The sequence below is a fragment of the Arachis hypogaea genome, chromosome 6 (genome assembly GCF_003086295.3).
Source record: "Arachis hypogaea cultivar Tifrunner chromosome 6, arahy.Tifrunner.gnm2.J5K5, whole genome shotgun sequence".
Lineage (NCBI taxonomy): Eukaryota > Viridiplantae > Streptophyta > Magnoliopsida > Fabales > Fabaceae > Arachis > Arachis hypogaea.
Window position 1 is genome coordinate 20,038,419 of NC_092041.1, and position 72,089 is coordinate 20,110,507.

At 37.2% G+C, this 72,089-nt stretch overlaps 3 protein-coding genes across 4 annotated transcripts; all 3 read right to left on the reverse strand.

The window, feature by feature from the left end:
* Window positions 1-10,703: 10,703 nt before the first annotated feature.
* On the reverse strand, window positions 10,704-16,441 carry LOC112696424 (O-fucosyltransferase 16). Its single transcript, XM_025749186.3, has 10 exons — window positions 15,489-16,441; window positions 15,337-15,387; window positions 15,143-15,233; window positions 14,919-14,995; window positions 14,554-14,642; window positions 14,222-14,405; window positions 13,415-13,596; window positions 12,440-12,542; window positions 11,735-12,066; window positions 10,704-11,657 (listed from the first exon to the last, which is right to left on the reverse strand). The coding sequence occupies exons 1-10, from the start codon at window positions 15,657-15,659 to the stop codon at window positions 11,225-11,227; spliced, it is 1,713 nt and encodes a 570-aa protein (XP_025604971.1). The 5' UTR covers window positions 15,660-16,441; the 3' UTR covers window positions 10,704-11,224.
* Window positions 16,442-17,813: 1,372 nt separating this feature from the next.
* On the reverse strand, window positions 17,814-23,000 carry LOC112696425 (mRNA cap guanine-N(7) methyltransferase 1). 2 transcript variants are annotated; one of them, XM_025749189.2, is made up of 14 exons: window positions 22,691-23,000; window positions 22,414-22,585; window positions 22,004-22,143; window positions 21,839-21,907; window positions 21,673-21,744; window positions 20,969-21,070; window positions 20,285-20,341; window positions 19,761-19,899; window positions 19,108-19,172; window positions 18,964-19,014; window positions 18,678-18,740; window positions 18,398-18,521; window positions 18,226-18,287; window positions 17,814-18,150 (listed from the first exon to the last, which is right to left on the reverse strand). In XM_025749189.2, exons 2-14 carry the CDS (start codon window positions 22,577-22,579, stop codon window positions 18,055-18,057), a joined length of 1,206 nt encoding a protein of 401 aa, XP_025604974.1. In that variant the 5' UTR covers window positions 22,580-22,585; window positions 22,691-23,000; the 3' UTR covers window positions 17,814-18,054. The 2 variants fall into 2 exon arrangements, with proteins under 2 accessions (XP_025604974.1, XP_072052961.1); XM_072196860.1 differs by having other exon boundaries at window positions 18,226-18,312.
* Window positions 23,001-63,465: 40,465 nt separating this feature from the next.
* On the reverse strand, window positions 63,466-64,878 carry LOC112805431 (probable serine/threonine-protein kinase PBL21). Its single transcript, XM_072198135.1, has 4 exons — window positions 64,597-64,878; window positions 64,338-64,527; window positions 63,847-64,253; window positions 63,466-63,738 (listed from the first exon to the last, which is right to left on the reverse strand). Exons 1-4 carry the CDS (start codon window positions 64,876-64,878, stop codon window positions 63,466-63,468), a joined length of 1,152 nt encoding a protein of 383 aa, XP_072054236.1.
* Window positions 64,879-72,089: the final 7,211 nt, after the last annotated feature.

Below are 72,089 nucleotides of genomic sequence, written 5' to 3' on the forward strand. Positions count from 1 at the left end.
AAAATAGACACAGTTATCATTAGCAAATTTCGAAACACTAATCAAGTTCTTGGTGATTTGTGGTGTGTGTATCAAGTGCTGGAGATTAAAATATCTTTTGGAATCTAAAGAGTATAGAAAAGAATTTCCAATATGAGAGATGGAGATACCTTCACCATTACCCACTTGAACTTGTTCTGGGCCCGTATATTCTGAACATGTCAACAAGTTTGATTGGTTTGGCGTCACATGATGAAAAGCCCCAGTATCTGGGTACCAAGCAGGATCTGTAACAATATTGGGGGCAGCAAGAAAGCAGTAGGATGGTGAAAGGATGGTGCTGGAGGGGGAGGTGTAATGGATTCAGTGGAAGGTTCTTAAGGAGAAGTAGAAGAGGTTGAGTAATTCTGATTATAAGCCAGGTTGCTGGATTGCTGTGCTTGATTGTGGGATGGGGGTGGAATATCTTGATTAAAGCGATTGAAGCAATGCCACGCAATGTGATCAAAACGGCCACAAACTTGGCATTGAGGTCGATTTTGCTGAGAAAATGCACGTCCTCCCCTAGGAAAACGTCCCCCTCTTCCTCGTCGGAATCCATTGCCCCGAGCAGAGTTGTGAAACACAAGAAAGGAATTTTGGGTGAGATTAGCTTGAAGAATGCCACTCCCATTTTTCTTGAATTTCTCTATCATGTCATCATGAGACATGATGAGATTTTCGACTTCCACAAGACTATAAATTTCTGGTTTGGTATTGACAGTAAGAAGAAGATTTTGGTACTCTTCATTAAGCCCTTCTAATAGAACTTCCACATGTTCTTCCTTAGAGAGAGGATTACCTAAAGCTGTAAGTGAATCAGTCACATTCTTGATTTTAAAAAATGTAGTCACGAGCTGTCTGACCTTGTTTCTTTATCAATTTCAGTTGAGCTTTCAGTTGTTTAATCTGATATTTGGTGGATTGTGCAAAATAATCTTCAATTTTCTGCCACATTTTATAGCTGAGAGTGGAACCTACCATTTTGTTCTTGAATGCATTGTCAATTGAGGCAAGGATCCAAGAAACTAAGTGACAATCATCTTGCTTCCATTGTTTGTAGAGGGAGGATTCAGTTCCTGCTTCTTGATCAGACTTGGATGAGAATTGGGGTGGGATTCGTTCTTTGATGAGATGATTTTTAAAACCCTGACCTTCAATTGCATTGAGTGCTTGTTGCTGCCAGGTCTTGAAATTTGTTTCACATAGTTTATCTGAAATTGGATTGAACGATTGTTGCTGATAGATGATTGGAGGAACATTATTTTTTGTGGGTAAGGAGGGGTTGCTAGCAGCCATGAATCTCTTGGAACCCTAAGAGCTCCGATACCATAAAAGAGTAAAGAAAGAAAGAAAGAAAAATGCAGAGCAAGTAATGCAGAGCAATGTACTGCTAATTGAAAAGAAAAATGCCTTTTTGTGAATTACTCAAAGTGAGTTTTTGATATCTTACAGTTACGTTTTACTTGAAAGACTTATATATGATGGTAAAAGTCTTTTCATAAGAACTATGTACACAATACACAACTAGTTATTAGCTTTTAACACTTTCTTGGACTTTCTTGATCAGCCCATGATCTTGGGCTTCTTTACTTGCCTCAATATTAAGTCTATTGTACAAATAGAAATAATTAATTTTTATATTTACTATTTAAAAATAATAAATTTTTCTCTCTATATATAAAAATATAATTATATATTAACATAAAAAAATTATATTGATAGTTATAAAATTAACTCAAATTTATTTTTTTAAAAATAATTGAATATTGATTCTAACTTTTAATCACAATATTAGTATTTTCTCTAAAGTATATGTAATAAATATTTGAAGAAAAAGAAGTAAAAATATAAATTAAAAAGATAAGGAGTAAAAATTTGAAGCTAAATAAAAAATATGCAAATAATAATATTTTTATTTAAATTATATTATGTTGTTAATTTTAATTTTAAAGAATAGAAAGGTAGAGAGAAATAGAGAATGAAAGAAAAGAGAGAGAAAGATAAAGAAGAAGAAGAATGAGAGATGGGGTTTGTTAATTTTGGAAGTTAAATTTTTTTTATTTTAATTATAATAAAAAATATCTAATAACATATTTTGATTTGTCAGATTACTAATATAAAATATAAATTATAAATTATATAGAGTGGGAAGGATAGAGAAAAATAGAAAAAAAATAAAAGAGAGGTAGATAAGAGAATGTAAAAAGAATGTTTACTAATTTTGGAAGAAAATGTTTTCTCTAAATTTTAATGAGAGAATGTCGTGTGACACATTTTAGTTATTAAATTAGTTAGTAATATATAAATATAATATATAATATAGTTATATTTTAATTTTAATTTTAATTTAATTTGAATATAATTAAAAAATATCATGTTATATATTTTGATGATCAAATTTGTAATTAGTCATTGATAATGATATATAAGAGAGATAGAGTGGGTGAAGAAATGAGAGAGATAGAGAAAGAGAGAGAGAGAGAAGAGGGAGAAATTTTTAATTTTAAAGAAAAATATTTTATTTCAATTATAATAAAAGAGTGGCATGTGACATATTTTGATTATAAAATTAATAATATATAATAGATTTTAATATTATATTAGAATCAAGTGTATATTTAACTTATTTTCCCAAAAATTGGTTGAAAAACAAAAATTATTTTAACAAATCTCGCTCTCAACAAAAGAGAATTTTCTAAATTCTAATACGAATATATAACCCCACCAATTTTAAAAGATGTTAACATAGCTATGGTATAATTAAATAATTATCTCTTTTATATATTAATTAATATTCGAAATTTTAAATAATATTGGAACTAATTATATTTGTTGATATGATAAAATAAAAGATCATTAATTAATTATATAAAATTTGTGTCTTAATTAATCAAATTTATAAAAATTATACATAATATTATATTTTGTTGGACTATATGAATGTACTAATAGTTACCCAAAAAAATGAATATTACTAATTATCAAAAAACGGAAGGAACACTCGGATATGACTTTGTTTTTTTACTTGATAGCTGGGTATGATTAAGAAAAAAATGTTTCAATTTGTTTTTTTTTTTGTTCGTCTAAGCAAACAGTCCAACTGTTCAAAACAGGGTATTTATGCAAATATTAGTTTTTTAAAATGTCACTGTATAATATATGACAACAACATAGATCTTTGCTTAAATAATAAAAAAACCTGATAACAAGCGCAAACAGGTGACAAGTGCAGGCTATAACTCACCATTTTAACATAGTTGTAGGAGAGAATATAGATTAACATTTAACAACTAACAATATACGAAAATTAGCATCTGTCAAGAACTCAAGATTCTACTATCTGGTCAATAATGTGGAATACGGAGATGCTTCTGATACATTCTATCAAGTGCTCCTATGGTCCTCAATAATTTTGTAGCTATCATATCTAATACTAAACTATTAATAAAGAATTTTCACTGTCATGATGGAAAGAGTTTAGAAGTTGGATTTTTTTTATAGTATTCTCTGCATAGTTAGTTCATGTGTAGTCTTCCATTCAATTAATTTTTTTTCAAGTAAACCTTACTTCTTATTTTTCACAAAACAACTTCTTTCTTTTGATTAATTCTCCTTCATCCTTTTTTGCCTCAATATTTATTTCTTCTTCACCTAACAAGTACCAAAAGCCTAAAATTTTAAATTTGAATGGCAAAAAAGAGGTATAATTATAACCCGGCATTCATTGTTTATTGAATTTGTATAGTTGCTTCTCCCCTTATTTTTTTTCAATTCATCGCCGTGGTGGGGTTGGCATCACAATGAACATCGTGGTAGGAATTACGGCGGTAGATGAGATGGCAACCGCTATGGTGGTGGAAGAGAATATGGAGGTGGTGGTCGCGGCAGAGTTCGTGGTGGTGGTGGATTCAAAGAAGGAAATGGTGAAATAGAGCAGATCAGTGGAAAAAAATTAAGCAGTGATGATTTAGAGTATATGCATCAAGACTAGGAAAGCATAGAAAACATTAGCGGCAAGAAGAACAGAGCGGTGAGATATATTTATTTTCTGTTATTGTTTTTCTTCTTTGATATGAGAATTCAAAATTTTAATGTTGTTTAATGTTCTGATTAGCTAATGTCTCCTTGAATTCCGATTAGATAAAAAAGGCTGGTGGTGTCAAGTGGAAGTCCATGTTTGATGCTGTGAGCAAAGCAAACCCGTTTTTGCTTTTCTTTTATTATCCTTTTCTCTAGATAATGATTATTTCCACTTCTGCTGTAATTGTTGTTTTATGATTTACTCTCTTGTTTGTTATTATTATTGTTTTTTCAGTAACCATACCAAGCAAATACTAAGAAGAATAAACTAGCATATGAGGAGAATATCAAGGCCTACGACAAAGGATTAGTGATTATTTTAACTCAATGTTGTGATTCTCTCTTATATTGTGATTCATACTAATCCTATGGTTGAACTCTTTTGATGTATTAGAATGAGAGTGGAGATTTTGATAAGTCAAAATTTGAGTAAATCGACGATGATAAAGAGGTGATGGAACTTTGAACTTTATTTTCAATTGTAAAATAAATTCTAACATTAGTTGTTATTATTTGTTGTTATTGTTTTTCAACTCACGCTTGAGTTACTATATTTTTACTTAGGCATTTTAATATCACAAATGATATTGCATGGTTAGCAGATAGAACAGTGGAATTTTAGGATTTAAGAACCTTTGAACTAATTGAATCTACTAGACAAGAGGTATCTAATTTTGCTGAATATTTATATTTTTTTTAGAATGGATCATTATAATTTGATATATATGCCATTAAAATGCATATCTAGCACTTTTCAGTTGGAATTTGTGATAACACCTCCATCAGTTTTATAGTTATATCATTACAAACTTCATGAAAATTGTTTTATGACTTCCGCAGTGGATCACTAATTTCGACCCTTATAATTATAAATAATTTTTCCAAACATTATTGTTAGTGGTGAATGTTTAGTTTAATTGTGTCTAAGTCCTTTTTTTATTTTATATTTTTCAGATTTAAATATGTACTTAAACTTGAAAATGTTGGTATATCATGATAGAAAATATGGGAGCAAGTAGTACTAAAATTTGTGAAAAGATGATAGTTCTTTTTCTTTTAGGTAATTAAAGGTTTTTTTAAATTATTTTACATTTTTGTGGGTAGATGCAATGTGTAAAAGATTAATAGAGAGATGTTTGTATATTAATTTTTTTTACTCATTTGAGATTAATTACTTTAAAAAATAAAATCCAAAAATTTTGTTATATGTGTGAATAATATTTTTTTCTATTATCACTCTTTAGTATAATTACTGTATAGTAACACTTGGTTCATCTCTCTCAACTTCTTTAGTATAATTTTTGTATGGTCACTGTTTTGTTTTTAGTGATTGAATATTTTATTTTATTTTTTTATTCATATATGTAACAATATTGCCAAGTTAAGAATTATTAAATATAATTTATCATTTTACCTTCATTAAATTAGTAAAAACATATTGTAATGATTGGATGAAAATGTATCGTAGGAATTGAATCAGATGATAAAATTTACAGCATAGAGAGCATTTTAGGTGCTATAAAATAAAAGAGACAGGGAACAAGTTTTACTCCAGGAATTGAGTGCAATAGGAATTCGGCATTTACATGTATGTGAATAATACTTCTGATTCAAATCTCATTAAATGCCCTATACTTCTGAAAATCAAATATGGTTCACATATTCAATTCTTAAAGTTTGATAGAGAATTTAGTTATTTAGCAGCTAGCTAGAACCTGCTTTAATTTAATTTGGTAGTTGTATTTGTAAATTGAAACTTTATTTATACTTAGTTTCTTTTCTTATGTGCTTACTTAGTGTATAGCCATAGATATTTCAAACCAACAATTTTGTACAGGCAGCAAAACTCAGAAGACAAGCAGTTGCTAAAGATAGAAATCTTGGACCCCTTTTTTGGTCTTGAAGAATCAAAAACCATTCTAGTTAGTTTATGAGTTCACTATTTTTTGAGATTTACACTATATGTTTTGATAATTCTACTAACTGATGTATTTTATTTTATTTTTTGTGTGTTTATTTATAGGTAGCTGCATTTGATAATAGAATGAGCTCAAAATATTTGTTGGAGTCAGAACCAGCATAAAGTAATATTGAGATATTATCTTATGTTCATGTATATTACCCTTCCATTGATCAACAATCAAAAATATAATATTAAAATGGCCTTCTCACGATTTCTACAACAACTTAATGCAAGGTTCTGTATCACCTTTATTCAAGTCTCTGTCAATATCAGATAATGTGAGTTCTAAAAGAGTTTTTTGCTATCTCTTATAATTTATAGTCTCTGATTATATAAGAAAATTAGTTGTGCACTCAATGTAATATGTTTTCTTTTTCTATTCTTATATAATATGAATTCTTTGATCATATGTAAATTATTTCAGATTTTCTACTATTCTAAAAAAAGACATTTATATTGGCTATGCTTTTTGATAGATGCAATCATGAGTCATGAGTTTATCAAAACAGGTTTTTGCACCTTGGTGTATTAATTATGATGCAATTAGTAAACAAGTAGAAAAGTTAGCAAATTCACTACTAAGTAGCAACTAATTTGATATATACAGGGATAGATGCTTTAGCAAATGAACATCCAAAATTACAAGTAAGTATAATACAAAAGTTTAGTTTACATGTTTCTGTTTTTCTTTTGTCTTAAAAAATAAAATCATGCATCAATTTTAAAAATTAGAATCCTGTTAATTTATTAAAAAAATATTTATATGACCAAACACTTCTCTTTTGTTTAATGACAAGTGAATGACTATCCCACGCTTCTACTTTACAAAACACATGATAAGACAAATTTGATAATTATTTTTAGGTACTTTGTTTTTGGTGGTAAACATTTGATTTATTCTTTGTTTTTGTTTTTCAATAAAATAGCAAATTGATACTTCTCATAGGAAATGATTAGTTTATTTTATTTTATTTTATTTGTATGGTAACATTCCTTCTTAATTTAGAATTTCATCATTGATTTATATTCAAAAAATGGTTGAGTGCATAGTATATCGATGGAAAACAATAAAACTAATTTCATGTAGGTTTGTTTTAATTTTTAAATAGTCATTTTTTATTTTTTGTGCTTCTTATTACTTGATTCAGTGTGTTGTTTAGAAGCCAATAGTTAGTTATTGAATGATATTTTATTTCATATACCATGTATCATGCCTTCTTATTACTTGGTTGAAAATTTGATCATGCAACTGATTATGTATTGGCTGTGCTATGTTTTGATTGATTATGCCTACTAATGTATTATACAGTTTATGTTGTTGTGTCAGTTTTTAGAGATTATTCATTTTTGTTCAAATTACATGGCATAAGCTTCAATAGTCAATGGAATTAGATTTTTAGAGCATTTGATGAGTATGAAGGGATAGAAAATACATGTTAACCTAGTTTGATTTTTTGTTTTTAAAGTAATTTATACATTATTATACTAGCAAGGGCCTTATTTGATTATTAGTTTTGAATTCCATGTTTTGACAGTATAACGAAGTTCTTGGCAAAGGAGTTTCTAAGACAATGTATACACCATATCTTTTATTATTTTTAGCATAGCCACCTCATAAAGTTTTCAAAGAAAAATCTTCAATTACTTTTAGATTTTCTTCTTTTCGCAAGTTAAAAATTGTGGGATACCACCAAAATATGATATTTGTTTTTAATGAGGTCATATATATTTTTTGCAGTGTTCTCAATAAACATTGCCAGTTTTTCATTTTAATTATTTATTTATTGTTGAAAACTAATGGCTACAAAATCTTCCATTTCTATAACTTTCATAGGTTGTGAAACTTTATGAAAAATAGTTGATTGTGTGTGCCAACTACCCTAAATACTAGATGCGTTATCAGAGTTAATAAAAATGAAGGGAAAGAGAAATTGCAAATTATTCTGTAGACTAAGTAAAGAAATTTATTTGTTTACTAAAATATATTTATTTGATTGAATTTTGTATTAATGCTTGACTTATTATGTGCTTCTGCTCTTTTTTTATATGAACTTTTCTAAAGTGATTTGATAAATAATTACAAATGATAAGACTTTTTAATGAATGAAAATATGAAGTATAAGAATCAATATCAAATGACAGTATTATACATTCAAAATGCAGAGACTGTATTTTTAATAGAAATTTTAAGTTAAATTGTAGAAGTGAAATCTATGACTTCAGAAGTCGAGGTCAACATATATTGTAAGTCATTTTTAATGAATTAAGAGGGGAAAGATGAACAATGAACTGAAAAAATTTAGTTTTTAGTTGTCTTTCAACTATTCTAAAGATTTATTTTTTGTCCCCATTATTGTGGTTCCTAAACTATAATAAAATAAAGTTGAAATTCTATTAAGTAAATGCATAATTTGTATTTGCACTAATATTTTCTCCTGTTTTACTATTTTCATAATTTTAGTATTTTTTTTAATTTGGTATTACTCAGGCAAAATCAAGGATAGCTTTGGGAGTAAAATATACCAAATTTTTGGTGATAATATATTGCAAAACTTATAAAAAATGTTTTTGTTTCTTTTATTTTCTCTTCATCATTTTTTTACTCAATTTATTCATTATTACTATTATTTGTTTATTTACTTTTCATTTTTAGCTGTTGTATGACTTAATTATCTCTCTCTTTTTTCTTTTTGTACAATATATTTTATTCTATATTTTGATTTTTATTCTAACCTTATCATGTTACAAAGACAACATTAAAATGTTCATGTGAATCTTGGATCAAATCACATATATCAATTCTTATTGTATTTATATGACTTTTAGATGATTGGAAGTGTATGGTTGAATTTTACTTTTGTGTAAATGTATTGAAAAAATTTGATAGCATCGGTGTATTATGGGTACAAAGAAGCTCAAAAAAATGTGTAGTACGATATTAATTTTGGTGATGTTAGCATATTTATAAGATTCTGTAATTTTTCTCTTATAAATATTTTTATTGTGCATTATTTTCTTTTTTTAGGTTTAGCCCATTACATACAAACACAAATATAATAGGTCATGGATGACGATTATAATTGGATATAAGTGAGAGAAATACAGATCAAATTAACTGAGGCTTATAGAAGAGATTAAATTTAATTTTTCTCTATGCGTGGTTGCTTTCACTTTTAGCATTTATCTGAAATTATCTGTAAATATGACTATTAAACATGTTTAGTCAGAGTTAGTATCTGCATTATTTTTGTGACTTGATTATTTGTTCATTACTAACATACTTCATTATTTAAAACTATTTGTAAGAACTTGAAGAGGTTGATTAAAATTCTAAATTTTGTGATATGTTATGAATTTTTACTAATTGATTTGATTTGCATGACATGGGAATAAATGAGATTGGGATTGAAGTTTTTTTTTAATTGTTCATTTTTAGAACAACTTTTTTCGCTTACCCGTTTTACTTTTTTTTTTTAATTTAAAAACAAATCATATAAGGTAGTCACATTTTTTTGGTCAAATTTTTAGATTTTTATTATGGATTATTTTGTCAGAATTATATTTGTAATTAATTAATTACATCCTTATTTAAAATTTTATCACTGTATTTAAGATAGTGTTAAAAATTATTTATATCATGCATTTAAAGAATTTTTAAATTTTTTTTAAAATGTTTGTTTCTAAAGTATTAAATAGTTCTTTCTTTTAATACTTCATTCATTAAAACATATTATTCTACACATTGAGTTAATCTTTAAAAGCAAGAAGAGAGAGGTATGTTGTTGGTTGGATTAAGCGAGATCTAATTTATGGTGGAGGAGGCAGATTTACAGGAACAGGAGTTGAAAGTATTTTTGGATAACAAAATTACGGTGAATTGGATTAATGGTGTAAGCATAACAAGTTGGGAACAACGTTTTCTAAGAAATAAGACTACAATCATAGCATAAGAGTTTCAAAATGATGTGTTGAATTTAAATGTAAAGGGGAGTATAAACCAAGAAAAGAGTGATAATAAAAGACACTAAACAATAAGAATAAATGGGTACAGTGGATGGCTTTAACAAATTGTAGCACAAAGAATAAAGCAGACATAAGTATTGAAGTGCAGCGACGACTGTAGATTGATGTTTTATAATATAATAGGGTGCCGGATTTTTTAAGTTGCTAAATTGCTTATACTAATAAAAATTTATATAATTATATAAATTAACATTAAATTTAACATCACATAGCTATATAATATTTAATAACATTTTGAGAAGAATGAGATGTAAAAAATTATAATTTATCAATTTTGGTATTTTTTTATATTTGTAATTTATATTACATGTTTTCTTTTTTTGTGTTTCTATTATTATTTATAAGAATTTTTCATATATAATTTTTAGACTAAGTTATTTAAAATATAAATAAATTATATAATATCTTTATTTTTATTTGGTGTGTGAATGTATAATGTACAATTATGTGTGACACATGTCTAATAAAAAAATTAAAAATGATAATATATGTGTTACTGTAATTTTAGTATGACTATAAAGGTGATTTAGTTTAGCATTCCCGTGCATCGATACACGGGGCATGCACTAGTCAGAATCAAGACCAAATTATCACACATGAAGACAACACAAGGATAGAAAAACTAAAAACAACACTTAGCATCCCGTTCCAGGCGGAAAAATTTTGACAAAATCTACCTCAACAATAGGGGGTTAAAAAAAATTGAAAGATTTACAAAGTCTATCACCTATAACAAATTTTCTGAATAAAGATATACACCGCCTATCAACTGTAGTGATTTCCCTATTTCTATAAAGACAACCAAACTCATTTTCTTTCTGCAGCTATATGCTGGCTAGATTTCCTCCTATTCCTCTATTGGTTATATTTGATCTCGGACCCCTTCAGATTTAAATTGACATTCAGACACTCCATTCAGCATGAAAATAGGCAATTATGTCCCTACGAAGCCAGTATTGAGCAAGACATGTGGGAGTTCTTTTCCTTTTCATTTTTTTTTTAATTATATCATTCTGTTTCTTGTGTTTATATATGATGCAACTCTCAAGCAGCAGCAGCAGCTGAAGGCAGCATGAGGAGGCAACAAATCACAATGGAAGCGTCAAGAAGACAGCTGTCCTTAATAAGGACCTTTCACTAATCTGACAGAATTTCTTCCAACTCAGGATCCTCAGAGTTCAGAGCTTCATAGTCCGAAATTGTTTCATTGAACATCCCCTTCTCATCACCCTGATCTTCATCATCATCCATGTCAGGCCATTCAGACTCATCATCCACATCCTGATCATTATTTGTTACATTTTTCCTATTCGTGTTATCCTTCCCAAATTTTCTAGGTCCAGATGTTTTCTCCACTTTGGTTACAGAATCCTCGCATATGCAGGTAGATGGATTCTCATGAAACCCACCTCTACCTGGTCTAACTTCCTTTGGCTCCCCCATGAAGCCTTTCTGGAAAGTACGGACACTAGAAGCAAAAACTTCCCAAGTCAAATTGTTTCTGTTCAAGAACAAACGGTAGAGCTTTTTTGCATTTGGACGAATGGTAGGCTTGTGCCCAAAGTATCTCCTACAAAGAAGTGTTCAAAAAGTTGATCAGGCAGCACGTTAGTAACGATAAACAGGAGAAGAAAAAACCTGACATACCTTCTTCCAGCTAATATTTTAGCCATATTACCATTGTTGTTTGTCACAAATACATCACTTTCATCACAAACAATGAAGTCAAGTGCAGCCATGCGAGAAGAAAATGGAGAAAATGGCTCTAATTCTTCTTTCGTAGCAATGGTGTCCTTTGAGTGGAAATTGGGAAACAATGCTTTGAGAGGTGCCAATGTTTCTTCCCCTCCATATACTTCCCCTGATGCAACATATATATGAACATCAGAGCCATACCCCAATGCTCTTAGCATGAGTCCAACTTCTTCTGGGGTTAACGGGCATTTCCCCTGTCTCCTTTGCCTATCAGGATTGCTTCTCTGCATTTCAATATTTCTCAACATTTTTTACTAGTCTATAGTCTATATCCATAATTCTGAATAAACTTTCAAATGCAAACATAGAAAGATTTTCTATTCACAACAATATGCCTTTTGCTACAAACAAATAATCAGTCATTAACACCGCTCCACCAGTGCCCAAACTCATTTTCTGAAAAAACATCCAGTTGGGTTTTATCTCCAGTATAATTCTAACAAAATTAATATTGACTACCACTATCATGTGCTTGCATGTGCTGTCAAGCATACAAAGTAGAAGACTAAATAATACAATAATACATTATGGAATTTTCAAGATCTCCTAATAATTGAGGTTTGTAATGAGTAACAACATTAAACATGCAAGCCTTACATGCAGTGTTTTCCATCTCCTCCTTATAGTGCCCAGTTCCTTTTGCTCCTTCTCTCCACCACCATAATCACATCCAGAAAATGCAAGCATATCAGGTTCAAACCTGTAGAAAAATTCAGCGAGATTAATGAACTCTGGCAATAGTTATTTCACCTAGTTAACTGCAGCAACACAAAAAAGTCATTGCTACTTGTCCACGTTTCAATAAACAAAATCTTTGTTAATGCAATCATGTCAATCAAACTCTTTCACAGCAATTGTCCCATTGGTGGTCAGATATTCCAATAGCATGGTTAGAGAGGATGGCTGGCCACTGGCCCAATTTGACTTTATAATACTTGACTACTTGCAAATACCACATTCTAGTAAGAACAACAATCCTACATGATATTGGTTGCTCTTTTGTTTCAAAATAGTACAAATAGATGGAATTGGATATCATAAGATTATGTTTAGATAGCACATTTAGATAAAAAAAGATATGAGCAGGAATATTCACAAGAAAAAAAATGCTTGCTAAAAGCAGAGAGACTCACATTTGTGCTACAATATACCTGAGATTTTTAGTAGGGATTAACACCAAAAATACCAGCAAATTATTCCGTCGCCAACAAAAATGCCTTGACTTGTATTATCAACAAAAATACTCTCAAAACATTTAAACACTTGACAAAAGTACATAGATGTGACAAAAAGTCATCTTTATTAACGGAAATGCTGATCTGGCAAACAACATGTCCGCCGAACGGAAGCCACATAAGCATTGTCGGTTGCCACCTCAATCGTTTCCGTTATCGGAGATGGTCTTTCTTCACATCTAGGTCCTACTATCACATTTTTAAATATTTTGACAGTACTTTTGTTATTAACATAAACCGAAGATATTTTCATCAGCGCAGCGCTGAGGCATCTGTGGGTTAACTTTTAGTGATCACGTACAGGCTATATAGGATCAAATTCAAATGTGAATACTACCTTAGGTGCAATGCAATATAGTGCTTGCTTCTCATCCTCATTCGATGAACCAATTTTTCACCCATTGAAAATATTGGATTGGTAAACCTTAAAGCATGGTAATTAACTCTACATCTCAGTTTCTGATATTCTGTATCCAACCTGTTTGCAAGCCTGTAGTCAAACTTGCTGAGTTGAACAGCCTGCACAAAAAGAAGCAAACTAAATACTTTGCAGGGGGTAACAAAATACCCTAAACAATCCATAAATTGATTAAAACTTAATAGTATTACTTAGATCTGAATGTGAAGAGGTTTGACTTGGCTTCCATAAAATATAAATCGATTCAAAGTTCAAACTCAAACAATTCAACTAATTATTATATGGCAATGAAATGCAAATGATACCCAGAGGAACAGGGGTTTTCATTAAGCAATAAAAGCAGCAGCCGAGGCTAAATAGTGTTCTCATGCATCCACAGACTTCCTCAAATTTCTTGAGGTTTCAAGTGGCAAAACTGCTTTTAAAAATTAAAGAATGGAACCACAGCAATTACAATTTTAAGAAGGCTACAAGTTATGAACCTTCAGGGTTTGGTCTAACTAGCTATGAACCAATAACCTAGATTGATGAAACAAGGGAGTAACACGAGTTATCTAATCATGGTGAGGATCTAGATTTGAGCATATGACATCTTCCAGACAGCAAATAATAATAATCATCAAGCCAAAGGGTAAAGATGACTTGTTCCAGTTAAGGAAAGAATTTTAAACAAGTAGGCAATATTTCTGCATTTAAGAAATTTCAGACAGGGCATAAAAGACTTACATGCTTTTTCAGGAGTACAGGTAATATACGATTTACGTAACATCTTTCATTACACTTCCTTGGAACACGCATGTTGTACGAAGATAATGTTTTCCCACCTCTTCTTGGGAGTTGCTTGATGATTTTTACATCCTTTGACAAGTATGAGATAAACCAATCAACATCAAAAATTTCTGAGAAGTTACTGCAAAAGAAAAAGCATGACATCATTTCACAATTAAAAAGTTGCTAGCTACACTGACATTTGGATACTCAGATGGCGCATTTGAATTACAAAAGCATAGCTACACACACGGACGGACCAGATAACAAAAAGTCATTCCATAACTGACCTAGAGTCTTTCCAGAACGATTTTTGATCCAATTTGGGAATAACAAGTGTAGCATTCAAGATACGTGCAGCAACAACACCATCTGTAATCTGGCAGTTGCAGACATAAAATAGTTGTCATTAACAGCTGAGTATGTTGATAACTTGCAAGCAATAAGCAATCGAAACAGCTATCCTGTTGCATTAAACTCTCTGATTTTGATTTTGTTTCTACTTTTAATTCATTTCACTTCTTTTATTTCAAAACTATACATATAACTATAATCACATAAATAGAAGGTAAAAGGTTTAAAACATGATGGAGTGTAAACAAAAGCCAAGCATCAAATACTCGGTTTGCCATAAAAGGGATAGATAGAAAAATACCCCAGTTCTCTGTTGATTCAAGCCTCCACTTGTTGCAATCATCAAATATCTGTTAGCTTGTGTAATAACTTGAGCCTCTGCCATGAGAAAAACAAAGTTATCTGTAACAGGTACATTTATACAATTATACATGTATTGAGAGAGATAAAGAGAGAGAGAGAACACTTATTAGTGAAGTGATGTGTAATCAATGCGAATATAAAACATTGCAATGAAATACGCACTTGGAAACTTGTTGCCCGCATCGCTGCAGCCGTGGAAGTGTTCGGAGTTTCTAGAACTCCAGACATGGCGATCCATCTTTCCTCCACCTCTCTGCTCATCATATCAAAACAAAGAAAACACAACTAAGGAATTAAGATCCAATAGAAACAAGCAGAAGCTGATTAGGCAAAGGAGAGATAAGAAGAACCCTAACCGGAACGCGGAAAACGGGAGTTGTAATTGCATCATCCGGCGTAGCGTTAAGCTATTATTAAATAGATAGAAGAGAAGAGAAAGCGGGTGAGCAAGTCGCATCGAAAGAGTATCCAATTTTATGAAATGTGAATTTAATTAGCTAGTACTGACCGAGGAGGTGTAGAAGTGGCGCAGATGATCGGTGTCGTTGGGGGAAGGAGCCAGAATGGAAAGGAGAGAGAAGAGAACCAGAAGAGCAGCGGCGACGCCTGAAATCAGAGGAATCAAGAGGCGGATGCGAATGCGTTGGTAATTGTTGTGGCGCCGCCGCTGAAGCGCCATAGGCTCCTCTCTCTCTCTCTCTCGCCGCTTGGCTTCCTCAGTTGCTCTTTGTTTTTTGGTCTTACTAGCTTGCGAGAAAAGAATAGCGAGCAATTTGATATGATAAAAAAAATTAACTAATAAGTTGTTTTATCAGTTGTAATTCAATATTTAATTAAATTAAGTAATTGATAACAGCGGGAGTGCCATCCAGGAAAAGGGAGGGAAACATGAAGGCAGCATTAAGCTCACTCTCTCCCCCAATAATGGATGGTGGTGATAGTGAATTAATGATCCAATACAATATAGAATATACACAGATAATTTAGAAAGTAAAATATAGAATAAGTAATAAATAAGAAGGAATAAAAGGAGGAATAAGGCCAGGTGTAGTGAAGGTGTGGTTACTGAAGCCTAGTGAGTGTAGTTGTAGATCTATGATTTATCTACCTACTTTCTTCTTATGTGTTGTGGTGTTGTGGTGGTTTCTGTTTAAGGTAAACTGGTAAAGGAAATCAAGATAGAAATGACGCTGCACCGCCACGCCACACGACAGGGCGAAAAATGAAAAAAAATAAAATAAAATGGATGAGGGTTGAGTGTTGTGAGCTGCCTTCCTTTCTTGCAGTTTTCTTGATTTTCACTCTAATCATTAACCATACCGAAGTATTATGCTTTCCTTCCCCCTTTCGCCCCCTTCCTCAGTTCCTCTTCACCTCAGCAGGGTATCTTTCCTTGCACGTGTCACGTGGACTCTCTCTCTCTCTCAACGACAGAGCATATTTGTTTGGCTACATAAACTTATTTATAGAGGGGGCTTTTTAATATTAATCGGGTAACTCGTATAATTTTCCCACTCAGTTTCCTTCGGATTTGGAACAACCTATATTCTAGCATACGACGCTCTACGCTCGTCAATTTAATCTCTGAAATTACACTTGAATATCAATTTAATTCTTAAAATTTGAATTGTCTCAATTTATTTTCTAATTTTTTTAAGGTGAAAACTATGTGCAATCGACTTTAAGTGAAGTTGATACCTGAAAGTTGTTAGATAATTTAACTGATTTAATTAAATTTTCATCTAACATCTCTCAGATATCAACTTCACGTGAAGTCGACTTCATCTAAGTTTTTACCTTGAAACAATTAAAATTTTAAAGACTAAATTGAGATTCGAATATAACTTCAGAGACCAAACTGAATATTTTTTTTTCTACTGACTAATTGTATTTATTACATTATTAATTAAGCTATGCTTTACTTTAAAAAAGAAAGGGTTCAAATACTACCTTCATTTGAGGGAGGTCTATCGCTATCATCATGAAATAAAATATATAAGAGGTCTAATAATATTATTAGGTGTTTTGATCTTAACCAAATAAATAAATAAATTGTTTAGATTGTTCATGGCAAGTCTATCGTGATCACCATGAAATATATAGAGTATAGACCATGTGTATCTAGACAAGTCCCATTCAATTTTTAATGAACTAAATGGGTGGACGCGAAACTTATTTTGAAATGAAATGAAGGGAGGATTAGCTAACACCATACCATATATGAGTGTTTATTATTGTATTTCAACATGTTTATTAGTCATTTCAATTTCAATTTCTTCTCATTTTTTTCTCCATTTTTCCTTTCTTCTCAGCAACATTAGACCAATCCAGTAATGAGGTTGGAGATCTGAAAAGATTTTTTTTAAGTTTGTGAAATTTGTACAATATGCTAATATTACATCTATTTCCTTTTCCTAGTAGTGATATTACATCTAATTAAATTTTATATTTTATAAAATGGAATGCAAAATATATATGTACAATCAACATAGGATTAATAAATCAAGAATTGTGAATGTGTTGTCAATGATTTTACTCAGTTCCTCCCGAGTTTTACTTGTCTAACCAGTTAAACATTTCACTTATTATTGCCCTTTTAAAACAGATACACGAGCACAAAATGTAATTACCGAAATCAATTAATCCATTTAAGGAAAAGATCAGGAACCTTTTTTTTTTAAATAACAATCAGACAATATTTTTCTTCTCTTAGAATTTTCTTTTCTTTCTCTACAACCCAGATCCTTAATCTTTATTAGTTCTCTATTTTGTTGGCTGATTAACCGGGGGGGGGGGGGGGGGGGGGGAATGATTCCCTAGGAAAACCAGTGAATTTGTGAAAGTTAAGCTCTCTTACAGAATGTATTAAAGATACTGAGGCCAATGAAGTTGATCGAATTATTTATAGTGGACCTACAAAATACATCTATTTGACTATTTCATTTAACATAAAATCTGCCGAAGCTCAAGATTGTGAGATCAAACCAGCAGTAGTTAACACGGGAACAGGCAGGCAGCTCCAAGTCCTGTACTGTTTGATTGCATTCAATAATCCAGCCGGTGTTCTGATACTGCTAATGACTGCTAATGTACATTATGTCTTGCTCTGAGATATGCATCAGTCCCCGCTCTCTTTGGCCACTAACTTGGGTTCTTTCTGGTTGGTCTCGCTGTAACCATTTTTACAATAAGTTGGCAACGGCGTCATTATCAATAATAACAAACACAATAACTTAGTCACTGACCTTTCTCAACACAAACGACATGTATAAATAAGCAGCTTCCCATTCATCGGCTGATAGTGTACCTGACATGGAAACAAAACATATTCTCTATTGTCAGCAGCACACTGAAAATTTATGTCCAATGATTATCATTGGAACTAATAAAACAAACAGCACTGGCACAAAGCCTTACTCTTGTCTTGGTTGCCATCACCCAATGCACCAAGTCTTTGCATGAGCTCCACAAATTCAGGTTTTTTCAGATACTCGTGCACAAATTCATGAGAGTTCTTTGCAAAAATGAGCTCAAAATCATACTGTGAACAATAAATTTAAATTAGCATCCTTAGTAGCATGAACTCTTATAATCCAATGCTTACTCCTAAGAAACTAGAAATATTCATTTTCATTGGTCAGGACTGCAATGGGGTGCATGGTTCTCCTTAACATTTAAGCTTTTTTGGCAGTGGTACCTCTTCAGCTAATGACTTGAATACATGAAAGGGGACAATCCATTCAGGACAATCAACAGCATCCTGCAAGAAGAGATCACATCTTAAATAATAAAATTCGTATTAACAGTGTCCCAGGGTTAAAGGGCTTTAAATATAAGTATATAACCCATATGCCATGAAAGATAAACCTATTAAGTCATACATCTAAGGATAGCTTGACAAGTAAACTTAGAATCAGTCTTGGGTTATCAGAAAACATCTATTTGATACAAAAGTAAAGGAGCAGATTTAAGAGAAATGATACCTCTAAATGGAAGGTATATTTTATTCCAAAGGGGCTGGAAGATTTGAATTTCTGTATCACACAGGAGCAGTCCAGGTTTGAAGTAAAATTCACAAAACCATTTTTAGGAAATAATGAAGTTGTAGAATAAAGAAGCTAAATTACCTTGTCAGAAAATACTTCATCAAAACGCACCCAATATACACTATTACCAAAAGCCAGACCTTCAGCTATATAAAAACAGTTAAATGTTGAACAGAACAACAATTTTATTAAAAAGTTAATGCTAATGCAAAAGAGATAACAACACTTCAAATCAAAGTTGTTGTGATGCCCATATTAATTCAAACTATTTTATTCATCAGTTGAACTTGGAAAATTATGACAATATCAAAGGGAATCCAGGATAACAATCAACACAAAAATGTGGGGCATAATGCTATTTGGGAACAGCCCATTAAAATTTTTGTAGATAGCAAAGGAATATGATAGTGCTTCACTAATGCACTAATTTAGAAAAATAGCCCCCTATTTTCCTTCAGACATTTCACCAAACAAAGATCAGATCCCTACATGTACTCTAGTTCTGAATAAAACCTTTTCCTCAAACATATAAGGAAGCCTATGTGAACTATAAGACTTAATCGGGAACGTTAATCAATGCCCATCAAACTTATCTATTATTTCTAACACAACACACACCCCAAAAACTTATTTCAATTGCCAGTTGATTGCATGGATTAATCAATGCCACAGGAATTTATGAACAACCAAATTGATTTAGAATAATAATAACAAAAATTATAAGTGCCAAAAACCTTCTCTAAGCTTTTTGATTATCACATTGGCATCCGGCATAGTTCCAATGAAAATGCCTCCTGGGCGAAGTAAAGCTGACACATTAGCCAATGCTTGTCGGGCACGTGCCTCTGTAGACCAGGAATAATGCAATGCAAACTACAGATTCATAAATTTTTTCAGATTAGACACCAACATACACTTTAATATGGAAAGAAGCTGGTTCATGCAATATTTTATTTTTTTCACAGATGCATATTTACATCAAATACTGCTATCCTCACTTCTTATATTTGTTACTAATTATTTCATAAAATTGCTGTATTTATGTACAATCCAATGTAGTATTCAATATGCATTCTTGCTTTCGTGCAACATATTAAAAAATTGTATAATATGTATGAACGAATCAGGTAGGTGGGCGGGACGGCGTGTGTAAACAAGTCAATATTATGCATAAGAGCAAAAGTAGCTAGTTACAAAGAGAAGCCACTTCAACAGATATATTGATGGAGTGCTTATTTCTAAAAGGTGCATCATTCACCTGGCAACTGCAAATATCAAAAGGAGCATCATCTACAAGAACTTTGTCCAACCGAACCTGAAATAAGATGACATAAGCAATGAAAACTAATTCAGCTTTCAGAAAAAATTAATAAATAAAATATGAAAAGGGACCCAAATTGATATGAAAGGCAATGATCATAATATTAGTTTCTATACGATAAAATTAACCTAAAAAGATTTTACTTAATATGATCAGAACCATTCTGTGATGTTCTTGTTCATCTGAAGAAATGTGATGACACATAAGTTTAAAGAATGAAACAGCTTGAACAAGAAGAAGTAGCTGTATTTAACTTAAGGATTTGATAACATATGTTTTATGCCAGAAGAAAGCAACAAAAAGAGAGAATATAAGTCACTTGATGGAGACATATAAATTAAATAAGTGTCAATCTTCTGTTTCAACTTTTCTTAACGATCAATATGAATTGGTGTTTGAGGGGAAATAGAAAAGGTTGTGAATCCGATATTCGCCATTTTCATTCTATTATTTCCAACTCACGCCTTGAGTTTGGGTTCCTCCCATTTTGCTGGGGAACAAACCATTGATATCTGTAAGATTAAATACCTCCGAAATTTGAATTGCCCTTCAAAACATTAGTAGGTTAAAATCTTATTTTCGGGATGTTATTAAAAACATTAGTAGGCTAAAATCCATCACCTCATAACAATCTCCACATATCAGGCGAGCAGGAAACGAAAACTTTTTACGTCGCTGATGATGGTCAGCATCACCATTGTAACGTGTGCGACAGTCTTTGATCTGGACAGATTGGTGAATTCAATGAGCTGACAGTGACGACTACAAACAAACGACAGTTGGAAATAACTTGACACATAAGGCATACAATGTTTCACAATGAGTCCGAGAACAAGAAGGACTTGAGCTATTAAATATAGCTCATCACCTGGAATGGAAGGAAATATAAAACTGCAATGACAATTTCACTACTACTAGCAAAGATATGAAACTGCTATCAGTTTATAGTTAAAAATATAAAAAGTGAAGCTTGACTTGTAACTAGAACAAATAAGTGACCAAATGTTAAGAAAAATTTTACGGTCTAAGTTTACTGCCACACAAGCACATAACATGCCAAAAGCAAAACTCTCTAAATGCACTTGTGTCGAAATTCAAATCATGATGGGGATATGTGTACTCAAAAAGAAGACTTAACATTATTTTGCAGAAAATAAAGACCACTTATCAACAAGAGGGACCACTTATCAACAAGAGATGTATGCATAACAACTATCCAGAGCTTATTTCAATAATAGTGTTCAAAAAGGACTTATTACCACGTATCAGTATAATTTAATCGGAAATGATAACGCAAACCAAAGCAGAAAATTTTGAACACTTACTGAGCCTTCAGCAATGTCGATACCAACATAATATCCAATTTTGGCCTTGTCCCATTTGATAAGATCCCCACCCTGGTAAACATGTATGAAATGGGGGGAAAATGCTCAGCTAAAAACCTGGGAATAACTTCTACTATAATAAGCAGCTGCCAAAAACCACTGACACCTTGCCACAGGCGAGGTCAAGGACTGCATCTCCTTGATGAGCATAAAGCTGAATTAAGACACTCTTAATCTGTTCAATAACAAAATTACCCAGATAATAATAAAAAGAATCATATAATATTCTTACTGTAACAAACTATTCATTATTGCAAAATACAACATATACCCAATTGTTGAGTTTCTTCAAATGAATTATAGGACTAGCCTCCCGTTCTTCTAGAGTCTGGTTGGATCTAGCGCTGTAATGATCAGCTACTTTCTGAGCAAAAATCTTTGTGGTTTCATCCTCCAGAAACTGTGCATCACCTAAATAGAAAGCCAAAAAGTGAAAATGAAATAAGCACAAGAACAGTAAGTTTTCTACAAGAAAAATAGGTATGCTCCGTTATACATACCAATGAACTTTCCACAACAAAACGCTAGAAAGCAACAAAATGAATAAACATTCTACTGCGATATTCACAAAGCTCGAAAGAAAGCAAAACAATAAGAACAAATGAAGAACAAAGGTCAACTGCTGATTACTTGCTATCATCATTCAATTGGAGTGCTAAAGGTCAACTGCTGATTACTTACACTCACTATTTGATGCTTCCTCTTTCCCAGCGGGGATTTCAGTCATAGAGCCACTTGGCGAGAACTTGCGCTTTTTAGACATCTGGGATGCATAGTGCTCTTCTTGCTCATACACTGTATCTGCGATTCTAATTGACCTTGAAGCTTTGCCTTTTTTGCTTGCCATAACACTCTGCACCCAAAAAAAATGTTACAAAATTCATACTAATAATTCATATACCGTGTTCAACTAAATACAATGAAACAAAACCAACGGAGAAAGAAAAGAATCGAAGACCTAGATCAGCGAGTGACGGTGGGGGGGCGCTGAATTCGCAGAGGCAGATCGAGCGGCGGCGGCGGCGTCCCCTTAGCTACTCACAAACGCGAACACAGACGACGCTCGGCGACGTTTATGTTGACCATGAGAGGTTGTGGAGACTAGTGGTGGGGGTGGGGGTGGCGGTTTTGCGTTGCGCTGTTGCACAGTCACAGCGAAAAGAGCATGGGCTGAGATGCCCAAGTTTCATGCTCGGCGGTCCCGGAAAAAAGAAAAAGAAAGGTCTGTTCTTTTTTTCACTGATATGTTTTAAATTACTGATAGAATTGTTTAAATTATAATTAATAAATATAATATAATTTTATATTTATGACATATATTTTAAGGAAAAAACATTGGCTATAAAATTTAGATATGGAAGTGAAATTAGTGATATATTTTAATATTGTAATTTTTAGTGTTTTTTAAAATTATAGAAGGTCTAATTTCTATTCCCTAAATTAAATTATCCCACATTTTTTAAAAATATCATAGCAGTTCACAATTCAAAAAACACCATTGTTAATCCAATACTAAAAATAAAAATGTGAAAAACATTACATATACTATAAAATATCTTGATCTAATAGTTGTTAGACTATTGAATAGGTTTTGGGTCTCCGATTCAAACCAAAGAGAAGCCTCTTTTTAATAATTTTTAGGTTTAATTACTTTATAGGTCTTTATAATTTCACATAATTTTCAATCAGGTCTTTATATATTTTTTGTGAGTAAACTATCATTTTTATCTATAAAAATTAAAAATGCTAACATATCTACTCATAAAAAATAAAAATTACCATTTTTATCCATAAAAGATTGACTATCGCAAATAAAATTATCCAAACCCTAAATAATTATATAAAATTCCCAAACTATCCTTGGTGAGCCTCATCCTCTTCAATCCTTCATCTATAGCCATGAACCACCACTGCCGCAGCACCATCCCCCTTTCCACTCTCTCTCTCTCTCTCTCTCTCTCACTCACTCGCCAGTTGTGTTCTTTCTCCTCCATCTTTTTCAATCGTCCTCTTCTCCTCCTATCGATGCATCTTCATCATCTTTTCCTTTCAATGTCGCCAAAATCGAATTAATGTTCTATGTTATTTGCAATGAAAATGGTGATCTGGAATCTAAGAAATTGACAATTTTAGTGAAGATTCTAAGAAATTAGGGTTTTATTTTGAATCTATGCATGTTCTATTCTTTAATTTGATCTGAGTTTGTTCTTTTTTGTGATTTTGAATAGATAATGACGGGGCTATGTTGATGCTCAAGAGGAGAGAGAGAGAGAGAGAGAGAGAGAGAGAGAGAGAGAGAGAGAGAGAGAGAGAGAGGGAGAGAGAGAGAGAGAGAGAGAGAGAGAGAGAGAGAAGGAAGATGATGCTACGGTAGTGGTGGTTCACTGCTGACAGATGTGCTTCATATAGTGAGTGAATGAGTTAGAGGGTGGGTGCATGACAAAAGAGAAGGGGGAATGGAGAGTTGTGACACAGGGAGAGAGCTATAGACGAATAATTGAATAGGATGAGACTCACCAATGGTAGTTTGAGAATTTTATATAATTATTTAGGGTTTAGGTAATTTTGCTTGCGAAAGTCAATCTTTTATGGATATAAATAGTAATTTTTATCTTCTATAAATAGATATGTCAGCGTTTTCAACTTTTATGGGTAGAAATGGTAGTTTACTCTTTTTTTTTTTTGCAATTGAGTCCTTATACGTTAATTTTTTTCTTAATTTAGTTCTTACCATGACAAATCCGTTTAAAATAATAGAATATTCTGTTAAAAAATTGAATATTCTCGTAATTGTGTTAGAATATGTAATTAAGATCTCTTCCATTTTTTTAAAAATACCAATAGTACCATTTGCATTTTCGTCCCTCAAAATTAGAGAACCCTAACCAGCCCTAAATTAGTTTCCTAAGTTCCGAATTGGGTTTCTCCTCCGTTGCACGCTGCTGCCGTCTTAGGTGGCATTGTCCTTGTCCGTCGCTGGGTGGTGCTCATCCACCTTGCCCATTGCATCACCTCGCCTTGTCTTGCTGTGTCTCGCCGCGCCACACCTCACCTCGAATCGTCATTGTTCGACTCTGTCTTGCTTCTTAGATTGGCTCTGCAATAACGTGTGACTACTAAGACAGAAGAAAAAAATATTGGAGTTGCTATTTTTTCGATGGAGTGAGCATCATAAAAGACTAAGCAATTTTATATGGCTATTTCTTATTTTAAGATATTTTATGACAAATCTTGAAGTAACACTAACCATTGAAGATGTGAAGCTTCTCATGACAAATCTCTTTTGTTACTTCATGCCTTAATATCTGATATCATATCATGTTATGTGATGCTTTGCAGGTTATTTTTAATTTTGGTCTAAGTGTCCATATTCACATTTTATTGAGATGAAGATAAGTTTCTATTCATGTGCCTTGTAGTTTTGAGGCAAGCTGAGAACTAGATGTTTCTTGCTAATTGTAGGATTTTAGGTAGACATATGAATTTTTCTTTGATCATTTTTTGTTTTTCTTTGATTGAATGTGGCATGCATTTTTTCAGGACTAAAGCAGAGCCTCCAATATACTATTTGCCTAAGAAGCCCTTGGAGAAAGATATTGATTCAATTGAGAAATGCAAAAAAGAGGTTTGATCTTTTAAACTTGAGAAAACAGGTGTCAAACTTACACATTTCCCCCTTTTTTTTGCTAAGGCTTCATATTGTATATATTTAAGTTTTGACAATTATAAGCATCACAGTTTAGCATTAAGCCACCCAAATCTTAATTGAATCTCAAAACATATAATTAATATTTTATTCATGTGATATCTTTTTTTTAAATTTGCAGGATTTCTTAGCATGGAAGAATGTTAAAAGAGGGGAAGCCTCTGAGTATCAGAAATAGATTGGAAAGCAGTATCTTGCCAATATTGAGAAGGAGCTAGAGAGATGGCAGAATATATAGAATGCAAAAAAAGCAAACAATGATCAGAATTTGCAGGAGACTATGGACAAAGAGTTGGACACACATAGGCTTGAGCATGGTCCCAAGAAAAGAAAAATCTCAGGTGGAAGCACCAATGACGATGATGATAATGTGGAAGATATAAATGTTGGCGAGGATGACATGATGGATATCAAATTAAAGGATGATTCTGGGAGAAGGGTTGAGGAAGCAATTGAAATAAAAGCGGATAACAATAATGCAGATTTTGCAACTGATGCTAATAATGTTGAGAAGCAGTGATGGCTAGCTAGAGTTGTCTACTTTAGAGGAATTTGAGGTATTCGTGTTTAGCAGTAATTTTTTTCTTAGCTACGTATGAAAAAACTTGTTGCCTTTCTATTTTCTTAATATTTTTTGTATTTTCTGTATTAGAATATGGATATTGTTCATACCCTGGCTCAATATTATGGCCCAGGTCCAAGTAAGCCAAAAAGGCCAAATCTTGGATTGGGCCTTTACCACCTACCCGACCTCTTCAAAGAGATCGGGCACGATATAAGCTCCTCCCCAAAAAGGTCGGGTTCGACATTAGCTAGCAGATAAACACTTATTCAAATAAGTAACTACCCCCTAAAATCTCTCATCCACTTCTAGAAGAGATATCTCAACAACCCTAAGATAAAGGGACGGTTATCCACCTTCAGAAGTGGAACTATTCCAACGGTGGTTATTGGACCATCACCTATAAATACACTAACACACTCAGGTAAAACTAAGTTCCAATACACTCAAAACCTGCATACCCCCTTGCTAACTTAGGCATCGGAGTGTATTTGCAGGTACCACCCCCCATGCTTTCACGTACACTACTCGGACGACGGCTCTCAGGCGCAAACCAAGTCGGAGACCATCCTCCTTTAGCATTTGGGCTTCTCATTCAATCCCAACCCTCCTATTCCAGGTTACCCACGTAACATTGACACCGTTGCCGGGGACATGGGAGAATAACTCACAATGGCAGATGACCAGAAAGAGGACGGACATACTGCATTGAAGTCTGAGCAAGAGCAGCAAGATGCAGTTAATAACGACAGGGCAATAATCTCTCTGCAGGGAGCAGACAGACAACACAGAGAAGGTCCCTCAGGCGTGCAAGATCTAAGAAGAATCCCCTCTGAAGTGCATGAACCAGAGAAGGAGGGGTAACCTCACGCTGCTGATCTCATAGTGCTGCTCCACAGCCACCAAGGACGGCTAGAACAGTTGGAACAAGAACTGGAATGATAGCGAGAAGCGGAGAGAAACTTAAGGAGAGAGGTTGAGCGATGAAAAGAGCTTGAAGAAAAGCTCTTAAGATTAGAATCCAATCTCTGAGGTAAGGGCTCTCACACTGACCGAGAAGATACCCCATTAGGGGGAGAAGATCCGTTCAGTGAAGACATCATGAGGGCAAAAGTTCCCAGGAACTTCAAAAGCCCTGATATGGATCTGTATGACAGGACTACCGACCCAAAGCATCACCTGAGCAACTTCAAAAGTCAGATGTACTTAGCCAACGCCTCTGATGCTACCCGCTGCAAAGCCTTTCCAACGACTTTGACAAAAACAGCGATGAAATGGTTCGATAGCCTCCCCCAAGGTCGGTCACTAGCTTCGACGACCTCGTGCGAAAGTTCCTTATGTGATTTTCAATTCAAAAGGACAAAGTCAAGCACGCGCCTAATCTCCTGGTAGTAAAACAGGAGATCGGAGAACCCCTGAGAGATTACATGGAGAGGTTCAACAAGGCATGCTTGGAAATTCAAGACCTGCCTACAGAAGCAGTAATCATAGGCCTAGTAAATGGACTCCGAGAAGGCCCCTTCTCTCAGTCCATCTCGAAAAGGCATCCGACTTCTTTGAGTGATGTACAAGAAAGAGCTTAAAAGTACATCAATATGGAGGAAAATGCCAGGCTGCGAGAACCAAGCTGGCGACCTGGGCACTCTCACCCATCAAAGGAAAAGGAAAAGGAGCCCAAGAAAAAAAGGAAGTCGGGCCTGAAAGGCCCAGGAGATATCATTCTTATACTCCTCTGCGAGTTTCCCTAGTCGACATTTACAGGAAAATTTGTCAAACTGAAAAGCTACCCCCCTCGACCCATCAAAAACAAAAAGGGGAGAAGTCATAGCGAATACTGTGAATACCATAAGCTGTATGGCCATTCAACCAATGATTGTTACGACTTAAAAAATGTGATAGAAAAGCTGGCTAGGGAAGGTTGGCTGGACAAATATCTCATGAAAAGATCGAACAACCATGGAAAAAGAAAACGAGATGAGGAAGATCGGAGAGACCCACCACCACGGACCCTGGAACGACACATACACATGATCTCGGGAGGGTTCGCCATAGGAGGACTCACAAAATCATCTTGTAAAAGGCATCTGAAGGAAGTTTATCAGGTTAGAAGTGAACTACCCGACCTCCCCACCATCTGTTTTACCAAAGAAGATGGGCAGGGTATTGCCCCCAAACATGACGGTCCGGTGGTAATTACCATGATTCTCGCCAACGCTCATCTACACAGAACCCTTGTGGATCAGGGGAGTTCGGGAGATATCCTGTTCAAACCAGCATTTGACAAGCTGGGATTGGATGAAAAGGAGTTAAGGGCATACCCTGACACCCTCTTCGGACTAGGGGATACACCAATAAAACCACTGGGATTCATACCCCTACATACCACTTTTGGAAAGGGGATGAAATCCAAAACTCTAAGCATTGACTTTATTGTCGTCGATGTGGGCTCGGCCTATAATTCCTCAATATGTAGAACGACCCTAAATCGGCTTGGAACAGTGGTATCCACCCCCCACCTTTGCATGAAATTTCCAACACCAGAGGGAATAGCAACTATCAAGGGAGATCAGAAGCTGGCGAGAAAATGCTACAACGAAAGCCTAAACCTAAGAGGTAAAGGCAAAGAGGTTAACACCATTGAGCTCGAAGGCATCCGAGCTAAAGAAGAATTGCGACCACAGCCCAGAGGGAAAACTGAAGAGGTACAGATCAGACAAGAGGATGGAAAAAATACCAACATAAGTGCCAATTTAAAAGGAGATTTGAAGCAGAAGCTGGTAAGGCTCCTACAAAAAAATTCTGACCTCTTCACTTGGAAAGCCTCTGATATGCCTGGGATAGATCCCGAGCTCATGGTGCACAAATTGTCAGTATACCCAAGATCTCGACCTGTTCATGAGAGAAGGCGGAAGCTCGATCCTAAACGGGCTCAAGTTTTCTCTTGAACGGGCTCAAGTAGTCAGAGAACAAATACAAGCCCTCTTAGAGGCCGGCTTCATCAGAGAGGTCAAATATCCGGCCTGGCTGGAAAACATAGTGCTAGTCAAGAAGCATAACGGCAAGTGGAGGATGTGTGTCGACTACACTGACTTGAATAAGACATGTCTAAAAGACCCATATCCTCTTCCAAATATTGATACCTGTTCCGAGGGTTACCTGAAACTATAGGTCAATCTCGGAAGAGATCTTCTGTACTGGTCGGAGCTGTTGTGTCCGATTTGTGGGACTTGGTGATGGTGCTGATCCTTCGTCACCGGAGGGTGGTGGTACCTGCAAGGGACTCCGATGCTTAAGTTAGCAAGGGTATTAAGCAGGTTTTTTGTAGAATCAGAGTATGAGTTATACCTGGGTGCTCTAGTGTATTTATAATGGTGTAGAGTGACCTTTGCAGATAAGATAAGTTAGTTATCTTATCTTATCTTTATTTTATCTTTCATGGGAATCGCCCTTATCTCTATAGGCTCGGGCTGCCTTTGGATTTGGGTCGTGTTCCTCTATTTGGGCCCTTCGTTGGGCTTTCCTGGCAATTTGGTCGAGCTCTTTGAGAAGAGGTTGGGTAGCTTAACCTAAGGAGGTCGGTCGTCTCGTTGCTAATCATCCCGGGTCGGACAGCTCGACCCAGGGTATGAACAGTGCCCCTGCTCGAGCTCGGTCTTTCTTTTGAGGTTGAGTCTTAGTTTTAGGACTTCTATCCTTCTCTGGTGAAGCCGAACTTGAGCATTTTGTCGACTTCTTCTTTGTAGAGTTCTCCTTTGAATGCGGAACGTTTTCTTTTGCTTCTTCTTCAAAAGCGCGCGCTTTTGCATTAGCGCTTTTAGCCTTGGGAATAGGCTAGGGTTTAGTACCCTCATTAATTGGTTTTTAATTGCGCTGTTTCTCTTAGCCTCTCCATTTTGAATTTTCACTTTTCAGAAAAAATGGTTTCTCTTCCCCGTAACTTCCCTTTTCTTTCTCTCTTTCTGTTTTTGCCTGAAGTTTGCAGTTTTTGCTTTTCTTCCCGCGACGCTGCTTGGCGATTATTTAGTGCTTTCCTTATTGTGAAAGGGCAACTCCTGATTCCATTTCCTACCTTCAACTTCGTCGAAGCTTTCGGCTTTCCCAGGTTGGTTCTTCCTTCCGCTTTTTTGTTGCTTTGCATTCGGTTTTTGGTAAAGTTTGATTTTGCTGTGATGCATGTTGTCACTGAGGCTTTTGAAAAGATTGTTCCTTTGATGTCTTTTCTCCATGTTGGTAATTGTGATGACTTTGGGTATGAATAGTAACTTTGCTGATGAACCTTTGTAGAAAGTAACGATTTTTTATGGCTCGTTTAGATTTTGTGTCATTTGCCTGTTTGGGGGGGGGTTTGTTTCTCTGAAAAAGGTTTCGTTTTTGATGACTTCTTCTTGATACGTTTTGCTGCTTAGTAGTTTCATTTGCTGATAAGCTGATACTGTGAATTTGGAGGGTAGTTATTTTGATGACTTTATTTGATCTGTAGCTTTCTGGGGTAATGACTTTCTTTTCTTCTCGGGATGTCGCTTTTTAAGAGAGGGCTTTTCTTTGTCTTTGCTGAGAGTTTTGTTGGGATGTTAGTCTTGTAGGTTTTTCTGAGTCCTTGTTCTGTTAACTGCCTCCAAAGGATGCCCCTGGATCTTTTTGGTGTAGGTCCTGGGGTTTCCTTTTGTTGCCTGTACTGCGCTAGATTATATTGTCCGAGTTGTTTTGCTTTTGTCCGAGATGTTTTTGAGTAATCCAATCTTCTTTTCTTGTTGTAGGATTAGTCGACCTCATGTCTTCTCACAAAAATATTGTTGAGACATCTTCCCAAGTCCCTGAGGGCATGGCTGATTGGGTGGATTCTATGGTTCTTTTGTGTGTTTCGTTGGTTGACTCAGAGTTTTGTCAGCAACTTAGGCAATTTCATAGGTGTTCATACCCTGGGTCGAGTTACCCGACCCGGGATGATTGGCGATAAAAGCGACCGACCTCCTTAGGTCCGACTAGCCGACCTCTTCTCAAAGAGCTCGGTCAAATCGACAGGAGAGCCCAGTAAAGGGCCCAAACAGAGGAATACGACCCAAATCCTAGGGCAACCTAAGCCTATAGAGATAAAGGCGGTTCCATTGAAGATACGCTGACCTCAACTCAAAGATAAAGATAAGATAAGATAACTCACTTATCTTATCCAAAAGGTCACATCTCATTATTATAAATACGCTGGAGCACCTAGGTATAACTCATACTCTGATTCTACATAAAACTTGCTTAATACCCTTGCTAACTTACGCATTGGAGTCCCTTGCAGGTACCCCCCACCCTTCGGTGACAGAGGATCAGCAGCACCATCAGTCCAATAAGTCGGACGTACCAGCTCCGGCTGTCATCCACCTGCTGGACACACCAGCTACGACCAGTACGGAAGATCTCGTCCGAGATCGACCTCCAGTCTTAGGTAACGCTCGGAACATTGGCGTCGTTGCCGGGGACCTGGAAGTCATCCCATCACCATGGCGGACGACCATGACAACGACCACGATTCAGGTCTGGAAGATAGAACACCGCACAAGAACACGGATGTCACGCTGCAAGATACCCCGGAAACCAACAAGGACAAAGACTCACCAAATTCGGGGGCAATAGAAGCGTTCCTAGATCGCCTAAAATAACTTGAAAAAAAACCCAACAACAACCAGAAATCAGAAAAGATCTACAAAGAGAGGTACGGTGACGTTGAGAATTGGAAGAAAAACTACAGCAATTGGAAGCCGATCTTAAATTAAAAGCCCCTCGGGCCAATCTCGAAGAAAATTCACGCAAAAGAGCAAGACTCGTTCACCAGGGAAATCATGAAAACCAAAATTCCAAAAGACTTCAAACTCCCGGATATGACCCTGTATGATGGTACCACGGACTCCAACCACCACCTCAGCAACTTCAGAAGCAGAATGTACCTTACCGATGCCCCAGATGATGTTCGCTGTAAAGCCTTTCCAACAACTCTCACAAAGACAGCAATTCGATGGTTCGACAACCTACCCCCAAAGTCCATCTCAAGCTTTGATGACCTAGCTAAAAAATTCCTAGCCAGATTCTCCATTCAGAAAGATAAGGCCAAGCACGCCCCCAGCTTACTAGGGATCAAACAAGGAGATCTGGAGAGCTTCCACAACTACATGGAGAGATTCAACAAAACGTGCATGGACATACAAAGTTTACCAACAAAGGCCGCCATCATGGGAGTCATCAACGGCCTACGAGAGGGACCTTTTAGCCAGTCTATATCAAAAAAGTACCCGACCTCCTTAGACGAAGTGCAGGAACGAGCAGAAAAATATATCAACATGGAAGAAAACGCTCGGTTAGGAGAGACCTCAAAATCGGGGGCCTCCTACCGAGACAAAGACAAGGAATCCAAGAGAAAAGAAGATCGACAAGGGGAGAAAATAAAAAATACCATAATTACACTCCTCTCAGGGCATCCCTGGTCGAGATATACAAAGAAGTCTACCATACAGAAAAAATCCCCCAGCACGGCCACTCAAAGGCAAAAGGGGAGGAGAAAACCGAAAGGAATATTGTGAATACCATCGAGTCCGAGGACACTCCACAAACGAATGCTTCGACTTAAAAAAATATCATAGAAAAATTGGTGAGAGAAGGAAAATTAGATCGATTTCTGGCCACCCGAGATAATGATCAAAGAAAAAGACAAAGGGATGAAGATACCAAACGAATCGAACAATCACCTCGGACACCAGAGAGACATGTCCACATGATACATGGCGGATTCGCAGGAGGTGGGATCTCCAAATCATCTCGCAAAAGATATCTCAAAGAAGTATATCATGTCGAGGGAAAGGAGGAAGCACTCAACATCCCGGCAATAACATTCACTAAAGAAGACGCCTCCGGCATCATCTCAGGACACGACGATCCCATGGTCATCACCATCATATTGGCAAACACCAATCTACACCACACCTTAATAGACCAAGGGAGTCCCGCCGACATCTTATTCAAAACAACCTTCGATAAAATTGGCTTAGAAGAAAAAGAACTTAAAGCATATCCAAACAGTCTGTTCGGACTAGGAGATACCCCGGTTCAACCACTGGGATACATACCACTACATACAACCTTCGGAAAAGGAAACCAATCCAGGACCCTCAAAATAGACTACATCATGGTCGATGTAAGTTCAGCTTACAATGCTCTCATAGGTCGGACAACACTCAACCAACTTGGTGCAATAGTCTCGACTCCACATCTATGTATGAAATTCCCCACTACGAAAGGAATAGCCACAATAAAAGCAGATCAAAAGATGGCACGTCGCTGTTATAACAAAATCCTAAACCTTAAAGGCGGAGGAGAAGAGTTCCACACAATCGAGTTGGGCGGAGTCCAACGACGAGAAGAGCTTCGTCCACAGCCAGAAGGTGAGATAGAGAAGATTCAGATCAGGGATACTTTGGAAAAAACAACTAATATCGGCACAATCCTAAGAGAAGATTCAAAAGAATTACTAATACAATTCTTACGAGATAATGTTGATCTCTTCACATGGAAAGCCGCAGAAATGCCAGGAATAGACCCTAAGCTAATGAGTCATAAGTTGGCGGTCTACCCAGGATCTTGGCCGGTACAGTAGAGACGAAGAAAACTTGGGCCAGAGCGATCCCAGGCTGTGGAAGAACAAGTACAAGCACTACTGGAAGCAGGGTTCATAAGAGAAGTCAAATACCCACTATGGCTAGCCAACGTCATCTTGGTGAAAAAATCAAATGGGAAGTTGCGAATGTGCACCGATTACACCGATCTCAACAGAGCTTGTCCAAAAGATCCATACCCACTCCCAAGTATTGACACTCTGGTAGATGCTTCCTCCGGATATAGATATCTCTCGTTTATGGACGCATACTCAGGGTACAACCAAATCCTTATGTATCCACCAGATCAAGAAAAGACCTCGTTCTTAACACCGAAAGCAAACTACTGCTACATTGTGATGCATTTCGGTCTCAAGAACGCAGGAGCTACTTATCAAAGGCTAATGAATAAAGTCTTCTCGGATCACATCGGAAAGGTCATGGAAGTCTACGTGGATGACATGCTAATAAAAACACAAAGCGAAGAGACATTATTGTCCGACCTGGCCCAAGTGTTCGACACCATAAGAAAGCATGACATGCGACTCGATCCCGCGAAATGCACCTTTGCAGTAGAAGCGGGCAAATTCTTAGGTTTTATGCTCACACAAAGAGGAATTGAAGCAAATCCAGACAAGTGTTAGGCCATACTCAACATGAAGACTCTAACCTGTGTCAAAGAAGTACAGCAACTCAACGGGAGATTGGCCGCCCTATCCCGATTCTTAGCAGGAGCTGCGTAAGATCTCTCCCCTTCTATGCTACTTTAAGAAAGGGAAAACAGTTCGAATGGACAACAGAATGTGAGCAAGCCTTCCAAGACTTTAAGAAGTTCTTAAGACGGCCACCTATCCTATCTCGACCACGAGAAGGAGAACCACTCATATTATATCTTGCAGTAGGAAGCCGGGCAATAGCCTCAGCACTAGTCAGAGAAGATGAGAATGGACAACAATCCGTCTACTTCATTAGCAAAGCACTACAGGGATCCGAGCTGAACTACCATAAAATAGAAAAATTCGCCTATACTCTCATTTTAACATCCCGACGACTCCGCCCTTACTTCCAGGCTCACACCATTAAGGTTCGAACTAACCAGCTCTTAAAAGGAATATTGTAGAAAACAGATTTAGCAGGTAGAATTCTACAATGGGCAGCGAGCTGTCAGAGTTCGACCTCCAATATGAAGCTCGGACGGCCATCAAATCACAGTATCTGGCCGACTTTATCGCAGAATTCACAGATGCCCTGGAAACCCTCACAGAATGGAATCTCTATGTGGACGGTTCTTCAAATAAAACTGGAAGCGGTGCAGGCGTAATAATAGAAAGCAACCAAGGAACCCAAGTTGAGCTCTCCCTCAAGTTTGGGTTCCCGGCCTTAAATAACCAGGCAGAATATGAAGCATTGTTAGCTGGTTTGAAGCTGGCTGAAGAGGTGGGAGCTCAAAAACTCAACATTTACAGCGATTCACAAGTGGTCACATCACAAATAACAGGGAGCTACCAAGCCAAAGATCCCACCATGAAAAATTATTTGGATAAGACCAAGGAACAGCTCAGACAAATCGGGGAATATAAGATCTGCCACATATGCAGCGAACAAAATGCTCGAGCTGACGCACTCTCGAAACTAGGCAGCACCAAATCAGGGGGCAACAATAGAAGCATCATCCAGGAAATGTTACAGAACCCGTCAATCTCGGAAGAGGAAAAAGTCCTAGCCATAGTAAACCAGGACCAAGGATGGATGACCCCCATAATCAACTACCTCAAAACAGGAACACTCCCCACAGAAGAAAAGGAGGCAAAGAGGCTAAAAAGGGAGGCACAGTACTACACCATCATAAACAACATCCTGTACAAAAGAGGGATCTCAGTACCATTATTAAAATGCGTGCCGACCTCCCACACAAAGGAAGTGTTAGAAGAAGTACACGACGACATTTGTGGCAATCATCTCGGAGCACGGGCCCTCGCCAAAAAGTACTCCGGGCAGGGTTCTATTGGCCAACATTACAGAAAGAAGCCACAGAATTTGTAAAGACATGTCCACCATGTCAGAAACATGCCAACTTTCACATCGCCCCGCCAGAAGAGCTCACCAGCGTGACTTCACCTTGGCCGTTTGCAAAATGGAGACTCGATCTTCTCGGCCCCTTTCCCCAGGGATCAAGACAAGTTAAATTTCTCATAGTAAGGGTAGATTACTTTACAAAGTAGATCGAGGCAGAACCCCTAGCCCATGCCACCGCCCAAAGAAGCCAGAAATTCCTATATAGAAACATTGTCACAAGGTTCGGAGTTCCATATTCAATAACCACAGACAATGGCACTCAATTCACAGATGCAGGCTTCAGAAAACTAGTAGCCGATTTGAACATAAAGCACCAGTACACCTCCGTCGAACATCCACAGGCCAATGGACAGGCCGAAGCCGCCAACAAAGTCATATTGGCCGGGTTAAAACAGAGATTACAAGATGCAAAGGGAGCTTGGGCAGAAGAGCTTCCACAGGTCCTATGGGCATATCGAACGACGCCACATTCCACCACAAAGGAATCCCCCTTCCGGTTAGCATACGGAATAGAGGCAATGATTCCAGTAGAGATTGAGAAAAGATCGCCTAGAGTAGTTCATTACAATGAGGGAGCAAACTCCCAACTTCAGAGGGAAGAGCTCGACCTACTACCTGAAATCCAAGAAAGAGCTCGGATCAAGGAGGAAGCTCTAAAGCGCTGAATGGCTTCCAGATATAATCAAAGGGTAGTACCGAGAAGTTTTGCAGAGAATGATCTTATCCTAATCCGAAATGATATTGGAACAACTCGACCAGGAGAAGGAAAGCTGGCAGCAAACTGGAAAGGACCCTACCGAGTTATAGAAGTACTTGGGAAGGGCTACTACAGACTGTCCGAACTCGATGGACGAGAGCTTCCCAGATCATGGCACGCCTGCAACCTAAGAAGGTACTACAGTTAGAAAAGGTAAAGGATCTCATTATTGGATGCACTCTTTTTCCTAAAAAGGTTTTTTAATGAGGCACCAGGTTGAGACCTAGACACTATTCGACTTAAAAGGATGAAAAAATTCCCACATGTATATATTCGCACTTTTTTTTGAATAAAATTTATGTAGATATTCTATAAGATTTCAAGACGCATTAATCTGAAGTATTCATCGGCCAATTATAAAGCAACAGATCGGCAGAAAGTGAAAAATAATTTTACTGCATGATCACGATAAAGATAACCGTCCGATAAAGGTGAAAACGCGATTCACCCAAAAGACGATCTAAATATGCCAACCACTTTCTACAAATTGGCAAAGATGAACACAGAATAATGTAAGAAGTTATCGAAAGCAATCCAAAAAAGAACCTGACGAGGTCTTACGGATAGCTAAAATAATAACTTAAAGACTGGCCGACATTCAGAAGTCGGACCAAGTCAACCCAAGTTATAAGTAAACCCTGGAAAGAGGTCTGGCCAACCCTATTAAAGAGGATTACTTTAACTTAGAAAGAGATCGACCTAACAAAGTCGGTTTCCTACAAAACAAAGTTATAAAGGTAATCCTTGAAAGAGACCTGACAAAGGTCCAAGAAAGAGGATTGTAAAAATAACTTAGAAAGAGATCGACCTAACGAAGTCGGTTTCCTACAAAACAAAGTTATAAAAGTAATCCCTGAAAGAGACCTGATAAAGGTCCAAGAAAGAGGATTACAAAAATAACTTAGAAAGAGATCGACCTAACGAAGTCGGTTTCCTACAAAACAAAGTTATAAAAGTAATCCCTAAAAGAGACCTGACAAAGGTCCAAGAAAGAGGATTACAAAAATAACTTAGAAAGAGATCGACCTAACGAAGTCGATCTCCTACAAAACAAGTAATAAAAGTAATCCTCGAAAGAAACCTAATAAAGGTCCAAGAAAGGAGATTACAAAAATAACATAGAAGGGGACCAACGCAAAGGAATTGGTTATGGAGCGCCAAAATACGTACAAAAGTGAGAAAACCGAAAAAACAAGTCGGACCCACACAGACACAACCTCAAAGGATCCAAGCTATAAACAATACGTACAAAGCAATCCAAAGAGGTCGAGCTGCAAGGTTCCAACATTCTCAGAAAACAGAAGAGATAACAAGTCAAAAACCTTGATATAATCTACAAAGTTATAAAGCCTCGGAGGCCATCAAAACCTACCTTAAAAGGATAGCGAGCTACTCTTTGTTTTTCAAAATAAAAGTTGCTAAAACAAGCAACTAGAAAACGTCAGCAAATAAACAAAAAGTTTTAAGAGCCCACAAGCCGGGCCAACTACATAAATATCCAGAAAGAGATCAGCAAGCATCAGGAGCCTTCTTGGCAGCATCAGGACAAGGAGAAGGAGGACGAGTCTGAATAGGCACAGCGTCTATAGTTCCATCCTCCCGGTTCAGAACCTGGCAATTCGAATCAGGTGCAACCGGAGGAGCAGAAGAGGTCGACACTTTGGCAGAGGACACAGGGGGAGGATCAGCATCATCATCACCCTCGTCATCAGGGACAATCTTGCCATCCCTGACAACGTTGTCCAGGCTGAAAGGTGTGAGATCGGCCTCGGGAGCAATGACCCGAACTTGCTCCTTCAAGTTCTCGTAAGCAGCAGTCACGCTACCAACGAGATGACCTTGGAGCTCAGAATAATCTTCTCGGGCATTGTCCAACTCCCCCCTCAGGCGCATCACCTCCCGATAAGACGTAAGTAACTCTCCTTATGCATCATGGTTGTGTCCTCGGCCAAGCTCAAAGAAGTTGCCAGTGAAAGGGAACTCGCCTTCTTGTTCTCTAGATCCTTCTCCAACTTGGTCACCTTTACTTCAAGTTCCTCCTTCAGCTCCTTCATCCGGTCAAACTTCTGCTTTGCCTCCTCCATAAATGCTTTGGTGGCGTAGAGAGGAAGATTCTGAGCAGTTCGGTATATAGCAGCCGCCATATACGCCATCTTTACGTTATTTCGGGCCATAAATTCTAAATGATGGAGGATGGACACATCGTCCATGGAGAGGGTACCATAGGGACCGATTTGCTGATCCACAAATTCAATGGCATTAAAATCGGGAGCATTGAGGTCGAAAGGCTCAGCTGTTTTTTGTTTTTTATTGGGAGGAGCAACAGAAGGAGCAGCAGAAGTAGGGTGAGGATCCACCAGACGAACTCGGGGAGTAGGGATCACCTTCTTCACCCCAGGGGAACTCGGCACAGATGGCTTCACGCGCACTTGGGAGGATCCTTCCCCAGCCGCCTTGGCCGAGATGTTTCTAGCAGCAGTCGCCCTCTGTGCTCTTTTAAAAGCTTTCATGGATTCATTATTCTTCATTGACTCTGCAAATAAAACAGAAATTAAGCTACAAGTTGGAAAAGACAGTCACAAGCAATATAAATAGATAAAAAAGGAAACACAAAATACCCAGCTCAGTTTGAAGAAGAGAGGGATTGGTTAGAAATTTCTTTGTGTCAAAATGGGGAGGTTGACCCCAGTGTTCTTCCAAGACAGTCACAAAGGCTCGCTCAGCCTCATCCAACATTTCTCACGTATATCGGGACACCCTCACATCTTTTTGCCATTCCAAGAGAAAACCAGGCTCGTCATTTTCATCCAGAAGGAAGGGCCGAGCTCCTTCAACAGCTCGGACCTTGAAAAAGTAGTTTTTAAAATCACGGAATGACTCGTCAAACATGGAAAAGACCTTCTTTCCCTGGGTAGAGCGAAAGGAGACCCAAGCTGCCTTCTTTTTTACCACTCCGGGCTTAGTCAAGACAAACAGATAGAAAAAGAGAGATTGGGAAGCAGGGATACCAAAACCATTGCACAATAATTGAAAAATCTTTATGAAACCCCAGGAATTAGGGTGAAGTTGAGAGGGGGTGATATTACAGGACCATAACAGGTCGGCCTCAAATTTAGTAAAAGGAAGGGTGATACCCAGCTGACCAAAGAAAAAGTCATAAACATAGAAGAAAGGGCGATCGTCAACAACCCGAGTAGAGAAGCAGAATCTCTCGTCAGAAGAGGGAGGGACAAGTTCATAGTTCTTCTCATCACCAGGATTACTTCAGACACTATGAAACTGCCTAAGCTCACCGCAAAACTCAGAATCAACCAGAGAGACACACATAAGAACCATCGAGTCCACCCAATCGGCCATGCCCTCAGGGACCTGGGAAGGCATCTCTACAACGTTATTTCGGGAAGACATGAGGCCAATTAAATCCTACAAAAAGAAAAGAAGAGCGGATTACTTAAAAAACATCTTGGATGAGGGGCAAAATAACTCGACGGACGGACAAACAGAAAAGGCAAACCCCAAGACTCAAGCCAAAAGTCCTGGGGCATCCCTTGGAGGCAGTAACAAAGCAAGGTTTTTTAAGAAATCTCTACAGCTCACATCCTGACACTCATCAAAAAGAAAATAAAGTCTCAAAGGATACAAAGGAAGTAAAAACACAAAGTTGCCACCCTTCTACAGTTTATCAGCAAAAGCATTGTCAAAAACACCAAAAAATGCCAAGCAAAAAAACAGCAAAGACGCAAACTTTTTCGGAATCAAGCAAAAAATCATCAGCGAAGGCACAAGCAGAAACGGCGACAACATAAAGAAAAAGATTCAAGCAACAAGAAAAAGATTCGCACCAAAAATGAAGAAATTTCAGAGCATGCAACAATCAGGCATGATAAAAGCAGAAAGACCCAAACTTCCTCTAAACAAAATGCAAACTTTCCACATATAAGGAAACAGAAGAAAGAAAAAACAAACCTGGAAAAAAGTAGAAGAAAACCTCAGAATCCGAAAGAACAGAAGCCACAAAGCCACCCCTCGAAAGTGGAAAACTGCGGAGGAAAAAACCTAGAAATCACCCATCTTCCACAGAAAGCAGCGACAGAACAGACGGAAGAAGCTATGAAAGAAACAGAAAATGAGAGAGTAAAGGGAGAAGTTACGAAGAAGAAGTGAAGAAGAGAAACCGTTTTTTGATTGAGAAATTCAAAATAAAAGACCAAGAGAAATGGGGCAATTAATGCCAATTAAATGCAGATATTAAAACATTCTCGCGTTCCCAAAAAAGCGATGATATAAAAGCGCGCGCTTTTAGAGGAAAACGTTCTACATTCAAAAGATTCTACATAAGGAAGAAATCGACGAAATGCTTGAGTTCGGCTTCATCATAGAAGGACCGAAGTCCAAAAAACTCGACCTCGACAAAAAGACCGAGTTCAAGCAGGGGCACTGTTCATACCCTGGGTCGAGTTACCCGACCCGGGATGATTGGCGATAAAAGCGACCGACCTCCTTAGGTCCGACTAGCCGACCTCTTCTCAAAGAGCTCGGCCAAATCGACAGGAGAGCCCAGTAAAGGGCCCAAACAGAGGAACACGACCCAAATCCTAGGGCAACCCAAGCCTATAGAGATAAAGGCAGTTCCATTGAAGATACGCTGACCTCAACTCAAAGATAAAGATAAGATAAGATAACTAACTTATCTTATCCAAAAGGTCACATCTCATCATTATAAATACGTTGGAGCACCCAGGTATAACTCATACTCTGATTCTACATAAAACCTGCTTAATACCCTTGCTAACTTAAGCATCGAAGTCCCTTGCAGGTACCCTCACCTTTCGGTGACAGAGGATCAGCAGCACCATCAGTCCAACTAGTCGGACGTACCAGCTCCGGCTGTCATCCACCTGCCGGACACACCAGCTACGACCAATACGGAAGATCTCGTCCGGGATCGACCTCCAGTTTCAGGTAACCCTCAGAACAATAGGGTTTATGGTAATGGTAGTGATGAGAAGAACTATGAGCTTGTATCTCCAACTTCTGAGGAAATGGTCTATTTTTCTACTCGAATTGCTGGAGAGCGCCCCTTTTTCTATGTATACGACTTCTTTTTTAGTCAAATGAATATTACCTTTCCTTTTACCCCTTTTGAGACCAACCTATTATGGTCCTGTAATGTAGCTCCACCCCAACTTTACCCCAATTCCTGGGGTTTTATAAAAATCTTTCAGTTGCTGTGTCGTGAGCTCGGTATCGCTGCTTCACAATCCTTCTTCTTTTATCTTTTCGTTTTGACAAAGCCTGGGGTGGTTAAGAAGAAAGCCGCTTGGGTTTCTTTCTGAGCTTCTCAGGGGAAAAAGGTTTTCTCCATGTTTGATGAATTTTTTCGCGATTTCAAAAATTACTTTTTTAGGGTCCGAGCTGTTGAAGGAGCTCGGCCTTTTTTTCTGGATGAAAATGATGAGCCCACCTTTCCCTTGGAATGGCAAAAGAATGTAATGGTATCTAAATATACGTGGGAGATGTTAGATGAGGCTGAGCAAGCTTTTGTGACTGTGCTGGAAGAAAACTGGGGGCAGCCTCCCCATCTCGACACAAAGAAATTCTTAGCAAACCCCTTTCTCCTCCGAGCTGAGCTGGGTAGTGGTCAATTCTTCTTTTAGTTTTGTTTGTTTTGTCAACTTTATCTTCTTATAAGATCTTTTCTGATTTGTAATTTATTTAACCACTGTGATGTTTGTTTGCAGAGATGATTAAAATAACAAATCCATGAAGGCCTTTAAAAGGGCAAGGAATGCTACTACAGCTCAAAACGTCTCGGCCAAGCGGGTCAGGGAGGGGTCTTCTCAGGTTTCATCAAAGCCTTTGGTTCCGAGCTCTCCCAAACCGAGGAGGATGATCCTTACTCCTCGGGTTCGTTTGGTTGATCCTTCACAAACTTCTGCTGCTACCTCTTCTCCTATCGGCGCTCTTCCTCCAAAAAGACCCCGGACTGTCGAGCCTTTTAATCTAGAGGCTCTCGACTTTGATGCTGTCGGGTTTGTTGATCAACAGATTGCTCCTTATGGTGTCATGCCTACTGATGATGTATCCATTCTTCATCATTTGGATTTTATCACTCGGAGTGGCATTAAACTGGCACACATGGGAGCAGCTTTATACCGGACCGTTCAAGATCTTCCTATCCATGCTACAAAGGCCTTTATGGAGGAGGCGAAATCAGAGTTTGACCGGATTAAGGGGTTTGAAAGAGGAGCTTGAGGTGAAAGTGACCAAGCCGGAGAAGGAGTTGAAGGGGAAAAAGACTCGGGCTATTGCTCTGGCGGCTGCTGTGCAATTAGCTGAGGATACAGTGTTAAAACATAAGGATAGCTACGTTACCACCTATAGGGAGATGATGGATCTCAGAAACAGCTTGGAATCTGTCCAGGCCGATTATACCGAACTTCAAGGTCACCTTGTAGGCAGTGTTAATGCTGCTTATGAGAATCTGAAGGAGCAAGTTTGAGTTTTTGCGCTGGAGCTTGACCTTTCCCTTTTTAGCCTGGACAACATTATTAGGGATGGTAAGATTGTTCCTGATGACCCTGATGATGATGATGTCGATCGTCCTTTACTGCCTGCCACCAAAACCTCTGTTGTACCGACCTCTTTGACTCCCACTGCTGAGGTCGGTCGTCCTAAGTCGGAACCTGATTGTCACATCTTGAACCGGGATGATGGGACAGTGGATGCGGTGCCTCTTCAGACTCGTCCTCCTTCACCCCGTGTTGATGCTGCCGAGAAGTCTTTGGATCCCCAATGATTTATTTAGGATGTTTATGTAGACTGCCCGGCTTGTGGGCTTTTGAACTTTTTACATTTGTAGATGGTGTTTCTGACTTTTGCTACTTTCCTAGTTGCTTGTTTAGCAACTTTATTTTGAAAAACAAAGTAGTTTTCAGGCTCTTGGGGCTGACTTTGGTGGCCTCTTGAGTTTTGTTCTTCTTTTGACTTGTGCTTTTTTACGACATGTTGGTCCGCATTTGTCTGGTACCTTATTGTCCGACTTCTTTGGATTACCTTTATATTTTCATACTTGTGGCTTGAGGTTGTGGATGTTTGGGTCCAACTTGTATGTTGACTTCCTTAGTTCGGTCACAAGTTTATTTTTAGTAATCCTCTTTTTTGGACCTTTGTCAGGTCTCTTTCAGGAATTTACTTTTTATAACTTGTTTGTGGGAGGCCGACTTCATCATGCCGGTCCCTTCTAAGTTATTTTTAGTAATTCTCTTTCTTGGATCTTTGTCAGGTCTTTTTCAGGGATTTACTTTTTATAACTTATTTGTGGGAGGCCGACTTCATCATGCCGGTCCCTTCTAAGTTATTTTTACTAATCCTCTTTCTTGGACCTTTGTCAGGTCTCTTTCAGGGATTTACTTTTTATAACTTGTTTGTGGGAGGCCGACTTCATCATGTCGGTCCCTTCTAAGTTATTTTTAGTAATCCTTTTTCTTGGACCTTTGTCAGGTCTCTTTCAGGGATTTACTTTTTATAACTTGTTTGTGGGAGGTCGACTTCATCATGCCGGTCTCTTCTAAGTTATTTTTGTAATCCTCTTTCTTGGACCTCGTTCAGGTCTCTTTCAGGGATTACTTTTATAACTTTTATGTTTTGGGCCGACTTCATCATGTCGGGCCCTTCTAAGTTATAGTAATCCTCTTTTATAGGGTTGGCCAGACCTCTTTCCAGGGATTTACTTATAACTTTGGCTATTGCGACTGGTCCAACTTCTTTACGTCGGCCAGTCTTTAAGTTATTTTTTAGCAATCCATTTTATTAGGACCTCGTCAGGTCCTTTCTATGGATCACTTTCGATAACTTCTTGCATTATTCTATTTTCATCTTTGCCAATTTTGTAGAAATTGGGTTTAATCCTCGTTTGGTTGACCTTTTAATGAATTTGGTTTTCATCTCTGTTGGTCTTTATTGTGATCGCGCAGTGAAGTTGATTTTCACTTTCTGCCGATCTGTAGCTTTATAATCGGACGATGAATGTTTCAAATTAATGCGGCTTAAGAATTTGTAGAAGATCTAAATAGATTTTATTCAAAAGAAAATGCAAATATATACATGCGAGAGTTTTATCCTTCTAAGTCGAGTGATTTGTAGGTCTTGGCTTGGCGCCTCATTAAAAAACCTTTTCAGGAAAAAGAGTGCGCCTTATCCTAAGATCCTTTATCATCCCTAACTATAGTACCTTCTTAGGTTGCAGGCGTGCCATGACCTAGGAAGCACTCGCTGATCGAGTTTGTACAGTCTATAATAGCCCTTTCCAAGTACTTCTATGACTCAGTAGGGTCCTTTCCAGTTTGCTGCCAGCTTTCCTTCTCCAGGTCAAGTTGTTCCGATATCATTTCGGATTAGGATGAGGTCATTCTCAGCAAAAACTTGCTGTACTACCTTTTGATTGTATCTCGAAGCCATTCGACGTTTTAACGCTTCTTCCCTGATCCGAGCTCTTTCTTGGACTTCTGGAAGTAGGTCGAGTTCTTCCCTTTGAAGTTGGGAGTTGGCTTCTTCACTATAGTGGATCACTCTAGACGACCCTTCTTCAATCTCTACTGGGATCATTGCCTCCATTCTGTATGCTAATCGGAAGGGTGATTCCTTTGTGGTAGAATGTTGCGTTGTTCGATATGCCCATAGAACTTGTGGGAGCTCCTCAGCCCAGGCTCCCTTTGCGTCCTGTAATCTCCGTTTTAGCCCAGCCAATATGACTTTGTTGGCAGCTTCGGCTTGTCCATTGGCTTGGGGATGTTCTACGGAAGTGAATTGTTGTTTTATGTTCAAGTCGGCCACCAACTTTCTGAAGCCTGCATCTGTGAATTGGGTACCATTGTCTGTGGTAATGGAGTTTGAAACCCCGAACCTTGTGACAATGTTCCTATATAGAAAATTTTTGACTTCTTTGAGCAGTGGCATTAGCTAGGAGTTCTGCCTCGATCCACTTTGTGAAATAGTCTACTCCTACTATGAGGAATTTAACTTGTCCCGATCCCTGAGGGAAGGGTCCAAGAAGGTCGAGTCCCCATTTTGTGAATGGCCAAGGTGAGGTCACGCTGATAAGTTTTTCTGGCGGGGCGATGTGAAAGTTGGCATGTTTCTGATATGGTGAACATGTCTTTATGAACTCTGTGGCTTTTTTTTGTAGAGTTGGCCAATAAAATCCTGCTCGGAGTACTTTTTTGGTAAGTGCTTGCGCTCCGAGGTGGTTGCCACAAATGCCACTGTGTTCTTCTTCTAGAACTTCCTTTGTGTTGAAAGTCGGCATACATTTTACCAATGGTATTGAAATCCCTCTTTTGTATAGAGTATTATTTATGATAGTGTAGTATTGTGCCTTCCGTTTCAACCTCTTTGCCTCCTTTTCCTCTATGGGGAGTGCTTCTGTTCTGAGGTAATTAATTATGGGAGTCATCCATCCTTGATCCTGACCTGTTATGGCTAGTACTTTTTCTTCTTCCGAGATTGATGGATTCTATAGAATTTCTTGGATGAGGCTTCTATTATTGCCCCCTGGTTTGGTGCTGGCTAGTTTCGAGAGTGCGTCAGTTTGGGCATTATGTTCTTGGGGTATATGGCGGACCTCATATTCTCTGAGTTGTCCGAGTTGTTCCATGGTTTTGTCCAAGTACTTTTTCATCGTGGGATCTTTGGCTTGGTAGCTTCCTGCTATTTGTGAAGTGACTACTTGTGAGTCACTGAAGATAATAAGCTTTTGAGCTCCAACCTCCCTAGCCAGCTTCAGACCAGCTAGTAGTGCCTCATATTCTGCTTGGTTGTTTGAGGCAGGGAACCCGAATTTGAGGGAGAGTTTGATTTGGGTTCCTTGGTTGCTTTGAATTATCACACCCGCGCCGCTTCCAGTTTTATTTGAGGAACCATCCACGTATAGATTCCATTCTGTAGGGATTTCCAGTGTGTCTGTAAATTCTGCAATGAAGTCGGTCAGGTATTGTGATTTGATGGCTGTCCGAGCTTCGTATTGAAGATCGAATTCGGACAACTCAACTACCCATTGCAAGATTCTGCCCGCCAGGTCTGTTTTCTGTAAAATCCCTTTTATGGGCTGGTTGGTCCGAACCCTAATGGTGTGAGCTTGGAAGTATGGACGAAGTCATCGAGATGTTAGTATGAGAGCGTAGGCAAATTTTTCTATTTTTTGGTAGTTCAGCTCGGACCCTTGTAATGCTTTACTGATGAAGTATATGGGTTGTTGCCCACTGTCGTCTTCTCGAACTAGGGCTGAGGCTACTGCCCGACTTCCTACCGCGAGGTATAATATGAGTGGTTCTCCTTCCCGTGGTTGAGTTAGGATAGGTGGTTGGCCCAATAATCTTTTGAAATCTTGGAAGGCTTGCTCGCACTCTGTTGTCCATTCAAACTCCTTTTCCTTCCTTAGGGTGGCGTAGAAGAGAAGATATTTTATTGTCGATCCGGCTAGAAATCTGGACAAGGTTGCCAACCTCCCGTTGAGTCGTTGTACCTCTTTGACACAAGTCGGAATCTTTATGTCGAGTATGGCCCGGTATTTATCCGGATTTGCCTCGATTCCTCTTTGTGTGAGCGTAAAACCCAAGAATTTGCCAGCTTCCACTGCAAAGGTGCATTTTTCAGGATTGAGTCGCATGCCGTGCCGTCTTATACTGTCAAATACTTGGGTCAGGTCGGACAATAGCGTTGCTTCACTTTGTGTCTTTATTAACATGTCATCCACATAGACTTCCATAATTTTTCCGATGTGATCCGTGAAGACCTTATTCATTAATCTCTGATAAGTAGCTCTCGCATTTTTAAGACCAAAAGGCATGACGATGTAGCAGTAGTTTGCCTTTGGGGTTAAGAAGGAAGTTTTTTCTTGGTCGGGTGGATACATTGGGATTTGATTGTATCCCAAGTATGCGTCCAAAAACGAGAGGTATTTATATCCTGAGGAGACATCTACCAGAGCGTCGATACTTGGGAGTGGATAAGGATCTTTTGGGCAGGCTTTGTTGAGATCGGTGTAGTCGGTGCACATTCGCCACTTCTCGTTTGATTTTTTTTACCAAGATGACGTTAGCTAGCCATAATGGGTATTTGACTTCTCTTATGAATCCTGCCTCCAGTAGAGCTTGTACCTGCTCTTCCACAGCCTGGAATCATTCTGGTCCGAGCTTTCTACGCCTCTGATAGCTTGTGGCACATTAACTTGGGATCTATGCCTAGCATGTCTGCGGCCTTCCATACAAAGAAGTCGACATTATCTCGCAAGAATTGTATGAGTGATTCTTTTATGTCTCCTTTTAGGATTGTACCGACATTGGTTGTTTGGTCTGGGGTGTCCCCGATCTGGATTTTTTCTACTTCACCTTCGGGTTGTGGGCGGAGTTCTTCCCACCTCTGCACTCCACCGAGTTTGATTGTGTGGAATTCTTCTCCTTTGCCTCTGAGGTTTAGGCTTTCATGGTAACAACGGTGCGCCGTCTTCTGGTCTGCTTTTATTGTAGCTATCCCTTCTATAATTGGGAATTTCATGCATAGATGTGAAGTCGAGACTATTGCACCGAGCTGATTAAAGGTTGTCCGACCTATTAAGGCATTGTAGGCTGAACTTACGTCGACCATGATGTAATCTATCTTGAGTGTTCTTGACTGGTTTCCTTTTTCGAAGGTTGTGTGTAGTGAGATGTATCCAAGTGGTTGAACTGGGGTGTCTCCCAGTCCGAACAGGCTGTTCAGATATGCTCTAAGTTCTTTTTCTTCCAGGCCGAGCTTGTCGAAGGCAGTTTTGAACAAGATGTCGGCGGAGTTCCCTTGGTCTATCAGTGTGCGGTGGAGATTTGTGTTTGCCAGTATAACAGTGATGACCATGGGATTGTCGTGTCCTGAGATGATACCAGATGCGTCTTCTTTAGTGAAAGTAATTACGGGGATGTCGGGTGCTTCCTCCTTTCCCTCGACATGATATACTTCTTTAAGATATCTTTTGTGAGATGATTTGGAGACTTCTCCTCCTGAAAATCCGCCGTGTATCATGTGGATATGTCTTTCTGGTGTACGAGGTGATTGCTCGGTTCGTCCGACATCTTCTTCTCTTCTTCTTTTTCTTTGCTCATCGTCTCGGGTGGCCAGATACCGATCTAATTTCCCCTCTCTTAGTAGCTTTTTTATGACATTCTTTAAGTCAAAACATTCGTTGGTGGAATGCCCACGGATTCGATGGTATTCATAATATTTGGTCCGATTTCCTCCTCATTTTTTGCCTTTGAGTGGTCGAGCTGGAGGTATTTTTCAGTGTGGCAAACCTCTCTGTAGACATCCACAAGGGACACCTGAAGAGGGGTGTAATTGTGGTATTTTTTTTATTTTTTCTCCATGTCAATCTTCCTTCTTCTTGGACTCTTTGTCCTTATCTCGGGAGGGATAGGTGAATCTGGATTTTGAGGTCTCTCCCAGTTGAGAGTTTTCCTCCATGTTGATGTACTTCTCCGCTCGTTCTTGCACTTCGTTTAGAGATGTGGGGTGTTTTTTTGATATAGATTGGCTAAAAGATCCATCTCGCAAGCCATTGATGAGGCCCATAATGGCAGCCTCTGTTGGTAGGTTCTATATGTCCAGGCACGTTTTGTTGAATCTTTCCATGTAGTTACGAAGACTTTCCTGTTCTCCTTGCTTGATTCCTAACAGACTTGGGGCGTGCTTGGCCTTATCTTTTTGGATGGAGAATCTGGCAAAAAACTTCTTGGCTAAGTCGTCAAAACTCGAGATGGACCTAGGAGGTAGATTGTTGAACCATCTAATTACCGTCTTTGTTAAAGTAGTCGGAAAGTCTTTGCAACGAACTGCATCTGAGGCATCGGTAAGGTACATTCTACTTCTGAAATTGCTGAGATGATGGCCGGGATCTATAGTGCCATCGTATAAAGTCATATCCGGGAGTTTAAAGTCTTTTGGGATTTTGGTCTTCATGATCTCCTTGGTGAATGGATCTTGTTCTTTGCGGGAGCTATCCTCATGAGGGGATCGGTTAGCTTTGGTCTTGAGATCAGCTTCAAGTTTTAGGAGTTTGTCCTCCTATTCCTGGCGTCGCCTTATTTCTTTTTGTAGATCTTTCTCAGCCTCTCGTTGACGTAGGGCTTCTTCTTCTAGTTGTTTTAAACGGTCTTGAAGCACCTCCATGGCTCCCGTATTCAGAGAATTCTTTTTGTTGTTAAGTTGAAGAGTATCCTTTGGTGTAGTGTCTGCGTTTTTGTGTGGTGTTCTATCCTCTAGATCTGAATTGTGTTCGTTGTCATGGTCGTCCGCCATGGTGATGGGATGACTTCCAGGTCCTCGAAAACGGCGCCAATATTTCGAGGGTTACCTGAAACTATAGGTCAATCTCGGAAGAGATCTTCTGTACTGGTCGGAGCTGTTGTGTCTGATTTGTGGGACTTGGTGATGGTGCTGATCCTTCGTCACCGGAGGGTGGTGGTACCTACAAGGGACTCCGATACTTAAGTTAGCAAGGGTATTAAGCAGGTTTTTTGTAGAATCAGAGTATGAGTTATACCTGGGAGCTCCAGTGTATTTATAATGGTGTAGAGTGACCTTTGCAGATAAGATAAGTTAGTTATCTTATCTTATCTTTATTTTATCTTTCATGGGAACCGCCCTTATCTCTATAGGCACGGGCTGCCTTTGGATTTGGGTCATGTTCCTCTATTTGGGCCCTTCGTTGGGCTTTCCTGGCAATTTGGCCAAGCTCTTTGAGAAGAGGTCGGGCAGCTTAACCTGAGGAGGTCGGTCGTCTCGTTGCTAATCATCCCAGGTCAGACAGCTCGACCCACGGTATGAACACTTCGGGATATCAATACTTGTCGTTCATAGATGCGTACTCGGGATATAATCAAATCTCGATGTACAGGTCGGATCAGGAGAAAACATCTTTCATCACGCCTAGAGCAAATTATTGCTATGTGATCATGCCCTTTGGGCTGAAAAATGCAGGAGCCACATACCAAAGGCTGATGAATAAGGTGTTCGTACCTCACCTTGGAAGTTTAATGGAAGTCTATGTAGACGACATGTTAATAAAAACCAAGGAAGAGGCCAACCTCCTGACCGACCTCTCACAAGTCTTCGGCACCATAAGGGCACATGGGATGAGACTAAATCCCGCAAAGTGCTCCTTTGCAGTAGAGGTCAGAAAATTTTTAGGGTTTATGCTAACACAAAGGGGAATTGAAGCTAACCCCAATAAGTGTAGAGCTGTCCTAAAAATGAAGAGCCCGACCTGTTTAAGGGAGGTCTAGCAGCTAAATGGCCGGCTTGCAGCTCTCTCCAGATTTTTGGCAGGATCCACATTGAGATCCCTACTACTTTTTTCCCTACTAAGGAAAGGATGCCAGTTCGAATGGACTCCTGAATGCGAAGAAGCTTTTCAGGAGTTCAAAAGATTCTTGAGCCAACCTCCTGTTTTGACCCGACCTAAAATTGGGGAAGAACTCATCCTGTATTTGTCTATAGTTGAAAAGGCTGTGGCGTCAGCACTAATATGGGAGGATGAGGTCGGACAGCATCCTGTATACTTCACCAGCAAAGTTTTACAAGGCCTCGACTTAAGGTATCAAAAACTAAGAAGTTTGTGTATGCCTTAATAGTGGCATCTCGAAGGTTACAACCCTATTTTCAAGCTCATACAATAAAAGTTCGAACGAACCAGCCCGTGAAGCAATCCTTCTAAAAATAGATATTGCAGGCAGAATGGTTCAATGGGTTATAGAATTATCTGAGTTTGACTTAAAGTATGAAACTCGTACAGCGATTAAAACCCCCAGTGCCTGACCGACTTCATGGTGGAATACGCAGGAGATCAAGAGGAGGCCTCCACAACTTGGGAGTTGTATGTGGACGACTCTTCCAATAAAGTCAGAAGTGGCGCATGCATAATATTGGCCAACCAAGAAGGAACCCAAATAGAAGTCTCTCTGAAGTTTGAATTCCCGGCTTCCAACAATCAGGCAGAATATGAAGCCTTGATTGTCGGGTTGAAGCTAGAAGAAGAAGTCGGTGCAACCAAAGTAGTGGTCTTCAGTGACTCTCAAGTGGTGACTTCTCAAATCGATAGAGTGTATCAGGCTAAAGACCCAAATATGAAAAAGGTACTTGGACAAAACTTTGGAGTACCTTAGGCGATTCTCAGAGACCGAGGTCAAACACATAACTTGGGATCTTAACATTAGAGCTGACGCCCTCTCCAAGTTAGCAAGTATCAAGCTAGGAGGAAATAACAGAAGCTTAATCCAGAAAACTCTCCTAGATCCATCTGTTGTGAAAACAGAGGCCAAACAAGATATCTTGGAGGTATCCAGCTTAGATCTCAGGTGGATGACCTCATTAATCGAATACATAAAATTCGACATCCTACCCAAAGAGGAAAAAGAAGCCAAGAAAATCCTGAGGGAGGCATAAAGCTACACCTTGGTGAAAAATATCCTCTATAAAAGAGGAATCTCCACGCCATTGTTGAAGTGCGTCCCGAATTCAAAGACAACAGAAGTTCTGGAAGATGTGCACATTGGTATCTGCGGAAACCATCTCAGAGTAAGGTCTTTAGCCAGGAAAGTTATCCGAGCCGGGTTCTACTAGCCGACCTTGCAGAAGGATGCTACCGAGTTCGTGAAGAAATGTCAGCCATGCCAAATGCATGCCAACTTTCATGTCGCTCCCCCCGAAGGGCTCATCAGCATAACTTCTCCATGGCCTTTTGCAAAATGGGGATTAGACCTGCTCGTACCATTTTTCCAAACGCCTGGACAAGTAAAATACCTCATAGTAGGAGTAGACTAGTTCACAAAATGGATTGAAGCAGAATCCTTGGTCACCATTACAGCCCAGAGAAGTCGGAAGTTCCTCTACAAAAATATCATTACCAGGTATGGAATTCTCCATTTCACCACCACAGATAATGGAACCCAGTTCACCAACTCTACATTCAAAAATTTGGTAGCCAGCATGAAGATCAAGCACCAGTTCACCTCAGTTGAACATCCACAAGCAAATGGGCAAGTGGAGGCAGCCAATAAAGTCATACTGGCTGGATTGAAGAAAAGGCTTCAAGATGCAAAGGGGGCTTGGGTCGAGGAGCTCCCTCAAGTGTTATGGTCCTATCGAACCACATCTCAATCAGCTACTGGAGAAACACCCTTCCAACTTGCTTATGGCATATAAGCCATGACACCAGTTGAAGTCAACGAGCAAAGTCTAAGGGTGAGGTTCTATGATGAGGTCGGCAATATTCAGGCACATAAAGAAGAACTCGAACTACTCCCTGAAGTCCGAGAACAGGCATAGATAAGGGAAGCGGCATTAAAGCAAAGGATGACAAACAAATACAATAAGAAAGTCATTCGTAGAAGTTTCACCTCAGACGACTTGGTCTTGATTAGGAATGACATCGGCGTAAACAAGTTAGGTGAAGGAAAACTCGCTGCCAATTGGAAGGGGCCATATAGGATAATTGAAGTACTCGGAAAGGGGTATTACAAAGTGTCCAACCTAGAGGGAAGCGAGCTCCCCAGGTTATGGCACACCTGCAACATGAGGAGGTATTATAGCTAGAAGCGAACTCCCCTTTCTGATGTACTTTTTTTCCCAACTTCATAGTTTTTTTCCAAAAAGAATTTTCGTGAAGGGGGTTTTAACGAGGCATCGAAGCGGGGACTAATGGTTAAAAGTTTTAAATCCCTTAGTAGCTAAACAACAACTTTTGTAGAAGTTATCTCCACCAATCAAAAAGCATTTACTTTATCTCTTTCATAAATTCCATTAGTATTATTATCCTACGAAACACACCGATTTAAGCTGGAAAAAGCGTGAAAATCCTTTGACCGACATGAGTGGTCGGCGAGATGAAACAACGAGGTACAAATCGGTGTAAAGAGGTTATAAGAGACTATCATGATAACTCGAAAGTAATATCGCTAACGACTTACAAGTCAAAGAGCTCGAGAAAAACAAAATGCATCTCAAAAATGACCTACGCTATGAAAGCAGTTCGATAAGCAAAATCGAGTATGTAAGTTTGAAATAATGGAACACAAAAGAGATATGAAAACCCCTCGAGGATAGAAGTGAAGACTTTCTTAAGTTTTTAAAGAGTTTTTGCCAATAAATAAAACTGTCTAACTCGGACAAAACAACCCACACGATGAAAAGATTTTTTCAAAAGATCGAAGGGATTTTTCGCAAAAACCTTAGGAAGATAAAGCATCAAAACATCCGCAAGCATGAAAAATCAAAATATTTTGATAAAAGGCTCTTGTCCAAAAAAAAAGGACCAACAACATAAATAACTTTTTTTGTTAATGACCCTATTAAAGGTTAAAATGTCAGGAAACCACCATATCAAACAAACATATAAAAATAAAATTGTTCAAAAAGGGCCCCACAAGCCGGGCCCAAATAGCTAAAATTACTGGGAAGGAAGAGTGGAGTCATCAAGAGGAATGGAACTCGGGTCTGCTGCAGGAGTCGGAGGGGTCGGAGCGATTTCTTCGGTGGCAAAAGTCAGAGACTCAGAAGAACTCGGCAGAAATCCTTCCTGTTGATCCACCTCACGAGGAGGAGACTCAACAATTCGTTGCCCACGAGTCTTCAGCTCGGAATCAGTTTTAGGACGAGGAGGAGAGACAATTGCCCCATCAACGACCACCTTGTCAAGATAGAGGGGTGAAAGGTCCAAGTCGGGAGCGATAACTCCGATTTGTTCCTTGAAGACTGGTGCACATAATTGTGATTTACACTTTTCATAACTCGAACAATTCTTAGCAATGGCTCCAAAAACTTGGTGCACATTACTATGGTTCACTCACATTCTTCACAACTTCGCACAACTAACCAGCAAGTGCACTGGGTCGTCCAAGTAATACCTTACGTGAGTAAGGGTCGATCCCACGGAGATTGTTGGTATGAAGCAAGCTATGGTCATCTTGTAAATCTCAGTCAGGTGGATTCAAATGGTTATAATGGTTTTCGAAAATAAAGATAAATAAAGCATAAAATAAAGATAGAGATACTTATGTAATTCATTGGTAGGAATTTCAGATAAATGTATGGAGATGCTGTGTTCCTTCTGAATCTCTGCTTTCCTACTGCCTTCCTCTAATCATTCTTACTCCTTTCCATGGTGTTCATACCCTGGATCAAGCTGTCCGACCCGGGATGTTCTACAGACAAAGCAACCGACCTCTTCAGGTCAGGACAACCCGACCTCTTTCCAAAGAGCTCGGCCAAGTCACCAGAAAAGCCCAAAGAAGGGCCCAAATAGAGGGACACACCCCAAATCCTAAGGCAGCCCAAGCCTACAGAGAGAAGGGCGGTTCCCATGAAGATAAGCTGACCTCACCTAGAAGGTAAGATAAGATAAGATAACAACTTATCTTATCTAAAAAGGTCATGCCTCATCACTATAAATACACTGGAGCATCCAGGTATAACTCATATTCTGATTCTACTCAATACCTGCTTAAGACCCTTGCTAACTTAAGCATCAGAGTCCCTTGCAGGTACCCCCCACCCTCCGGGAACGTAGGATCAGCACCATCACCAAGTCAGACACAATAGCACCGACCAGCACAGAAGATCTAGTCTGAGATCAACCCACAGTTTCAGGTAACCCTCGGAACACATGGCAAGCTGTATGTAGGGCATCACCGTTGTTAATGACTACTTCCCATCCTCTCAGTGAAAATGGTCCAAATGCTCTGTCACAGCACGGCTAATCATCTGTCGATTCTCAATCATGTCGGAATAGAATCCATTGATTCTTTTGCGTCTGTCACTACGCCCAACAATCGCGAGTTTGAAGCTCGTCACAGTCATTCAATCCCTGAATCCTACTCAGAATACCACAGACAAGGTTTAGACTTTCTGGATTCTCAAGAATGGCCGCCAATAATTCTAGCTTATACGACAAAGATTCTGATTAAGGAATCCAAGAGATACGCGCTCGATCTAAGGTAGAACAGAAGTGGTTGTCAGTCACGCGTTCATAGGTGAGAATGATGATGAGTGTCACGGATTATCACATTCATCATGTTGAAGTGCAACGAATATCTTAGAATAAGAATAAGCGTGAATTGAATAGAAGAACAATAGTACTCTGCATTAATACTCGAGGTACAGTAGAGCTCTACACCTTAATCTATGGTGTGTAGAAATTCCACTGTTGAAAGTACATAAGTGATCAAGGTCCAGGCATGGCCGAATGGCCAGCCCCCATGGTCTAAGAACTGAATGTCCAGAGATAGATACCAAGATGAAAATACAATAGTAAAAAGTCCTATTTATACTAGACTAGCTACTAGGGTTTACAGAAATAATTCTAAGTGTAGAAATCCACTTCCGGGGCCACTTTAGTGTGTGCTTTGGATGGGCTTGAGCTTTACACATGCAGAGGCTTCTCTTGGAGTTAAATGCCAAGTTGTAACATGTTTTTGGCGTTTAACTCTGGTTTGTGACATGTTTTTGGCGTTTTACTCCAGAATGCAGCATGGAACTGGCGTTAAACGCCAGTTTGCGTCATCTAAACTCGACTAAAATATAGACTATTATATATTGATGGAAAGTTCTGGATGTCTATTTTCCAATGCCGTTGAGAGCATGCCATTTAGAATTTTGTAGCTCCAGAAAATCCATTTCGAGTGCAGGGAGGTCGAATCCAACAGCATCAGCAGTCCTTTGTTAGCCTGAATCAGATTATTGCTTAGGTCCCTCAATTTCAGCCAGAAAATACCTGAAATCACAGAAAAACACATAAACTCGTAGTAAAGTCTAGAAATGTGAATTTTGCATAAAAATAATAAAAACATCCCTAAAAGTAGCTAGATCTTACTAAAAACTACCTAAAAACAATGTCAAAAAGCGTATAAATTATCCGCTCATCACAAAACCAAACTTAAATTGTTACTTGTCCTCAAGCAACTGAAAATCAATTAGGATAAAAAGAAGAGAATATACTATAAATCCCAAAATATCAATGAATATTAGTTTTAATTAGATGAGCGGGACTTGTAGCATTTTGCTTCTGAACAGTTTTGACATCTCACTTTATCCTTTGAAGTTTAGAATGATTGTCATCTATAGGAACTCAGAGTTCAGATAGTGTTATTGATTCTCCTAGTTTAGTATGTTGATTCTTGAACACATCTACTTTATGAGTCTTGGTCATAGCCCTAAGCACTTTGTTTTCCAGTATTACCACCGGATACATAAATGCCACAGACACATGACTGGGTGAACCTTTTTAGATTGTGACTCAGCTTTGCTAAAGTCCCCAGTTAGAGGTGTCCAGAGCTCTTAAGCACACTCTTTTTGCTTTGGATCACGACTTTAACCACTCAGTCTCAAGCTTTTCACTTAGACCTGCATGCCACAAGAACATGGTTAGGGACAGCTTGATTTATCCGCTTAGGCCTGGATTTTATTTCCTTGGGCCCTCCTATCCATTGATGCTCAAAGCCTTAGATCCTTTTTACCCTTGCCTTTTAGTTTTAAGGGCTATTGGCTTTTTCTGCTTGCTTTTTCTTTATATTTTTTTCGCCAAATTTTTTTCGAAAGCTTTTGTTATTCACTGCTTTTTCTTGCTTCAATAATCAATTTTATGATTTTTCATATCATCAATAACATTTCTCTTTTTCATCATTCTTTCAAGAGCCAACAATTTTAACATTCATAAACAACAAGATCAAAAATATGCACTGTTCAAGCATTCATTCAGAAAACAAAAAGTATTGTCACCACATCAATATATTTAAACTAAATTCAAGGATGAATTCAAAACTCGTGTACTTCTTGTTCTTTTGTATTAGAAATATTTTTCATTTAAGAAAGGTGAAGGATTCATGGAATTATTCATTACCTTAAGACATAGACACTAGACACTAATGATCATGTAACAAAGACACAAACATAGACAAACATGAGGTTCATAAACCGAAAAACAGAGAAATAAGGAAGTTAAGGAATGAGTCTACCTTAGTGATGGTGGCGCCTTCTCCTTGAAGGACCAATGGTGTTCTTGAGGTCCTCTATGTCTCTTCCTTGCCTTTGTTGCTCCTCCCTCATAGCTCTTTGATCTTCTCTAATCTCATTGAGAATAATGGAGTGCTCTTGGTGTTCTACCCTTAATTGGTTCATATCATTATTCTTGTTTGCTCCATCCTCTTCTTAGTGACGGGCTTGTCCTCTTCAATGAGGATGTCTCCTTCTATGACAACTCCAGCTGAGTAGCATAGATGGCAAATGAGATGAGGAAAAACTAGCCTTGCCAAGGTGGAGGGCTTTTCGGCTACTTTGTAGAGTTCTAGAGAGATGACTTCATGAACTTCTACTTCCTCTCCAATCATGATGCTATGGATCATGATGGCCCGATCCACAGTTACTTCGGATCGGTTGCTAGTGGGGATGATGGAGCGTTGGATGAACTCCAACCATCCTCTAGCCACAAGCTTAAGGTCTAGTCTTCTCAATTGAACTGGCTTGCCTTTTGAGTCTCTTTTCCATTGAGCTCCTTCCACACATATGTCCATGAGGACTTAGTCCACCCTTTGATCAAAGTTGACCCTTCTAGTGTAGGGGCGTACGTCTTCTTGCATTATAGGCAAGTTGAACGCCAACCTTACATTTTTCGGACTGAAATCTAAGCATTTCCCCCGAACCATTGTAAGATAATTCTTTGGATTTGGGTTCATACTTTGATCATGGTTCCTAGTGATCCATGCATTGGCATAGAACTCTTGAACCATTAAGATTCTGACTTGTTGAATGGGGTTGGTAAGAACTTCTCAACCTCTTCTTTGGATCTCATGTCGGATCTCCGGATACTCATTTTTCTTGAGTATGAAAGGGACCTCAGGGATCACCTTCTTCTTGGCCACAACTTCATAGAAGTAGTCTTGATGGACTTTTGAGATGAATCTCTCCATCTTCCATGACTCGGATGTGGAAGCTTTTGTCTTCCCTTTCCTCTTTCTAGAGGTTTCTCCGGCCTTAGATGATTTCGAAGGAAAGCATCATCCATAGCAATTTGGCTATGAGAAAAGATGTGCTTCCGAATGAACTTTGGACCATCGAAACCGGCCTCTCTAGCAATAGAACCATACTTTGAGGTCTTACGTTTCTTCCTTTCAGGTTCGGAAGAGGGCCGGACTGGGGGGACAGGGGTAGGAGGAGGAAGAGGAGAAGCAAAGGCATAGTTTACCAAAATTGGGCGAGAGGAGGTCCCCAAGTCATGAAGAAGAGGAGGAACGCCAGAAGCTCCAACCTTAGCAGCATCAGCTTGGGCACGAGCCTTCCTCTTGGCCTCCTGGACCTTTTGGTAAGCAGCGCTGACCCGCTCTTCATCATTTTTGAAAGAAAGAACAAAAGATGGTCAGCCTACAAATCGGAAAGGAACATATTGCAAGTCGGAATTCTTCAAAAACAGCCATAAAGAAACAAAAGCTACCTAGCTCGGTTTGGACGAAACTTGGAGGGCCAACAATGAATTTTTTAGTATCCAAATTTGGAGCTCTCCCTCAGGCCTCTCGAAAAAATCCAACAATGGCCTCATCTGCCTCATCCAAATCATCCAGGCCATATTTCTCAATGGGGGAGGCCTCTGACCAGTACAGAGGAAATAGGGGCTGGCTGTTCTCACTCAAGAAAAAAGGATGATGGCCTTCTACGGCCTGAACCTTGAAAAAGAACTTTTTGAAGTCTTGAAAAGACTCGTTAAAGATGGAAAAAAAATTTTAGACCTTGAATATCCCGGAAAGACACCCACTGCTGTTTGTTTTGTTTATTGGAATCACTAAAAGGTTTAGTCAAATGGAAGAGATAGAAAAATATTTTTAAAGAGGTTGGAAAATCGAGCTCTTGGCTAACAAGTTGGCAGATCCTCATAAAATTCCAAGAATTGGGATGAAGCTGGGTATGGGCAACTCGGCAATGGGACAAAACGTCCATTTTAAAATCAGAAAAAGGAAGGAAAACCCCCCAAACGGGTGAAAAGGCAGTAGTACATGATGAAAAAATGAGAGTCAGAATCAGCAATTCTCCCATAATAAACCCGGTCCTCAGGATCCGGGGCCACTAATTCATACTTAGACTCGTCAGCCTTAAGACTACAAATCCTATGATGGGTGTGAAGCTCGGTTATGATGTCAGTATCCACTAAAGGTTTCTCAATAAGCACATAATCATCTATCCATCTCAAGAGGGTCTCAGGGATACGGGAAGACATTTTTTCGGCAATAAGGGAGTGTATATAAAAGTGATAAGACCTACAAAGAAAAATAAAATAATCAAAATATAGGGCTCCCAAAGACAAGACAGTTTCATCGAAAGAAAATAAGAAAAAGAATCACCAGGCGGCAATAACGATTTCTAATAAACATGCAAAAATCCTAAAGCCTCGCATTGCAAATAAAGGTACGGTAAAGGCACGAAATTTTCTTCAAACACGTAAGAAATATAGAAAGCACTACACAAATGGCAAGGGAAGATAAAGAACTAACCTTTTTTCTGTAAAATAAAAAAGAAGTAGTCGCGACGACAGAAAGCAGCAAAGCACCCGAGAACGGAAGACCAAAAGGATTTTTTGAATAAAAAGAGTGAGAGAGCAGGAAAGAAACTTCAAAGAGAAGATGAAAGAAAACAAAGGAAGAAGAGGAAAAAAGTATTTATAACAGACCAGGGGTATAACAGTAAAACGACGTAGTCATTAAAGAAACGCGCTGTTACCAATGTAACTGCCCCGCGTATAAATGCAGAACCCCAAATGGACGCGACGTTTGATTAGACGCGACGCTTGAGAAATTCAAAATCACGTCGGTTTTAAACTAAAATCACATCGTTTTCCGACTTGAATGGACCCGAGTTTAATTATTACTCGAAGCCAACTCATAGCCAAGAGGTTGGACTTAAGTAGGGGCACTGTTCATACCCTGGTCCAATATTATGGCCCAAGTCCAAGTAAGCCAAAAGTCCCAATCCAAAGATTGGCCTTTACCACCTACCCGACCTCCCCAAAGAGGTCAGGCGCGATATAAGCTCTTCCTCAAAGAGGTCGGGTTCGACATTAGCTGGCAGATAAACACTTATTCATCAAATAAGTAACTTCCCCCTAAAATCTATCATCCACTTCTAAAAGAGATATCTCAACAACTCTAAGATAAAGGGATGGTTATCCACCTTGAGAAGTGGAACTACTCCAACAGTGGTTATTGAACTATCACCTATAAATACACTGACACACTCCGGTAAAGTTAAGTTCTAATACACTCAAAACCTGTGTACCCCTTGCTAACTTAGGCATCGGAGTGTCTTTGCAGGTACCACCCCCCATGCTTTCACATACACCACTCGAATGGCGGCTCTCAAGCATCAACCAAGTCGGAGACCATCCTCCTTTAGCGTTTGAGCTTCTCATTCAAGCCCAACACTCCTATTCCAAGTTACCCACGTAACAGATATATATGCAGGAGTTTTTCATTTTAAATTTCTGAATTTTGCTTGAATTTTGTAAAATTTTTGCTCGTTATGAATTTTATTGAATATTGATTGTGGTTGTGATGATGGTGGTTTATGAGGGTTCTTTTTCAATTTTTTTATGTAGTAATGTGAAATTTGGATTTCACCATAAGTTTGTCTAAGAAGAAAATTGGGAAGGAAAAATGTTGAAGAACAGAAATATCAGAAATATCATAAATTTGAACTTATTATAGGGAAAAGACAGGAGTATACAAGTAATTTTACAGTTTATTAACGTTTTTTTTATGTTTAACGTTGATAGGGACTAAATTGAAAAAGATTAATGTATAAAAATTCAATTAAAAAAAAGTATAAGAATCTAATTAAAAAATTGATCAAATTATAAAGAGTTATAAAATAATTAAACCTAATTTTTACGCACTTATCTGTTGACATCATGCTAACCGCTAACATCATCAATGAAGACATGGATTAAATAGCGTATTTATAATTAGAATAAATAATTAATTTTAATCATTAAAAATTCGTATGCTAATAAAATTAATTATGCAAAAATAAAACTAATTTGATAGTTATAAAAGATAGATTTTAACAAAAATATTCAATCAAATTGATCGTATATTAAAAAAATAACATTAAATTTCTTTTATTATTCTTCCTTTAATAAAAGATAAGCATATTATAAATCAACAATCAATATAAATTATTTTTTCACACTCCAATTTTTATGTGCTCAAATAGAGGATTGTAACTAGAGAAGAGAACAAAATCAAAATTATAGATTCCAATTCCATATTATTCAAAGATCAAATAATGAAAGCTTAAGTAAAAAGAAATAAATAAATTAAATAAATAAAAGGACTCAATAATAAAAACAAGAAATTGAAAAAAGCAAATTATAAAAAACCACAGCATACAAACACCTTACTTAGAATAATTTTATATCACAATAAATAAAAATACTAAAATATAATTTATTATAAAAATAATAAAAAAATATAAATACACATTAATAAAACAAAGCTAACTGAAAAAAGTAAAAAAAAAAAGGTTAGGATTAAGGTTTAAAAAAGAGTTAGATTTTTTTATTTAAAATGAAGTAAAAACAAAGATAAAACAGATAGAGAGGGATGAGAGCAACTTACTTGGAGAAGGGGAAAGAGACACAGCTCCGGCGACAGAAGGTGCAGCAACGACATCAACGATGGCGGAGACAGAGGGAGAAGCTCTATTTTAAGCAACGAAACAGGATTAAGACGATTTCATAGAATCTTTGAAAAAGAATGTAGGTGGTTGGCACTGGCAAAGGGTGGTCGGACGAGCTGCCAAAAGTAGAGAGAGAAGAGAACGTTGGAGAGAGAGGGTGTGTGTTGCGAAAATGATGAGGGAAAAGGTTTACGTTTTGAATTTAGGGTAATTAAGTTTATCGGCAGATAAATCTGATAGTAACGTATTATAGATTACCAAAATGCAGCATTCTACTAATTAGATTTACTGGCAAAAAAATTCACCGTTAAATCCCACATTAAATTTTGCGCCTATTTTTTCGTTTTTCTTCCAATTATTATCGGTAAATTTATCGTTGAAAATAAAAATTCGCTGATAATAATTTGACCCGACAAATCTAAAATATAAACCATCAATAAATCTACCGATATATAAAGCTAACACTAATTTGTAACACTAAATTTAACGGTATTCAATATTTTTTTTAGTAATTTCTTTAATCTTCTCATGCCAAAAAAATGAAACGAGAAAATTAACCATTGAATCAAATATTCTTTGGTCACACTTGTGTGTGATTAATAATCCTTTTAATTATTTAATTACTAATTATTGCAAGTATAATTGAAGCCAAGTTTCAGTGTGAATGAAAGAACTTGACCAAAAAAAAAATTCACTGTCCAGAATAATTTATTTTTTAGTAATATTTATCCTATCAACTTGCAGTTAAAATTTTTAGTGATCTAGTGTGGTTAATCTAATTCAAATATGCATTAATTTATTTGAATTAAAATTTTGTGTAATTTGCACACATGTTTTATGACGAATATAAATTATTAACGTTGTTTAAATAATAATTAACGGTTAATTCAAAACAAAAGAAATGAAGTCAATAATTTTATCATAGATGGTTATATAGTTGTCCAAATTCTAATTAAATTAATATTAATTATTATCATAATTAAATTCTTTTAATAGCTATAAAACATATTATAAAAGGTAATATACCCTTAAATAAGAGAGTTGACTAGAATTTATCCTTTTAAATTTTTATATAGATGTCAAGAATATTTGATGTATGAACAATGTTTTTCTATTTTCACTATTCTATTTCAAAGTGTATATATATCTTGTATATGGGAACCTATATTATATGGCGGCGCAAACCACTACTAGCAGAAGTTGATGGACTCGCCAATTAATCAATATTGTCAGAGAACGTGATTATTCCATTGAAAATTGATTAACTTGTGGCAATTTGCGGTTGTGGTTCTTGTTGTGATGAGTTGGTGTCAGACAGTCTTCCATGCTTATCGAGTTCAAGAATACTCTGAGAAACTATGTAATCTAGTGCAGCAACAATATCACGAACATGTGGACGAAAAATTGGTTGGTCCTGCAGACACATTGCGGTTATACAAATCGCATGATGCATGCAACGCACAGGATAGCTTCCCCGCAATCGAGGGTCAACCATTTGCCTAAACTTTTTCCTGTCACTTAAGAAAGCACGAGCCTGCATGCAAGTAAGGTAACGTGTGTATGTGTAATTATGAGAAAAAAGAATAATTGTAAGAATGTGTACGTGTATGTATATGTATAGCGGCGTCGTCTATATACGTACCCATGAAACTAAGTTTTGGCTGCCTTGTTTTCTAGTGAAATCCATGGCCTTACGACCAGTGATCAACTCGAGCAAGACAACACCAAAGCTGTAAATATCGGATTTAAGAGTTAATTTTCCACTCATGGCATATTCGGGGGCGCAGTAGCCGTACGTTCCCATGACTCTGGTGGAAACATGGGTGTTGTCTCCAACAGGCCCTAGCTTGGCGAGCCCAAAATCTGAGAGTTTTGGGTTGAAATCATTGTCTAATAAGATATTCGCCGATTTCAAGTCGCGATAGATAACAGGTGGATTTGCTTTGCAATGGAGATACTCCAGCCCACGAGCAGCCCCGGCCGCGATTTTCATTCGAGTTATCCAACTTAGCCCTCCTTCCTTATTATTATTCAATGTAGGATCTGCTGCTGCAAATTCATTTCATGAATAATTATTAGAGCTTGCGTTAGTTGCATTGTCATTGATAGCATTAATTAATTAAATATAATTACCAAAAAGATGATCTTCAAGGCTACCCATGGGCATATATTCATACACCAACAGCCTCTGCTCACCATCGGTGCAATAGCCAATCAAGTTAACGAGATTAGAATGGTGGAGGAGGCTAAGCATAAGCACCTCTGTCACAAATTCTTGAAAACCTTGATGCCCGTCATGATTTAATTGTTTTACAGCAACCACCTATATATCAAAGCTAAGTCATGTCTAGATCATATATATATTTGTAAAATAAATAACATGGATGCATGCCTGGCCTGTCAAGAGACGACCCTTGTAAACCCTTCCAAAACCGCCTTCCCCAATCAAGTTGGCTTCCTTGAAAGTGTCGGTTGCCCATTCAAGCTCCCGAAAACCAAAGCTGATGGCAGCGTCTGTCTTGCTTTCACCCCGATCCTGCTTCTTCTTCTTCCGCCCTCTCCCTGTATTATTCTTCTTAAAGTAGTTCTCAATTAATAATTCCATTCTGTTCATCTCCCCGGGCCCATGCTTCCCGTGGTGATCATCATCAACAAGGCAAGAGAAGCAGCTCATTTCATCTGATGTTGATGATGATTCTCAATCATCGAATTTTCGATAGTAATATATTACACAAATATATGGATCGGATAGTGGCAGATGCATGCATGCACATGCAACACAAACAAATTAAATTAATCTAAGTAGCGGCAATAGAAATATAGAGAAATTACGCCTTGGAGCCTTCAATTCGTCGTATTTCTATCATTCATGCCAAATTTAGAACACCAGACAACACTAATTTTATCGAATACCAAGTGTATCTTCATTGTCTCCTTATCAAGTCTACCTTTCTAACTACTTTCCTCGTTTTTTTCTTTAACTAACGCGTAAAGACTAAATATTCACTAGATTAAATTATTCTTATTTTTTCAAAAAATAAAAACCTGCATACACAAAAATTAAGTTATCGACATGTATTTATGTAATTTACACATAATCTTTAGGTGTTTATTTTATGGTAATCACTTAAATACAGATATTTAAAAACGTTTTAAAAGACGGATACAAATGTTCCACTAATGATAATAGGACACATGTAAAATCTCGAATTCATTAAGAAAATGTATAAGTAGATAATGAAAATATTAAACAATATGAACAATGGATATATTAGATGTTCAATTTACTAGGTGTATAGATAGTTATTCTAATATTAAGATTTAGATGAGTAATTTGGAGATGTAGTGTGTTTTACTTGAATTGGTCCAATTTTAAAATTCATTATTTATGTTATTCAAAAAAATCATTAATTACTTAACATATCTCATTGATTAAATCGGACAAATTGTATTTATACGAAGATGTGGTCTGCAGGTTCAACCCATTTTAAAAAAAATGTGATTGAACCAGTTTGTGGAGCCAAGCATATACCAAGTTTGGCCAGAAGTTAGCCTTTTTCTTTTTTTATTTGTATGGGCTTAACTTTTTAATATAATTTTGATGTCAGTAAATCTAAGATTATTTAAAAAATATCAAAATAAAAAATTTAAACTTTTATTAATAGTTATATAAGTTATATATTTTTTAGAAAATTATTCATAGTTAATTATTATCAATTTAATCTATGTAACTTTTATTATTTTTTATTCTTGTAATATACAAATTATATAGTGTCTGAATTTATATTTTTAAAAGAAAAGTACTTTTTTTAATTCGAAAAATTACTTTATCAAATTATATAGATGTTTGAATAAAATTTCTTACATATTTAATTCCATTAAAAAGAGTGAAAAACATCCTTCAGCAAGTAACAATTTGTAGTAACCGGAAAAAGAAAAAAAGAGAAAAAAAAATGGTTAGTGAATCACGTGACTCTTTTTCCATCATCCATTTAATTCTTCTGCCTCTCGAAATCCTTTTCCTCCTTTCCTAATTTCATTTTTTTTTTCTCATTTTTTCTTCTTCTTTGAACATGGCAAAAATTTTTGGCTGAGGCTAATTTTTATTCGCGGGAATGAGAAATAAAATTCCGTATAATAACAGGATGAAGATATAACAAGATAAAAGTCTCTGCTCCATGAAAATCCGTTTAACTTTCATTTATATGAAAAGATTAAAATATTCCAATATATATATAACATATGAGACACGAAAAAAATTTTAGGCCGTCAAAAATTTAAAACCTCCGGTGCTTCAGAGCCTCTTTTCTCCTCTCTTCGTCAAACCCTCAGCCACTCATCTCTTGAACACCGCCAACCGTTGGCCGCCACCTTTCACCTTTTTGGTCTCTCAGCGACACCTCCCACTCCTTCAGTGGCTCAATCGCTCACCGCATCTCTCGAACTCACTGTCACGCTCACCTCGTCTTCTTCTTCTCGTCGCGTCATTACCGATTGTCGTCTTCTCCTTGTCGGCAGAGCAGCGTCTTCTCCTCATCGCCGGTTATCGCATCTTCGTCGTTCGTCCACGTCTGGAGTTAGGTTAATGAGATTCTGATTCTAATTTCTAATTTAATTATCATTTATATTTGTGATTCAATCTAAGGTTAGTGTGATTCTAATTCATAATTTATATTTCTGATTAAAGCTTGGGTTAATCTGAAGTTAGGTTAATATAATTTTGATTCATGATTTTTAATTTAATTATAATTTATATTTGTGATTCAATTTAGGGTTAATGTGATTCTTATTCATGGTTTATATCTTTTATTCAATCTTAGGTTAATGTCTTTGTTGTTGTTAACGTCTTTGGAGACAAAGAACATGATGTTTAACATATTTTTTCCATTTTTTTCTAATTTTTTTAATTTTTTAAAAATCTACAAATATCCATGGATTCCTCAATCTCCAGCAGATACGGCATCTCCGTTACCCATTACGGGGACGCGGCGGGGACGAGAATTGAATATGGAGGCAGGGGACGGGGGACAAGGAGCAGGTAGCATGTCCCTACCTCTGTGGATACCCGTTGCCATGCCTATCTTTTCATCTCTTCTTGTAATCACACACAGTATTATTAAACTCATTTTCTTTATCTTATTTTTTTTCTTTTCTATTCTATTTCTGGTTATTTGAATATTATTTTTTACATTCTAAATCACGGAGTTTCAGATTAATAAGTAAAAGAAGCATATTTAGTTTTTAAATTTCAGTTATTATTGAGACTTTAAAATAATTATTTTATTCAATAATTAATTATATCTCTAATTTTGTTATTTTTCTACTTGTGGGTATAAAAATTGCGTAAGATTGTGTTAATCGACATTAGCTCACAATTATTATTATTATTATTATTATTATTATTATTATTATTATTATTATTATTATTATTATTATTATAGAGTTATAGAGTTGTTGGATATCATTCGGTAGCTCGGTTTTTACGTAATTCAAATTACTTTCAGTTCTTTAGAACCAAGTTGTGAGTAGATGTTATGTGTATAATTATTTTTAAGTGTATTATTATTAATATTTAAATTGAATCATTAATTCTAGCATTTAAAAATATTTGATTTTTGTGATTTTTAAATTATTGGGATGAATATTAATTTTTGAAAAACTCATAATTTTATAAAAATACACACAAGATGATATGCATATATTTTATACAGTATACATATTTTTTTATTTGACTTTATTTTACATTAGTTAAATTTTTAGCATGTATTTTTATATATTTTTTATTTACTAGCGTGAAGGCCCGTGCATTTGCAAGGGATTTTATTTTGGTCAACATGTTAAAAAATGAAATGATTCAACATTCTCAAAAGAAGAAAAAAAGATAACCTAATAGTTCACATTTATTTACAAAAACTATTCATAGCATAAAGCAAAAAATAATATAGACTAATTAATAAATTCACGTACTATACATATTATGTGTTCTAGAGGATGGAAAATTAAAGTTCCAAAATATGATACACATCCCAAAAGTAAACCAGAAAGTTGAGAATCCACCTAAATAATTATTTTCTAGTTACATAAATTTGAATTAGATGATCTTCTTTCGAAACCATCTTAAAAACACATGAATATGCGGCTTTAAATTTATACATTTTTACAAAATCTTTCTATTTAGGACCAATTTTGTATTCTCGGTTCCTACCTTTATTTTTCAGCACATTCATTACAAAGCTTTTAGTAATCTCTGAGTTCTTAACAACAAACTTCTAATGTTCTGATCCTTTAGTATTAAGTAGTAACCTAGCAAAGTGATATGGGATATGCTCTATAAAAAAATAACAATTAGTCCATAAAAAATAAAGTAACCAATAAACATGAAAATATAATTATACAAACTTACAAATCGATCAACTTTGACATCATATTTAGTCAAGGTCTTGTTATGATGTAGAACAACATATCTATTTATTTCAATATTAATTTATAGGAAAAATATCATGAAACTAAATATTACAACAATAAAAAATGTAAGATGATGCTATACAAAATATTATGAAATGCAAATTAACTATTCTACTCAATATAGTTTGAATGTAATAAACCTAACCACTAATTAGTTTACATTAAGAGATACAAATTAAAGAACACATATAAATTAATGTAATATTAAATCAGAAAAGAATAAAAAATAATATAAAAATAAAAGTTAAGCATGAAACATGTAATGCTAAAAAATAAAAAAAACTAATATGGAAATATTTAACATATATGATAATACCTGACGCTAATAAATTTTGTGTTAGACCACCAGCATCTCAATCAACACCTATATCATTTGACATTTAAAAAAATAAAAAGAACATTCAAATAAAGAAAGAAAGAAGATAGTATTAAGGAAAATTATAAAAAAAAGAAAGTCCATATATAAAAAAATCATAATAATAACAAGAAATATAATAAGTGAAAAGGAAGGAAAAGCTATAATATTTAACCATTAGAAAAAAAATAACCTATAGTATTTGTGGATGTAATGCTAAGTAATGAAGAAACAACATTTCCTACGAAATATCACAAATAGCGAGCACAATACAATATATACTATATCTAACACTTGATTGAGAAATACATGAAAGAAAAATTACCCGAACCATGTGAATGTTGAGATCTTTGACTTCGTTTTCTTTTTAAACATTCCTTTTTATATAACCTTGCTGAAGCATATTACTGAGACATTTAAATTTGATTTATCTCACAAAAACAACAGAAGATAAATATACTAATATGTAGCAAAGAATCTTCAACATGATACTTGAGTTATTTTGTTTATAAAGAATACCAACTAATCACTTCAGCAAACAAAACTACACATATATAAAGTAAATCTACAATAGAAATGAGAGAAAAAAATCTAAAATCCAGATATCTAATATGCATCTGAGCCTAGTCTAACAAAAATATGTTGAAAAACCTGACTCCTAAAATATAGCATCAAAACTATATCCAATAACACAATATACCTAATACATAGTTAGATAAAAGAATAACATATAACTCATAATTTATTATTTCACACTCACAGTAATCTTATAAATTTTACCCTTTGATATGGATCCTGTTATTATTATTATTATTATTATTATTATTATTATTATTATCATCATCATCATCGTCGTCGTCGTCGTCGTCGTCGTCGTCGTCGTCGTCGTCGTCGTCGTCGTCGTCGTCGTCGTCGTCGTCGTCGTCGTCGTCGTCGTCGTCGTCGTCGTCGTCGTCGTCGTCGTCGTCGTCGTCGTCGTCGTCGTCGTCGTCGTCGTCGTCGTCGTCGTCTTTTAGATACGAGATTAAAAAAAATACCTTGCTAGGATACTCAAATAATTATAAAACAACCATTAATGAAATAAAAAATACACACTACACGAATAAATAGAAAAGCGGTTGGATTTCATTTATTTTTCTACTTTCACACAAACATACATATACATAAACATCACAGCTAGAAATAAAAAAAAGGCTAAAATTCGTAACCTGGCCATATCACATCATTTATACAGGACACTTTGTACAATTCCTAACAAAGTAAAAACAAACAAAAGGGAACTATCAAACCATGCTAGTCTTTGGACACAGCTAAAAAAATGGATGGGACAGAGAGACAGCATCTTCATACTCATTTGTAACATTGGATTTAGTGCCTATGGCTTAACTATTTCTTAGATTAGTAGGCTATTTCACAATAACACCAGTAGCTCCATTAAAACATCTTAAGAATCACGGTTCTTGAGAACCTTGAAAGCTGGGGCAAGCCCCTCATAAGCAACTTCATCAAAATTATTCTTCAGATTTCTCTTAACCTTTGCACCCATAGGAAGATTCTCAGCAGTCTCTTGCTTGATCACATGAATAGGAGATCCATCAAGAACAGCAGAAAGTACTTCCTGCCATGCAAAAGAATGGAATAATTAAATAAATGTATACAGTAGAGAACATGCAACCATATAAAGAGGCACATCATCCTAATTTTTCAGCTCAAAAAAATTTATAGTCATCGCTAATTTGTGAAACACAGAAGATAATTTAACCAACCAACATATTCAAAGTTTAAATCTCTCCAAAATAAACAAATTACTGTAGTTTTAGTGGGAGAGAATTCAAGAGGACCTCAATGTCGAGGTTGCACTCCCCATCAACAGGTACACTATCATCAACAGTTTTGCCTTTCTCTTTCATAATATCAACTTCGCTGCTTATATCTTCCAATCCAGGAACTCCAGCATCATTTTCACCAAGAAAATCAATAAAAAGTCCGCAATTTGTCTTCACATCGAAACAATTTTCATCACAAGAAAAATACCCTCGCCCAGCACCTCACACAGATCTTTCTTGTCAACAATATATTCATTGTTACTTGAAGGGATCTTTCCCAAAGAACCATCTTAAATAGCATTTATTAAAAACATAAAAGAAAATCAAACGACAAGAAACCAAGAAAGAAGCAGCAAGGAATAAACTAAAAAAACATTATGAAAGAGACACATATCAAATACAGGAGTTTGAAGAGGCAACCTTGACTGGAGTACACTCATCATCAGCATCATAGTTAGACAACTCAAACATGGCAATAATAGCAGCATCATCGCAAACTCTTCTCACACGAAAAGTTCCAAATATTTATCAGCACTAACATTCTTGGTATCTATCTTAAGAAGCATTTTTTTTTCAGTAATTGTTGGAACATCACAGGATAACTATCTCCACAAATAATCTATGAAATAATTTGAAGTGTGTGATTCTTTGAAAAATCAAGGACCAAATGCACACTCAAACACAATCAACATATACAATTATACATGACACAAACAGATCCTATCTATTACTAAATTCAACAACAGGAAAAAAAGCATAAACCATACATTTGCATCCTTTTGAACCTCCCCAAACAGATCAGCACATGATTTTTTCAATAAATAAGCAGTCTCACGATCGAACAAGACAAATACACCATGTCCGTTATCATCCTCAACAGCTACTTTGATTCGATATCTGACCATATAATAATTACCCAATAAGCAATTTACTAAAAAGAGAAACACAAGGAAACAACTATAGTTAGAAAAAATGGAACAAGGAGAATGAAACAATAGAAGGACAAAGAAAGAAAAGAAAACAGAAGTCAATATCACAGAAAATAAATAAACAAATAAACACAACAACCCTAGGAGTCACATTGGTAATATAGTGCTGACAAAAATCACAATAATATGCACCACCTTGAAGCTGAATTGACTTCCCACAAACACAAGCTAAATACCACCAAGGTCCTTCATCTACAATAGATCTCACAATACCAAAAACCACAAAAGACCCTTCCTATTATAACATAAA

Coding starts and splice junctions, on each gene's coding strand:
- LOC112805431 (XM_072198135.1), bottom strand. CDS start 64,878: ATGAGCTGCTTCTCTTGCCTTGTTGATGATGATCACCACGGGAAGCAT. Junction 64,528..64,596: donor GTCGTCTCTTGACAGGCCAG/GCATGCATCCAT, acceptor TTTGATATATAG/GTGGTTGCTGTAAAACAATT. Junction 64,254..64,337: donor CCTTGAAGATCATCTTTTTG/GTAATTATATTT, acceptor ATGAATTTGCAG/CAGCAGATCCTACATTGAAT.
- LOC112696425 (XM_025749189.2), bottom strand. CDS start 22,579: ATGGCAAGCAAAAAAGGCAAAGCTTCAAGGTCAATTAGAATCGCAGAT. Junction 19,900..20,284: donor TTGATATTTGCAGTTGCCAG/GTGAATGATGCA, acceptor ATGAATCTGTAG/TTTGCATTGCATTATTCCTG. Junction 18,522..18,677: donor TCAAGTCATTAGCTGAAGAG/GTACCACTGCCA, acceptor TATTGTTCACAG/TATGATTTTGAGCTCATTTT.
- LOC112696424 (XM_025749186.3), bottom strand. CDS start 15,659: ATGGCGCTTCAGCGGCGGCGCCACAACAATTACCAACGCATTCGCATC. Junction 14,643..14,918: donor TGAATCAACAGAGAACTGGG/GTATTTTTCTAT, acceptor TGCAACTGCCAG/ATTACAGATGGTGTTGTTGC. Junction 12,543..13,414: donor TATATTGCATTGCACCTAAG/GTAGTATTCACA, acceptor ATTTTTCTACAG/GTTTGAACCTGATATGCTTG.